We start from the raw sequence: 52,741 nt of genomic DNA, 5'->3' as shown, positions 1-52,741 counted from the left end.
TCCAAACCTCTAACTCACCCTCAATGCCATACCTCCGTATTTTTTGCAGTAGCCTCCCATGGGGAACCTTATCAAACGCCTTACTAAAATCCACGTACACCACATCTACCACTTTACCCTTGTCCACCTCCTTAGTCACCTTCTCAAAGAATTCAATAAGGTTTGTGAGGCACGACCTGCCCTTCACAAAACCATGCTGACTATCCTTGATCACATCATTCCTATCCAGATGTTCCTAAATCCTATCCCTTACAATTCTCTCTAAGACTTTGCCCACAACAGAGGTAAGACTCACTTACCTATAGTTACTAGGGTTATCCCTACTCCCCTTATTGAACAGGATAACCACATTTGCTATCCTCCAGTGTTCTGGCACTATTTCTGTAGACGAGGACATAAAAATCAAGGCCATTGGCTCTGCAAACTACTCCCTTGCTTCCCAGACAATCCTAGGATAAATGCCATCAGGCCCAGGGGACTTATCTATTTTCACCCTTTCCAGAATTTCCAACACCTCTTCCCTACATACCTCAAGGCCATCCATTCTAATTAATTGTGACTCAATATTCACATTGGCAACAATGTCCTGTTCCTGAGTGAATACTGACGAAAAGTATTCATTCAGTGTCTCCCCAATTTCTTCAGCCTCCACACGCAACTTCCCATTGCTATCCTTGACTGGACCTATTCCTACCCTAGTCATTCTTTTATTCCTGACATACCTATAGAAAGCCTTTGGGTTTTCCCTAATTCTACCAACCAAGGACTTTTCATGTCCCCTCCTTGCTGCTCTTAGCTCTCTCTTTAGATCCTTCCTGGCTACCTTATAACTCTCAATTGCCCCAATTAAACCTTCAAGCCTCATCTTTACATAGGCCACCCTCTTCCCTTTAACAAGGGATTCCAATTCCTTATTAAACCACGGCTCCCTCACACGACCCTTTCCTCCCTGCCTGACAGGTACATACTTATCAAGGACACTCAATAGTTGCTCCTTGAACAAGCTCCACATATCAATTGCATCCTTCCCTTGAAGCCTACCTTTCCAAGCCACGCATCTTAAGTCATGCCTCACTGTATCATAATTTCCCTGCCCCCAGATATAACTCTTGCCCTGCAGTGCACACTTATCCCTCTCCATCACTAGAGTAAAAGTCACCAAATTGTGGTCACTGTCCCCAAAGTGCTCACCTACCTCCAATTCTAACACCTGGCCTGATCCGTTACCCAGAACCAAATCCAATATGGCCTCACCTCTTGTTGGCCTGTCTACATATTGTGTCAGGAAACCCTCCTGCATACATTGGGCAAACACCGACCCATCTAATGCACTCGAGCTATAGCTTTCCCAGTCAATATCTGGAAAGTTAAAGTCCCCCATAACAACTACCCTATTACTTTCACTCTTCTCCTGAATCATCCTCGCAATCGTTTCTTCTATGTCTCTAGAGCTATTAGGAGGCCTGTAGAAAACTCCTAACAGGGTGACCTCACCTTTCCTATTTCTAACCTCAGCCCAAACTACCTCAGATGGCGAGTCTTCATCCATCGTCCTTTCCACTGCTGTAATACTATCTTTGAGAAGCAATGCTACACCTCCCCCTCTTTTACCCCCACCTCTGACCTTACTAAAACATTTAAACCCTGGAACCTGCAACAGCCAATCCTGTCCCTGTTCTACCCATGCCTCCGTAATAGCCATAACATCGAACTCCCAGGTACCAACCCACGCTGCAAGTTCACCTACCTTATTTTGTATACTTTTCGCATTGAAGAATACACACTTCAAGCCACCTTCCTGTTTACAGGCACCCGAGATTGATGCCATGTTCCTAACCTCCCTACACTCCGTGTTGCCTTATGTTGCCTTTGAGCATTCATTCAATCTCTATTGGAACCTATTTTGAAAAATGTGATGCTGGAAAAACACAGCAGGCCAGGCAGCATCCGAGGAACAGGAGAATCGATGTTTCGGACATAAACCCTTCTTCAGGAGTGAGGCTGGTGTGCCAGGAGGGCTGAGATAAAAAGTAGGGGGGAGGGAATTTGGGGAAGGGGCGCTGGGAATATGATAGGTGGAAGGAGGTGAGGGTGAGGGTGATAGGCCGGAGAGGGGGTGGGGGCGGAGAGATTGGGAAGAAGATTGCAGGTCAAGAGGGCGGTGCTGAATCCTGGGGTTGGGACTGAGATAAGGTGGGGAGAGGGTAAATGAGGAAACTGGAGAAATCTACATTCATCCCATGTGGTTGGAGGGTTCCTAGGTGGAAGATGAGGCACTCTTCCTCCAGGCGACATGTGGTCAGGGTCTGGCGATGGAGGAGACCAAGGACCTGCATGTCCTTGGTGGAGTTTGAGGGGGAGTTAAAGTGTTCAGCCATGGGGCGGTTGGGTTGGTTGGTTGGTGCGGGTGTCCCAGTGGTGTTCTCTGAAACGTTCCGCAAGTAGGCGGCCTGTCTCCCCAATGTAGAGGAGATCAAAGCAGGTGCAACGGATACAGTAAATGATGTGTGTAGAGGTGCAGGTGAATTTGATATAGAAGGATCCATTGGGGCCTTGGAGAGAGGTGATGGGGGAGGTGTGGGTGCAAGGTTTGCACTTCTTGCGGTTGCAGGGGAAGGTGCCGGGTGTGGAGGTTGGGTTGGTGGGGGGTGTGGACCTGACGAGGGAGTTGCAAAGGGAGTGGTCTCTCCAGAACTCTGATAGGGGTGGGGAGGGGAATATATCCCTGGTGGTGGGGTCTGTTTGGAGGTGGCAGAAATGATGGAGGATGATACGATGTATCCGGAGGTTGGTGGGGTGGAAGGTGAGGACCAGTGGGGTTCGGTCCTGGTGGCAATTGGAGGGGAGGGATTCAAGGGCAGAGGTGCGGGAAGTGGAGGAGAGGCGGTGGAGAGCATCATTGACCACGTCAGAGGGGAAATTGCGGTCTTTGAAGGAGGAGGTCATCTGGGCTGTGCGGTAGTGGAATTGGCCCTCCTGGGAGCAAATGTGGCGGAGGCAAAGAAATTGGGAATATAGGATGGCGTTTTTATGGGGGGCAGGATGGGAGAAGGTGTAATTCACGTAGCTGTGGGAGTCGATCGGTTTGTAGTAAATGTCTGTGTTGAGTCAGTCGCCCGAGATAGAAATGGAGAGGTCTAGGAAGGGGAGGGAGGAGTCTGAGATGGTCCGGGTAAATTTGAGGTCGGGGTGGAAGGTGTTTATAAAGTGGATGAACTGTTCAACCTCCTCGTGGGAGCACGAGGTAGCGCCGATACAGTCATCGATGTAGCGGAGGAAAAGGTGGGGGGTGGTGCCAGTGTAGCTGCGGAAGATGAACCGTTCCACATATCCGACGAAGAGGCAGGCATAGCTGGGGCCCATGGCTACTCCTTTGGTTTGGAGGAAGTGGGAGGATTGGAAGGAGAAGTTGTTAAGAGTGAGGACCAGTTCAGTCAGTCGGAGGAGGGTGTCAGTGGAAGGGCACTGGTTGGGTTGGCGGGAGAGGAAGAAGCGAAGGGCTTGGAGGTCTTCGTGATGGGGGTTGGAAGTGTATAGGGACTGGATGTCCATTGTGAAGATAAGGCGTTGTGGGCCAGGGAAGCGAATATCATGAGGTGGTGGGCATGGGTAGTGTCCCGAACGTAGGTGGGGAGTTCTTGGACTAAGGGGGACAGGACCGTGTCAAGGCATGCAGAGATGAGTTCGGTGGGGCATGAGCAGGCTGAGGCAATGGGTCGGCCAGGGCAGTCAGGTTTGTGGATTTCGGTAGGAGGTAGAAACGGGTGGTGCGGGGTTGTGGGACTATGAGGTTGGAGGTGGTGGATGGGAGATCTCCTGAGGTGATGAGGTTATGGATGGTCTGGGAGATGATGGTTTGGTGGTGAGAGGTTGGGTCACAGTCAAGGGGGCAGTAGGAGGAGGTGTCCGCGAGTTGGCATCTAGCTTCAGCGATGTAAAGATCGTTGCGCCAAACTACAACTGTGCCTCCCTTGTCTGCTGGTTTGATAGTGAGGTTGGGGTTGGAAAAGAGGGAGTGGAGGGCTGCACATTGCGAGCGTGAGAGGTTGGAGTGGGTGAGAGGGGTGGACAGGTTGAGGCGGTCAATGTCGTGGAGGCAGTTGGATATGAAGAGATCGAGGGTGGGTAAGAGGCCAGCATGGAGTGTCCAGGTGGATGGGGTGTCCAGGTGGATGGGGTGTGTTGGAGGCAGGAGAAGGGGTCATCAGAGGGTGAACCTGTGATAACTCTAGAGAGTTAAATCTATAAGGATTTTGCTTAATTGGAAAAGCATTTCCGATAGCTACATCATGCATAATTAGACTAGTACTCCCCAACTTATTCCTACATATCGCCCATCTGAAGTAATAACTCTTTCAGGTCATTTTCATTTTTCTCTGAAAGGTATCTCAGTAATGTATCCCAATGTTTTGAGTTTATCCTCATCGTCCAATTTAATTCAAGGCATGTCCAATTCAGAATCATCTGAAATTGGTTAACTCTGTGTTGTAACGAATAACACAGTCTCCTTTGATTTTCCTTCCCTGTCAAAATACCTTTTGAGCATATTGACATGGCATACCCTCTGAGATTTCTTTCCGTCTGGAGTCCTTATCAATTAGTTCACCTCATTCAATTTCCTTTTGACTTAATAAGGCCTATTAAAGTTTGCTTGTGAAAGTTCACCTACCACAGGAACTAGCATGAACACTATCTCCATTAGCAAAATTGCAATTTTTAAATTTCTTGCCTGCTTCCTGTTTCATCAGATTCTGTGCTTCTAAACGCTGTCAAGCCAACTCACCAGCTCTATTTAATATTTTCCTAAAATTTGACACAGTCTAAATATATGGTCTCTGAACTCTGACTCACCAATTTTTCCTTAATTAATTACAGTGGTCCTCTCACCTCCATGCCCAAAAACTAATTCAGATGTTCTGATTTGGTTGATTCCTTTGGTGCACTGTTTTGGGGCCCCATATCTCAGGAAGGATGCACTGGCCCTGGAGTGGGTTCAGAGGAGTTTCATGAGAATGGTCCCAGGAAAGAAAAGCTTAACATATGAGGAACGTTTGACGATTCTGGGACTTTACTCAATGGAATTCAGAGGAATGAGGGGGGAATCTAATTGAAAGTTACAGAATACTGAATGGCCTGGATGTTGGAAGAACATTTGCATTGGTAAGAGAGAGTAGGACCAATTATGCAGCCTTAAAGTAAAAAGAACTCCTTTAAGAATGCAGATAAGGAGAAATCTCTTGAGCCAGAGAGTGGTGAATCTATAGAGCTCACTACCACAGAAGGTTGTGAAGGCCAGATCATTGAATATATTTAAGACAGAGATAGATAGGTTCTTGATTGTCAAGGGGATCAAGGGTTTGGGGAGAAAGTGGGAGAACGGGATTGAGAAACATATCAGCCATGATGGTATGATGGAGCACACCCGGTAGGCTGAATGGCCTGATTTCTGCTCCAATGTCTTATGGTCTTATGCATCCCGACTTGCAAAAAGTAGAAATGGAATACTTTTATCCCAATTCTCTGGATAGCCTTGACGATAAGGCCTCAACATGGTCTTTAAAGTTTGATGTCATGGTTCTAATCCTCCCTGCGATTCTGGATGGTATGCAGTGGGTTTGAATTGTTTCATTCCTAAACTGTCCATAACTTCCTTGAAAAAATTTGATGTAAATTTTTACCCTCAGCTTGATTGCATCTCTGTGGGTGGCCTGTATCTAATGAAAAAAAACTTGAGTAATTCTTCTACAACCCTTTTAGCTGTGATTCTGCGTAATGGAATGGCCTCTGGAAATCTAGCAAACGCACCCATTATGGTCAGCAAATATGGATTCCCACTTTTTGTTTTAAGTAGGGGTTCTATGCAATCAATTAAGACCCTTGTAAAATGTTCCTGAAATGCGAGAATGGGTATGCACTGTGCTAGTTTTTAATGCTGCCTGAGTTTTTCCAATTGCCTGACACATATGACATGAATGCCAAAATTGGAGGTGTAGTAGACAGCGAAGAAGGTTACAGCTGAAAATGTGTTGCTGGTCAAAGCACAGCAGGCCAGGCAGCATCTCAGGAATAGAGAATTCGACGTTTCGAGCAGAAGCCCTTCATCAGGAATGAGAGAGAGTAGCCATGCAGGCTAAGATAAAAGGTAGGGAGGAGGGACTTGGGGGAGGGGCAATGGAGGTGGGATAGGTGGAAGGAGGTCAAGGTGAGGGTGATAGGCCGGAGTCGGGTGGGGGCGGAGAGGTCAGGAAGAAGATTGCAGGTTAGGAGGGCGGTGCTGAGTTGAGGGAACCGACTGAGACAAGGTGGGGGGAGGGGAAATGAGGAAACTGGAGAAATCTGAATTCATACCTTGTGGTTGGAGGGTTCCCAGGCGGAAGATGAGGTGCTCCTCCTCCAGCCGTCGTGTTGTTATGTTCTGCCGGTGGAGGAGTCCAAGGACCTGCATGTCCTCGGTGGAGTGGGAGGGAGAGTTAAAGTGTTGAGCCACGGGGTGGTTGGGTTGGTTGGTCCGGGCGTCCCTGAGGTGTTCTCTGAAGCGTTCCGCAAGTAAGCGGCCTGTCTCACCAATATAGAGGAGGCCACATCGGGTGCAGCGGATGCAATAGATGATGTGTGTGGAGGTACAGGTGAACTTGTGGCGGATATGGAAGGATCCCTTGGGGCCTTGGAGGGAAGTGAGTGTGGAGGTGTGGGCGCAAGTTTTACATTTCCTGTGGTTGCAGGGGAAGGTGACGGGGGTGGAGGTTGGGTTGGTGGGGGGGTGTGGATCTGACGAGGGAGTCACGAAGGGAGTGGTCCTTGCGGAACGCTGATAGGGGAGGGGAGGGAAATATATCCTTGGTGGTGGGGTCCGTTTGGAGGTGGCGGAAATGACAGCGGATGATACGTTGTATGCGGAGGTTGGTGGGGTGGTAGGTGAGAATCAGTGGGGTTCTGTCTTGGTGGCGGTTGGAGGAGCGGGGCTCAAGGGTGGAGGAGCGGGAAGTGGAGGAGATGCGGTGGAGGGCATCGTCGGTCACGTCTGGGGGGAATCTGCGGTCCTTGAAGAAGGAGGCCATCTGGGCTGTGCGGTGTTGGAACTGGTCCTCCTGGGAGCAGATGCGGCGGAGACGAAGGAATTGGGAATATGGGATGGCGTTTTTACAGGGGGCAGGGTGGGAGGAGGTGTAGTCCAGGTAGCTGTGGGAGTCAGTCGGTTTATAATAGATGTCTGTGTTGAGTCGGTCGCCCGAGATAGAGATGGAAAGGTCTAGGAAGGGGAGGGAGGAGTCTGAGACAGTCCAGGTGAATTTGAGGTCGGGATGGAAGGTGTTAGTAAAGTTGATGAACTGTTCAACCTCCTCGTGGGAGCACGAGGCAGCGCCGATACAGTCATCGATGTAGCGGAGGAAAAGGTGGGGGGTGGTGCCAGTGTAGTTGCGGAAGATGGACTGTTCCACATATCCTACGAAGAGGCAGGCATAGCTGGGGCCCATGCGGGTGCCCATGGCAACTCCTTTAGTTTGGAGAAAGTGGGAGGATTGAAAAGAGAAGTTATTCAGGGTGAGGACCAGTTCAGTCAGTCGAAGGAGGGTGTCAGTGGAAGGGTACTGGTTGGTGCGGCGGGAAAGGAAGAAGTGGAGGGCTTTGAGTCCTTCGTGATGGGGGATGGAGGTGTACAGGGACTGGATGTCCATTGTGAAAATAAGGCGTTGGGGACTGGGGAAGCGAAAATCCTGGAGGAGGTGGAGGGCGTGGGTGGTGTCCCAAACGTAGGTGGGGAGTTCTTGGACTAAAGGGGACAGGACCGTGTCGAGGTATTGGGAGATGAGTTCGGTGGGGCAGGAGCAGGCTGAGACAATGGGTCGGCCGGGGCAGGCAGGTTTGTGGATTTTGGGCAGGAGGTAGAAACGGGCGGTGCGGGGTTGTGGGACTATGAGGTTGGAGGCGGTGGATGGGAGATCCCCTGAGGTGATGAGGTCATGGATGGTCTGGGAGATGATGGTTTGGTGGTGGGAGGTGGGGTCGTGGTCAAGGGGGCGATACGGGGAGGCGTCCGCGAGCTGGCGATTGGCTTCAGCCGTATAAAGGTCAGTGCGCCAAACTACCACCGCGCCTCCCTTGTCTGTGGGTTTGATGGTGAGGTTGGGATTGGAGCGGAGGGAGTGGAGGGCTGCACGTTCTGAGGGTGAGAGGTTGGAGTGGGTGAGAGGGGTGGACAGGTTGAGTCGGTTAATGTCACGGCGGCAGTTGGCTATAAAGAGGTCGAGGGCGGGTAGGAGGCCAGCACGGGGTGTCCAGGTGGATGGGGTGTGTTGGAGGCGGGAGAAGGGGTCGTCAGAGGGTGGGCGGGAGTCTTGGTTGTGAAAGTAGGCACGGAGGCGAAGGCGGCGGAAGAATTGTTCAATATCTCGGCGCGTGTTGAACTCATTAATCCGAGGGCGTAGGGAAATGAAGGTGAGGCCCCTGGTGAGGACTGATCTTTCATCCTCAGAGAGGGGGAGATCTGGAGGGATGGTGAAAATCCGGCATGGTTGGGAGCTAGGACCTGGTGTGGGACTGGAGCTGGGGCTGGGGGCGGGGTTAGGGGCAGGGACAGAGATCGAAGTAGGGGCGGAGTTAGACGTGGTGACGTTGCTCGATGTGGGGGCGGAGTCAAGCGTGGGGGCGGGGTCATGCGTCGTGATGGAAATAAGCGTGGGGGCGGGGTTATGTGTGGTGACGAAGGTTTGCGCAGGGGCGGGGTTACGTGAAGTGACGAAAGACGGCGTGGGGGCGTGGGGGTGGGGTTACGCGTAGTGACGAAAGACGGCGTGGGGGTGGGGTTATGTGTGGTAACGAATGTTTGCGTGGGGGTGGGGTTACGCGTAGTGACGAAAGACGGCGTGGGGGCGGGGAAGCCTGAGGATTTGTGCTCCTGCAGGTTAGTGATGTCAGTGGGGGCGGAAGTGGCTGCGCCGACGGCAACCGGAGGGGCGGAAATGGTTGCGGCGACGGAGGAGTGGTGGTCATTCCCGGTGGCCGCGTGGGTCGCGGGTCCGTCGGCGAGCGTGGAAGCGGTTGTGTGTGCGGTGGTCACGGGGGCAGTTGTTGGGGCGGCGATCGCGGGGGCTCCGAGGTCGGTGGGGGCTCCTCCGCCCGCCACCAAGACAGAACCCCACTGGTTCTCACCTACCACCCCACCAACCTCCGCATACAACGTATCATCCGCCGTCATTTCCGCCACCTCCAAACGGACCCCACCACCAAGGATATATTTCCCTCCCCTCCCCTATCAGCTTTCCGCAAGGACCACTCCCTTCGTGACTCCCTCGTCAGATCCACACCCCCCACCAACCCAACCTCCACCCCCGTCACCTTCCCCTGCAACCGCAGGAAATGTAAAACTTGCGCCCACACCTCCACACTCACTTCCCTCCAAGGCCCCAAGGGATCCTTCCATATCCGCCACAAGTTCACCTGTACCTCCACACACATCATCTATTGCATCCGCTGCACCCGATGTGGCCTCCTCTATATTGGTGAGACAGGCCGCTTACTTGCGGAACGCTTCAGAGAACACCTCAGGGACGCCCGGACCAACCAATCCAACCACCCCGTGGCTCAACACTTTAACTCTCCCTCCCACTCCACCGAGGACATGCAGGTCCTTGGACTCCTCCACCGGCAGAACATAACAACACGACGGCTGGAGGAGGAGCACCTCATCTTCCGCCTGGGAACCCTCCAACCACAAGGTATGAATTCAGATTTCTCCAGTTTCCTCATTTCCCCTCCCCCCACCTTGTCTCAGTCGGTTCCCTCAACTCAGCACCACCCTCCTAACCTGCAATCTTCTTCCTGACCTCTCCGCCCCCACCCGACTCCGGCCTATCACCCTCACCTTGACCTCCTTCCACCTATCCCACCTCCATCGCCCCTCCCCCAAGTCCCTCCTCCCTACCTTTTATCTTAGCCTGCTTGGCTACTCTCTCTCATTCCTGATGAAGGGCTTATGCTCGAAACGTCGAATTCTCTATTCCTGAGATGCTGCCTAGCCTGCTGTGCTTTGACCAGCAACACATTTTCAGCTGTGATCTCCAGCATCTGCAGACCTCATTTTTTAAGCGAAGAAGGTTACCTCAGATTACAACAGGATCTGGACCAGATGGGTCAATGGGATGAGAAGTGGCAGATGGAGTTTAATTCAGATAAATGTGAGGTGCTGCATTTTGGGAAAGCAAATCTTAGCAGGACTTACACACTTAATGGTAAGGTCCTGGAAGTGTTGCTGAACAAAGAGACCTTGGAGTGCAGGTTCATAGCTCCTTGAAAGTGGAGTCGCAGGTAGATAGGATCATGAAGGCGGCATTTGGTATGCTTTCCTTTGCTGGTCAGAGTATTGAGTACAGGAGTTGGGAGGTCATGTTGCAGTTGCACAGAACATTGGCTAGGCCACTGTTGGAATATTTCATGCAATTCTGGTCTCCTTCCTATCGGAAAGATGTTGTGAAACTTGAAAGGGTTCAGAAAAGATTTAAAAGGATGTTGCCAGGGCTGGAGGAACTGAGCTATAGGGAGATGCTGAACATACTGGGGCTGTTTTCCCTAGAGTGTCGGAGGTTGGGGGGGTGACCTCATGGAGGTTTACAAAATTATGAGGGGCATGGATAGGATAAATATGCAAAGTCTTTTCCCTGGAGTCGGGGAGTCCAAAATTAGAGGGCATAGGTTTAGGGTGAGAGGGGAAAGATATAAAAGACACCTAAGGGGCAACTTTCTCACACAGAGGATGGTACATGTATGGAATGAGCTGCCAGAGGATGTGGTGGAGGCTGGTACAATTGCAACATTTAAGAGGCATTTGGATGGGTATATGAATAGAAAGGGTTTGGAGGGATATGGGCCGGGTGCTGGCAGGTGGGACTAGATTGGGTTGGGATATCTGGTCGGCATGTTTGGGTTGGACCAAAGGGTCTGTTTCCATGCTGTACATCTCTATGACCCACATGGTCACTGGCCATTTCATTTGTTTAGCCACTTTCTCAAAGGAAAGGGGCTTCTACATCCTTCTCGTTGAACTTAGGCAGAGCTTGGACATATTTAAACAAATCCCCACCAGGCCTTTCACGACATTTGTCATCATTGTCCTCCTCACTAACCGTGTCTCCTACCTTCACCTCCATCCTTTTAAGTCAACTTTCCTATCTAATTGTCAACTTATGAAATTCAGACTCTCTCACTTTCTGCGTTTCTTCTTTCTCTTTCTTCTGTTATGGTCTTCCTCTCCTTTGCTTTTAATCATAATTCAAACTGTTTCACTTCCTTTTCTCTTTCTTGTTTTGCCAGGCCTATTCTTTCCTTTTCTTTTGCCTCTAATTCAAAAGGTTTCATTTGCAATTGAATTTTAGCCATTCCAATGGCATTTCCAGCTATTGTAATTGTTGAGCTATTACTGTAGTTACCGCCCTTTTTCACACATTCAAAGGCAACCCCAACTCCAACTGGTCTGCCAATTCCAAAAGCTTTGCCATACTCTCTTCCTGTAAAACACTCTGACTTCTTCCATCCCCAGAAAACTCCTAGTAACCGAAAAAGCCATTATTACACAAGGTACACCATGTTAAACCAATCAAATTCAACACCTGAAACAAAAGATACTAATACCTAGCACTCACTGCCTTACCTTATCCTAAATCCAACCTGAAATTAGAGATTTTGATCTTGACAACAGCTCCTGATTTGTAATGGACCAGACCAAATCTCCTCCAAAATATTTTAAGAAAGTAGCTTAGATACTAACTTTTTTTTTTACTTTAAAGTAACATGCTGGGTTCCAGATGCAATTCAATGGTCAAACTACTTGATGTTAAGCAAAGCACAATTTAAATACTACAGTTAGAATACAAAAAAACTAACGTACCTTAACTCTATTAGAAAACAACAGAATAATAGATACAGTAACTATTAGTAATTAACTGTTCCAATTTAGTAAAAGAGTCCCATAAACACACCCCATGGCAAATTAAAAAAAAAGATTTGTTTCATAGGTAACCCAGCAGCAGAGAGTATATAACAGAGAAAAAAAAAGAGCCTCTACTTCTTCAAAACACCAGCAGCTTCTTTCTTGAGATTCTACAGCAACTGCTTAAAACTGAAGCTAAATAGTAAAAAAAACCTTGAAATCCTGGTTCAGAGAGTTGGCCACACCCATCCAGGCTACTTCTATAGTTCCAACTTTTAAAAGTCCCAAGACCTCATAAGTCGTTTACTGGCTCTCCAAGTAGACAGCTTGTTACCCCTGTCTTTAAACCTCTCATTTTTCTAAAGAAAGGACAAATTATACCTTTCAAAGCTGCAGGTTTGTCACTGCTGCCTAATTTGGAAAGTGGAATTCTTATCCACAAAAAGTGTATATTGGTCTTGTATTTAATAAAAATTATTTTTTGAATATCCATTTTCTGCAGTTTTACCTAATAACAGTTTTGACCAGTTTGCAGTGGTCAGTCTCTGCCTTATCCTGTTCATTAACCTTATCAAAAATCTAGATTCTTGCACTGCATCCTTCAAACCTAACTTTCAATTAATCAGGTTACGATCACGGTTAGATAAATATTTCTTTACTGCAAAGCGAGCAAAGTCAGGCTCATTAATAAACCTAGTACGGCCTGCTACTTGTAGGTTTTGGAACATATTATTTCAGAAAATCAGACTAGACTCAAATTTCACTACCTCTGACATGTGCTATGATGTTATTCCCACATTCATGTGAAAACTGCAGTTTCATTAAAACATTTCTTTTGCCAAAAGCCTCAATTCAGAATTAAAATATCCTGCCAGTTCATTGCTGCTAGGTTTGTAGACAACTCCCATTCCAGTTTTCAGTCCTCTTTTACCCCTCAATTCTAACTATGATGATTGATTTCTCTTACTTCCATCCTCTGTTAAGACATCATCATGGATTAAATGATGTTTTGTCATTCACTTTTGCATTATTCTTAATGACGTATTTTTCTCACCACTGTTCTGTCACAGCAGCTAAATAATGATGATTATTTCGGTGCAAGGTATTTTATTCAGTCGATACTCTCTTGCTTTATTATGTTAGCAAACAAACAGGGACTGCTATGGAGATAGATTTAATCCATTCAGTACCTGTCACAAAGAATCGCAAAGTGAAAATGAAATTAAATCAATCATTAAAACAAATAATCCTGTGACATTAATCCAACAGATTTAAAAGTAGTCAGCTCACTATAATTTAGAAGAACAATATGTTTATCATTACAAATCCATGCAAACAGTTTATTGGTAGCTTCCAATGTTAACTGTTTAGTCATAATATGATTTTAATACATTTTAAAAGACAACTTGGACTTCTACATTAGTCTTATGATTGATGGAGCCGAATGGAGAGAATTCAAACGAGGTTTCACCTTTTTATTTTAAAATCCATTTCCTCCCACTCCTTATTGAAAAGAAATGAGTCTGTTTTAGAGTGGATTTATTGGCCATTAGTTACTTATGTTTGAACTTTGACAACAACTAAAGCAAAGGGGTCACATTCACAGTTATGCAATTGTGATATAACCTATGTTTCTTTCAGCCGTGTACACAAGTGATTAGGAAGACAAAGCATTCTGAATTGTCCTCTACTTTAGATAAACTACATTGCGCTCACTGCTCCCCCACCATTTCTAATCCATTGAGATCAATTATCCAAGGACAGTTTAGGGATTTAAACCTGGATATTCTTAGCCTGTGTGGATCAGTTAGTTAGTTCTAAACAGAGATTAATTATTTTTAATTCTTCTATGGTGAACATACATGTTATGAAGTGCACTGCACCTGTTACTCATGCCAGCTATTTGATTTTCATTCACAGCCATAAGGAAACCTTGTTATATAATTCTAGTCTGAAAAGAATTTATTCAATTTAGCCACAACATTTGCCTATTCCAATTAAGCAGAAGGTACATTTAAGACATCTGGATTCAGAAGTCATAATACTTTTCAAAAATGTTACAAAACCTCAATGGAAAATAAAAATAAGAAATACAACACAATATTCAAAAACAATCCAGGAGTTCCAATGGTTGAGGTGCAATCTATCAATGCTCTTTGATAGCCTATGAAATTTGAATACTTAGGAATTTAACAAAAAAGATGACTCTTGTAATAAAGATCTGTAAAATAGTTTAAATTTAAAATTTACATCTTGGTAAAATTACAATTAGCACATCAGATGTACAAGTTTCAAGTAGCATTTAAATCATTATACAAATTCAAAGATATCCCAACGCAGTCTACATTTTTTATACAATATATTTACAAGCACTCACTGCAGTGAAATAACTCACTCCACTGTCTTATTATGAAAATATCAAATACTTATTTCTTAAATGTCCATTTTAAAAGAAATAGATACAAGATAAAATGCTGATAATGGAGTTTCCACACTATATCTGTATTCATTCCCTCATAATTAGCACATTAAATCTTGTTCTTCCGACAGAAATCTAGTCTGTGCTGTTGTTTTAGCTAGGTACTGAAAGTAATCCATTTTCATCAGCTGTGTCCAGAATTTTACAAATTATTGGTGATTCCACCTGAGAAAAACAAAATATCAGATTGAGCCTTGCCAATCATATCAATGAACAGAAGTCAATATAATTTACATATCAATATCACACATCAATGTCCCAGATACAAGAAATCAATTAATTTAGCACAGACCAGACAATGAGCCTGAAACCTTGCTGCTGCATGACCCAGTGGAGTCAATAGGTAAAACAAACTAGATCACAGACACTGCTGCAGGCCCATAACATTAAAAATCAGCTGTCCATACAATTAGAGTATATTGCTGTCATTTGAAAATGGTATTGGAAAACAGATTCCATCAAGTGAAATCATAATGCCAGAGTGTATCTTTAACTTGCTGATTTTCTAGGTAGAGATCTACAGCACAGAAAAGAAAAGCCCTTTGACCCAACAACTCTGTGCCAGTTGGAAAGAACCACCTAACTACTCTAATCCCATTTTCCAACACTTGGCCCCCATATTCTTGCATGCCTTGGTGTCACTAGTGTATTTCTAAAGTATGTCTAGAAGGTTACAATGGCTAATGTATAACTTTAGCAGTTTTTTTAAAAAAAACCTGCTGCACATATTCTCAACAGGGGAAATCAGTTTGTTCCAGCTTTATTTGGAGGCTGAGATGTACCAACACCCTCATCTTATTTTCCATTTGATTGCCATATTATTTAACTAAGTGCTGTATGAATGCCTTGACAATATGGAATTTGTAACCAAGAAAAAAGGTCGAGTTCAAGATTTTTGATGCTTTCAAAAGCAAACCGGATGAGCGTATGAGAGAAAAAGAGTGAAAGGATAAGATAAATAATTTGAGATATCTTGGGGTTACACGGATGAGAAATTTAACTGCTCTTGTAACATTACAATGGCAGTGACTATAAAAGTTGTTCAGAGTCTGGAAATTCTTACAATTTACCTCCCGCTTTCCCACCTCCTGTACAGTGGCAGGAGAGTCTACTACTATCTGCAAGATGCACTGAAGAAACCTAAAGGGCTCTTCTACAGCATCTTTCAAACCCGTGACCTCTCTCTGCCACCACAAAGAAAAACGTGGCAGGCTCATGGACACTCTAATGCCAGCAAGTTTCCCTCCAAGTCACAGACCATCATGATTTGGAGCAATATAGTCATTCCTTTGCTGTTGCTGGGTCAAAATCCTGAAATTCTCTTTCCAATACCACCAAAGGTATATGTACATCACATGAACTGTAGTGGTTCAAACTGGCAGCAAACCATCTCCTTCAAGGGCAATTAGGGAATGATGATAAATGGTAGCAACGCCCACACCCCAAGAACAAATGAAAGAAATGGGCGGTTTATTCCAAAGAAACTAAAAAGGATAAGTGTAAAATGCACACAGAAAATATAACTCATGTCGGAACAGGTATATGTTACTCACCCCCAAAATATATTGGCAGGTTTGCGGCTCAAGCATGTAGATTGTAACTGCATGAGGAGACTCTGATTCCTTACATCTATGACAGAGTATACATTTATTTAAATAAAGTTAAAAGCAAAAAGAAAATTTGACTGACAGTTACAGAACATAACAAATATGAACGCTGTCCTGAAATTCAAACTCTTTGTGCAGCTAACTTGCATTTGTGTGGCACCTTTCATGCAATAATACAAGATGCTTCATGTGACCATTATGAAAAAAAGACCCAAGTTACATCCCCAGGAGATATTAGGGCAGATGCCAAGCTTAGTTGAACCAGTAGGTTTCAAGGAGCGTCATAAAAGAAAGTAGTAGATACACAAAGCGATTAATGGATGTAAACCCAGAGTCCATGGCCAAGGTAATACCAGGTCACCCATGGGGCAGTGATTAAAAATGGGCCTGCTCAAGATATCAGAATTAAAAGGGTACAGAGATGTTGCAAGTTTGTGGGCCTGGTCAAGATTATAGAGATAGGAAAGGGTAATATTAAAGGATTTAAAGCAAGGATGAGAATTTTAAAATTATGGTGTAGCCATTTGGAAAATGAAAAGACTGAGTTAAATCTATACGCCTGAATAAAAATAGATCTGTGATGTGACAAAGATCTCAGACTTACTTCAATTTTACAACCACTTGTCGTGGCTTTCCTGTCAAATCACAAAGATCACCATTTCCATAAAAATGTGAAACAACCCTGAAAAGAAATGTAATTAACTGTAATTAGAACAGTATTTACAACATCAATTTTCAGCTAATTTTAGTAAAAGGTGCACTAATAGTTGGCACATTTAGTCATGACTGAGCTACATTACTAATGCTTTATGGAGTTCAAGTTAGAAGATTTAATACATCCACAAAGTATTAAACACATGCGGAGATCAGCCAAACGATTTGCATAACTCTACCATGGAAAATTTGATTCCAGATTTATTCAAGTAATTGTAGATTTTAAATGTAGCCGAACCTTGAAGCAGAAAATAATTATGTAGTTTTATACGGTGGCTTCAGAGAAAGATTGCTAACAAGAACTGATCATTTGCTATTGTGTTATAGGTCTACAATCTTAAACAATATTTATTACAAATGCCACTACGAATTATTGCAATCAAGAAACTTGTGTGCAATGCATATTTTAAGTACACAAAGATATAGTTAAATGCATGTGTATCTCAGTCTCATGTTAAAAAGCAACAGAGGCCTTCACACACTGCCATGAATTATCACAGCTTGGTATCAACATGATTCCACGTCTGCCTGCTGCCTTGCATTATAAAGTAATTACTGAGATAGACATCTCTACTTTTTGTCAAAAATATCATAGTTGACAGTGACTGAATAATATTTGTTGTGATTGAATCACACATTCTGTTAACCACTCTTACTTAATAAATGTTGTGTGAACTGAAAAATTCAGATTTATTTGATAGCTCATGATAACTCAAAAGATGTCATCCACAGAAATGATTGATGACAAAAGGAAGCCATTACGTCAGTGTTGGCTTTTTGAATAAATTACTGTCTTTAACCCCACATCCAGCTTTTGGTCCATAACTAGAAAATATCCTCATCCTCAATTAAGAGTCATAGTATCATAGAGATGTACAGCACAGAAACAGACCCTTTGGTCGAACTGTCCATGCTGACCAGATATCCCAACCCAATCTAGTCCCACTTGCCAGCACCCAGCACAAATCCCTCCAAACCCTTCCTATTCATATACCCATCCAGATGCCTTTAAATGTTGGAATTGTACGAGCCTCCACCACTTCCTCTGGCAGCCCATTCCATACACGTACAACCCTTTATGTGAAAGAGTTGCTCCTTAGGCCTCTTTTATATCTTTCCCCTCTCAAGCTAAACCTATGCCCTCTAGTTCTGGACTCCCTCAGCCCAGGGAAGAGACTTTGTCCAGTTATCCTGTCATACCCCTCATGATTTTATAAACCTCTATAAGGTCAGCTCTCAGCCTCCAACGCTCCAGAGAAAAGAGACCCAGCCAATTCAACTTCTCCCTATAGCTCAAATCCTCCAACCCTGGCCACATCCTTGAAAGGATTCAGAGAAGATTTACAAGTTTCACAACATCCTTCCACTGGAAGGAGACCAGAATTGCATGCGATATTCCAAAAGTGGTCTAACCAACGTCCTGCACAACTGCCACATGACCTCCCAACTCCTGTACTCAATACTCTGACCAAAGCATACCATAGGCCTTCTTCACTATCCTATCTACCTGTGACTCCACTTTCAAGGAGCTATGAACCTGCACTCCAAGGTCTCTTTGTTCAGCAACATTCCCCTAACCTTACCATTAAGTGTGTAAATCCTGCTAAGATTTGCTTTCCCAAAATGTGGCATCTCATATTAATCTAAATTAAACTTCATTTGTCACTTTGGCCCATCTCAATTGCTATCCAACTTTATGAAATCTACGATTAGCAGCTTTTCAGATTCCAATAACAAAAAATCTGTCTGTCTTCCTTTTAGGTCTTTTAACAAAAATTTTAATCTATGACCTCTGTTTGTTGACCTACCTGTTGGTGGGAATAGAGTAGATATTGAAAATCTATTGGCATGTATTATCTGGGGAACCTTTATTAGGTCATTCATAGCCTTCTCTGCTCGAAGGAGAACAGTCCTAACTTTTGGAATCTCTTTTCATAATTAAGACTCTTATTACTGACAATGTCCTGATAAACCTCCTCTACCTTTTATAGACTTTTGTATTTTTCCTGAAGTATGATGCTCAAAGTTGTTCAATGTTCCAGCTGAAGCTACTCAGTGAGTTATGCATTAAATCCTTACAAATTCACCTCACTTTCTGTGTTCCATCTTCTCTCCATTGGTAAGACCGTGCTGAATTTTTTGCAGCCCACGTGACATGTTCTTCTTTATTCCAGGTACCAACCACAATGATGCTTTTTCCAGCTCCTTTATCCTTTAGACAATATAAAAAGTAATTATCTTGTAATGTACTTGTCATAGCTTAAAACTAAAAAGAAAAAAAAATCAGTTTGGAGGCAGAAAGTATTAGAGGCTATCTTCTGGGGAAGACTAGTACACCAAGTAGCCATTAGCCTTCACCTTAAAGTCAGGCCATATATTAAAAACAGAAAATGCTGCAGAAACTCAGCAACTCTGGCAGCATTTTTTGGAAGAATAAATAGTTACCATTTTGAGTCCAATGATTCCTCCTATCTTATCCCCCACGTTTTGCATTCAGTGTCTGCACTTAGCACTTCCAGGCTTTGAGCACAGCATGAATTATATACATGGTAGCAATCTTTTATGGTTCTTTAATAAGTCATCAACACTATTTCAGACACGCACCAATGCTGTCACACCCACCAAGCATTACTGTTCCCTATACTAAAGCTAGTAACTCAGTGAGAGACAAGTTACTGCCAAATTTACATTGCAATCTATGACACGAAAATCTTCATATTTGCAAACCTGAGTAAGTGAATATGCAAATATGCTGTTGCTTTGCCATGTTTCTCCTCTTTTTTTCAAAGCTAGCGACTCCTTGGTGGAGTATCTTAATGGATTTAATGGCCACATATGAATATTTCACTGCATAGTGATCAGGAGTAGAAATTCTGGGTGATGCATCCTCCACATCATCGTTGTCTCATTTTGAATGTAGCAATTCTATGGATCATCTAGGTGGATATCATTTAACTCAACAAATACTGATCTTGTATGCTTCCTGGTGTTTGGCTTAGTTACTCATTATCTTAATGAGTTGAGCCATGGGAAAAATATGTATGAACACGCTCTAATTTTTATATAAAGAATACCATAAAATTAAGAAAACCAGATTGTTACAATTTTTAACTATTGTATCGAAATTTGAATGTCCCCATCTTCAACATTCACACCAACAATCGCTGATGTACTGGCTCACACTAGTATGTACAATCTACAAGATGCAGTGCAGTAATTTATTAAGACTCCTTACGTAGCAGCTTTCAAAAATCAAAATCTATCTTCTGGAAGAACCAGTGCAGAAAGTGCATGGGAACACAACCACCTGCAAATTCCCCTCCAAGCCACACACTGTCTTGACTTGCCACTGCACTACTGTTTCCTTAATGTGGCTGGGTCAAAATCTAGGAACACCCATCCTCACACCACTGTGCATGTACCCATACCAGATGGCGTACTGTGATTAAAGAAGGCAGCTCATCAGCAACTTCTCAAGTACAAACAATGATGAACAATAAATTTTGGCCTAATTACTGTCACCCACATCTACTGAAAAATAAAATTATTGATTAAAAAAAACACTAAACAGTCTAAGTATAGACAATGCCGATGTAAGCTTTTAATTTTGTTTCAACATTTTGTTACAGTATATACAGTACCGAAAGGGGCCATTTGGCCCCACTTATCCATGCTACCAGAAAAACACCCAGATGGCCTTTCTAATTTCAAACTCTAAATGTTAATTAAAAATCTTAAAAAATCATTTTACTGAAAACAAAATAAAACATTATGCAATCACACATACCTCATGGTATTGCTGCACATGCTTACCATAGCAGAATTCATATTTCCACCATCCCACACCCTGCCAATATAACAGTAAAGCAAATTATCCATATTTGAAATGCCATGACACAAATAATTCAACCAGAATAGATATTTCAGGAACGAGATCTAAACTAGGGAAACAGGAAATATTAGTAACTTCTAAAGATGTTCTGCTCAATCACTGCTGATTAAACTCCCTTTCATTACCATTTTTAAACAGGAATAAACTATACAAAAAGAGACAAATCAAAAGAGAGAAGGACAGTTAAACTTCTGGCAAAGGAACAAAGCATTCTCAAAGTTTTTTTAATTGCAATTATTTGTCTTTGATGGCTTAATTCCCCAAAGTGTGTTTACTATTTCACACTAACAATGATGTTCCTGTACTACCCACTATCCATAGCCAAGCATTCACCTACACAACCCCAATACGGCAGTTGCACTGTTTGAAGTGCAGGGAGCGGGAGATGTATATAAGATGTTCGGCTGAAATTTCCCTCACGTCTTCTACTTTTAAAATTACTTTTGAAAATTCAGTTTGATAATCATCAGTTCAATTCTATTTAGATTCTCTGTTTGATTCACTGGCTTAGGAATGTCCACCTTTAGAACCAAGGATCAGAAATGTATGGAAAAAAAAATCTCCTGGTAAGAATTTGCTGAAATACAAAACCTGATGCACAACAGATTCAAACACTCCTTGCACAAAAATAGGAAGCCATCATGCAACAAGCAACATGACACCCATACAAACTCAGGATTTCCATATAAATAAAAACAAATTCTCTAAAACACAAAACATTCAAGACATACAAGATACATTGCAGAAACTGTTGCTCCAATCTAACTGGTAGGAAATTTGTTCTTCATGTGAACTTCTTTCCATTCTCTTTCTCATCTTAGCCTTTCAGAGTGTCTTTCCATCTGTTGTTATCTAGTTTCCTTTTGAAAACAAGCTAAAGTTTTGGATTCTCCCACAAATGTAAAGAATCTCTCCACAAGTAGCTTGTTGAACCTCCTCAATTTTATCGATTTATATGAAGTCATCTTTCCGTCAGACAGTTTATTAACAAAAATTAAAATGCCGGTTTAAATTTTGCTCAATATCTGTAATGCCTCCAGTCTGAAATTTGACAAAAAATTCCTTTTTAATCTGATTGAACCTTCACATACTGGCAGACCTCGTAGAAGGTTTTGAACTTCTGAGGTACTGGGCTCTTGCCATTAGATAGAAGTAAAAAACTGCTGTTATCTTTGTTAGTCCTGCACTGAACTATTTACCAAGCATTTCAAAGATGTTATTTAGATGCACTGAACAAAATCTTAGCTGCTCCAGTACCACACAAAACTAAAAAATGATGGTCTCTCCTGTTAACACAAATTACATAAATAAAATCAAACTTCCGAAAATTAAATCCATATTGTTCTTTAAACTCATGTTTTCAACAAAATCATCATCACAAATTTTCATCCCACATCACATTCTTGAATGCCAGTACAGCAATAGAAAGCAATGTAAATCATGTCTTGCTGACAACAAATCTCATTTCCCTTGTCTCTTCCATAGACCTTTATCTTCCTTCAAAATGTTTATGCCCTTTTCCCTTAAAAGATGCAATGACATTTGATTCAGGAATCAAATTATTTCATGCTTCAAAACATTCCTGGCATAGTTTTTCCTAACAGCTCTTCTCATTGTCACACAGTGATCATTTAAAATTGACTTTCAACAATAAATCACTTGAAGGTCATTTTTCTTATTCTTCCTCAATCTCATATTTCAATCTTCCAACATTTCTCACATTCACAACTCTAATTTGTAATATTACTGAGACAACTGGAGCTAAGTTTGTTTCATTTTCATTAGAACTAGATTTTTGCCAGAGAGGGATGTATTTATTTCAGAAATCATGTATTTCATATTGGAATAGTTTCACTGCTGATTATTCCAGTGCTAACGTTATTTCCTGGAGCTGGAATCTTGTTTAGCCGATGAAACACAGGCTTTTATCCATTCCAGCATTTTTATGTAGACTGTCCATCATTCTTCTACAAGTTTACACTGAACTAATAGTTCAAAATAGACATAATTAGCTTCTGGCTTTATTTCTCAAAGACAAACTTTCAACCAATTGATTCAGTTTTATATTTACTGCTGTGACCCTAATTTAATTCTTATGACTACTGTTCAAAAAGATGAGCAAAGGAATGGACTCTTACCCCATGGAAGCAATAGGAGCCACTTAGAAATTCCTGAATAAGCTGTTCATCAGTCAGTTTTGAGATGTGAGTAGTTCCTACAACAACTGGCTGCTGTCCTCCAACACTAATCGATTTGTGGGATACAAACTTTTCATCACTTGTGGATGTTGTGTCAAGTTCCTATTGTTAACCCAACAAAGAAACCATTTCAAAATGACATTCATTGAAGTGCATGAACACTATCAAAAAAAAAGTCTGCTCAACTCTTAAGCCCAGTGTGGAAAATAACTCATATCGGCTGGTTACACAGCTGAAATACTTGGAAAAAAAAACATTCCAAGTAGAACTTTCTTTCCATCCATCTCATTAATATTGTCATGGATTAATGTTCCTGTCTTGTACATTTCACAGTTTCAAATGTGTTGCCAATCTTTATCAATTTGAAATAATTTTGTACAGCACTCAAATTACACTGAGATTTATTTACGTAACAATGCAAAATAAAGTGCAAGGTAAGAAGTTCGTAACTTCAGCAGCTTTGATGTTAAGTTGTAATATGTCCCATCATTACATAGAAATGGGATGATCTTTTAATTCTTTATGTTAGTTAAGGAGTATAAGTAAGAAGGTACTAAACTGAAGCCCTTTCAGAAATGGAGAACAAATAATAAAAGGTCACTGAGGAAGGACCATATGCTCACCTGGTGAGCTACATGGGACAAAGATAACAAAATTAGAAATATCTTAAATCCACACTTAATAATTTGCAACAGATATGCAAAAATTGGATATAGTTATTATTTAGACAATTATCTTTACACAACAAAATTGTTAATTACTTAAATGCCTAAATAATATAGAATCTGAATATATTACCATTGTTTCGAAGCATGGTCAACACAAACATAAATTTCACTAATTCGTTTTAGAACAGGCACTACAATACAAATATTCTATTTCACAACCAATTTGTTTGTGAATTATATGCGGAAGTTGATAAAATGTGGCACTGGAAAAAGCAAAGCAGGTGAGGCAGCATCTGAGGAGAAAGAGAGTCAATGTTTTGGGCATAACCCTTCATCAGGACAGGGGAGGGACAAGGGGGCTGAGAAATAAATGAGGGGGATGGGGCTGTGGAAAGGTAGGTGGGCGAAGGTAGGAGGTGATAGTGGTAGGTTGGTGGGAAGTGTGGAGCAGATGGGTGGGAAGAAAGGTGGACAGTAGGTCAGGTCAAGTCAACAAATCAGAGCTGAATCAAAGGGTTGGATCATAGAACCCCAACAGTGTGGAAACAGGCCCTTCGGCCCAACAAGTCCACATTGACCTTCTGAAGACTAACCCACTCTGACTCATCCCCTTACCCTATTATCCTACATTTATCCCTGACTAATGCACCTAACCTACACATCCTTGAATACAATGGATAATTTAGCATGGCCAATTCACCTAAACTGCACATCTTTGGATTATGGGAGGAAACCCATGCAGACATGGGGAGAATGTGCGAACTCCACACGGACAGTTGCCTGAGGCTGGAATCAAACCCAGGTCCATGGTACTTTGAGGCAGCAGTGCTAACCATCGAGCCACAGTGCCACCCCCGTGATAGGAGGTTTTGAAACTAGTGAATTCAATGTTGGTAGGCTCCAGTGGCAGAAGATCAGGTGCTCCTCCTCCAGTTTGTGGGTGGCCTTGTTTCGGTAGTGGAGGAGGCCCAGAATGAACATGTCACTGGGGAGTTGAAATAGATGGCGACAGGAAGATGAAGGTTAGTTGGTGCGAGCGGATCAGAAATGTTCCCTGAACTGTCCTGTGAATTTGTGTTCTGTCTCGCTGATGTAGAAGAGACCACATCTGGAGCAGTAAGTGAGGTTGTAGGGTGTACAAGTAAATCTCTGATTTTGAATGATCCTTGGGGCCTGGTGTGGAGGTTGGGTGCGGTGGGGGGGGATGTGAATGTGTGGGCACTGGTTTTGCACATCTTATGGTTGCAAGGGAAGGTGCCACATGTGGAGTCAGGATTGGTGGGGAATATGGACCTAACGAGGGAGTCACGGAGGGACCGGTCCCTATGGAATGCAGATAGGGATGGGAAGGGAAATATATTTTTGGTGTTGGGGTCTGTCTGTAGGTGGCGAAAATGGCAGAGCATGATGCACTGGATTTGGAGATTAGTGAGGTGGAATGTGAGGACCAAAGAGGATTGTTTGGGATGGTAGGGTTTGAAGGTGGAAGTGCAGGAAATGGAGGAGATGCAATTGAGGGCATTGTTGATAACAGGAGGGGAAATTACAGCCCTACAAGTAGGAGGACCAGTCTGGCATTGGAACTGCTCATCCTGGGAGCAGTTACAGCAAAGGCAGAGGAATTGGGAGTAAAGGACCGCGCATTTTACAGGAGGGGGTGTGGGAGGAGGTGCAGTCAAGATAGCTGTGGGAGTCAGTGAGTTTGAAGTAGATGTCAATGTAAAGTCGGTTGCCAGAGGGGGAGAGGGGCGTCAGTGATGGTCCAGGTGAATAGGAGGTCAGGGTGGAAGGTGTTGGTGTAGTGGATAAACTGTTCAAACTCCTCACGAGAGCACAAGTTAGCACTGATACAATCATCGATGTAGCAGAGGAGAAGATGGGGGTTGGTGCTGTGTAACTGTGGAAGATGGACTGTTCCAGATATCCTATGAAGAGGCAGGCATAGCTGGGACCCATACGAGTACCCATAGCCACCCCTCTGGTTTGTAATAAGTGGGAGGATTGAAAGGAGAAGTTGTTTAGGGTGAGGATCAGTTCAGCCAATCAAAAGAGAGTATCAGTGGAGGGGGACTGGGTGGGTATGCAGGAGAGGAAGAAGCGCTACGGTCAGACTCCAGCATTAAAAATATATTTCCCTCCTTACGCCTACCTGCATTCCGCAGGGAGCATTCCCACTAGAACTCTCTCGTTAATTCCACACTCTCCACCAACTTCATCTCCACACCTGGCATCTTCCCCTGGCACCCACACCTCCCCCCTCACCTCCTTCCAAGGCCCCAGACGATCATTCCAAATCCAGCAGAGATTTATTTGCATATCCTCAAACCTTATTTTCTACATCCATTGCTCACAATGTGGTCTCCTCTATGTCAGAGAGCAAGCGCAAACAGTTTCGGGAACCTTTCTGGTCCATTTGCACCAACCAACCTCATCTTCTAATGACCATCTATCCTACCCCCTCCCCCTGTGACATGTCCATTCTGGGCCTCCTTTACCACCTAAACAAGGCCATCCACAAACTGGCAGAGGAACATCTCACCTTCCACGTCAGTAGCTTATAATCACATGGCCTCAACACTGAATTCACCTGTTTCCAAATGTCCCTTCTCCCCACCCCATTCCAGATCCAACCCTCCGACTTGGCTCCATCCTCTTGACCTGACCTACCTGTCCATCTTCCTTCCCACCTAGTGGCTCCACACATTTCTCATCGACCTATCACTACCACATCCTACCTTTGCCCACTGATCACCATCTCATCTATCTTTCTGCCAATCCCACCCCCTATTTATTTCTCAGCCCCATTCTCCCTCCCCAATCCTGATGAAGGATTACACCCAAGACATTGATTTTCTTGCTCCTCAGATGCTGCTTGACCTGCTGTGCTTTTTTCAAGTGCCACACTCTATTGATACTGACTTCTTCAGCATCTGTGGTCCTCCTATCTCCCCAAGCTATACACAGAAGTCAGGAACACATTCCCTTAGCTTTTTGTGAGAATAGCAAACATATAATAATAGTTACCTCTTGGGCTCTCTGGGTAGTGAAAGGTGGTTTCAGCAGATCCTCTTGCTGTTTTTCTAACTGTTCAAGACTTTTAGGCCTTAATGGTGAGCCATGTACTGACTGACAAAATATGTCATTAACTGGGGAGGATTTAAATCTGAGCAAGATAAAACAAAGTTAACACTCACAAATGCCACCACGTTATTAAGAATGAATACAAAAATGCAGTTCAAACAGATTATGATAAACTAAGGTTAAAAATAGGTAATGTTTATGGTAATTTAGATTACATGGTGTTGTTGGCTACTTTACCTGTATTTAGGATGGCTGCACAATAGTGGTGTCAAGATTACTAGTTCATATTCACAGGTGGTGACTTCAGCAACTGAGAGGATCTCATGTTTGGCTTCAGGGTGGCAGACATACATCACAGTGGTGACTCTCGGCTTGTTCTGTTTTAAGGTGCAAGGTGTACCATTTCCCATTACCACTGGATAATAAGGAGTGATTTGTCCTTCTATGTTTTTGGTGTGAACCTTAAAATTAAATAATTGCCACTTTAGTATATTAAAGTATTAACAACCATTGACAGGACTTATCTTTAATCATTAGTGGAAACATTCACAACTCAGAATATAGCAATATATATCATAGCAACAGAAATGTTTCAGGTTTGTCTTCTTTGTAACCTTTTTTAGGAGAATCAGTTTTCATGTTTCACACAGTAGTTCTAAGAAAGATGCAAAAAAAAAACTGAGATGGAGAAAAAGTTTTTTTATCTTTAGCTGAATCTTCAAAAACAAGTTTAAAACTTAGATCTGGAGCAAAAGGCGACTATATCAGAAATTATGCATCTAAAGCTGTATACATAAAATGTAAAATGGGAATTTAGATGGGTTAAAAATTATAAAACAAAAATAAATTAATTTTAATTTAAAAAGGGGTGACTACCCAGAAGAAAGCCTAAACTACAATGATATCACTTAAAAAGCATATCAAAAGTTACATCTTTCACTGTCAAAATCAAATTACTATTTTAATTGATTCTACATCAGTAACTGTAGTTTACAATAATGAGGGATTTGATTATATTTTAATTTGTTAATACTGATCAATTACTTGACATTGCTGATTTTAAACTTTAAAAATAGATGTTGCTTTGAAGGACAGATAAGATCGATCATTTGGTTCAGTTTAAGCAAAACTGCAGCTGACAGGGAACTAATAATGTTTTTCTAAATGTTCTTAAATTCATATTTTGGTTGTACAGACTGCTCTTTTATGTAGAATGCAAAAGACCATAGGAATCGCAAGAAACTTACAAATAATAAATGGCTTCTGGTTTTATGTTTGTTTTGAAAATCTTGCTTTTATAGAAACAAGAATAATTTAGATTCTATCATCTAGTTACTCATCCCCATTGAAGAATGTTCTTTTAGACAGCTGAAATCAGCAAACATGATTAATTAGAATGTTTGTCAAGTGGCTTAGCAGCACCCTGGGTAGGGACATCTACGTCAAACCCTAAAACATTGAACTGTGGAGATTTGAAACAAACAAAAGCAGAAATTCCAGAGAAATTCAGCAGGTCTGGGAACATCTTTGGAGAGAAAGTCGTCTTAACATTTTGTGTCCAGTGATCCTTCTTCAGAACCAAAGAACCGTTGCGCAGGTTTTCAATGTAATTTTTGTTTTACTTTCCATTTATGATATTTCAGCTTCCACCTTAACTGTAAGTTCCAATCATTACTTTTCTCTCTGTAAAATGATTGAAATATCCAGACTTGTCAACACACCACTCAGCCTTCAGCTAGCTTGGATTTATGACAGACAAACTGTCTCAAAGTCTAGCTCAGCGCATGCATTGGAAAGGATGCCACCAACTCTAACCAGCTAACAAAATAGCATGGCAAAACAACAAACTGATCTGCAGGACTAATATACTTCCCTGAAAGGCTTGTATCCTCAGTTCAGTGCTAGAGGTATTGAAGCCTGGACATCCTAGATCTATCAAGAAAAAAGACTTCGGTGTCGATGTATATCCTTGGCATGATACAGAAAAGCATTACAGGTATGTAGAAAGACAAAGTCAACAACAATGTAGTCCTTTCCATGTTAAAGATATCAAGCATGTTTGCGCTAATCAAGCAAAGAAAGCTTTTCTGACTTCAGCATGTATCCTGAATGTAAGGTGGATGCATCCAAGGATAATGACATATGGGGAGGTTGTCTGTACCAAGAGACCAGCAAAGTACCCAAAGCATGGATTCAAGGCTACTGTCAACAAGAGACACAAAACCCCTCAATATTAATCACAGTAAGTGAAAAACTCTCACTGAGGTGATGCAAATAGCTATACAATTTATGGGCAGTTGTGTGACATCATCATGACACTTGATTTTAGAGATTCCAAGGTAGATGTCAGCCTGAAAACAGTGTTAGCATAAATCATTCAGTAAGGGACAACTTTATGTGTGGCACGTGGCAGGAAGTGCCTTTCTAGAATTAGCTTATTCAACCATCAAAAGCAAATGATCACATCTGAAGTCAGATTTGATGAGGTCTAGGCACCCTTGTGACCTGTTCCACTCACTCCCACTCTCTCTTTGTCAACAGACCAAAACCACCATTTTCCAGCCCCTTTCAGTTCTGGAAGAGTTATATCGGAATAAAAATTTTAACTATATCTTCTTTCCACAGATGCTGCCTTACCTGCTGAGTCTCTCCAGCATTGTTTTCATTTATGAATTTGAGACTGCACTCCTCCTTCATCTCTTGCAGATGGAAAAATGCCTGTCATCAAACTGCCTATCAAAATGATTAAAAGGGAAGGATGACTTGTGCATTTAACTCCTGAAGAAAGGCTCATGCCCGAAACGTTGATTCTCCTGCTCCTTGGATGCTGTCTGACCTGCTGCGCTTTTCCAGCAACACATTTTTTTTTTGTAGATATTTTTATTGAAATTTAACATTTTTGCAAATTTACAAAAAAAAAACTCTCAAATACAAACATTGATGTACAATTAAATCATATATACAATAGTCATAATTTAACAAAGAGAAAGAAAGGAAACAAAAAGAGAAAAAAAAAGAAACGAAAAAAGAAAGAAAAAAAACCTCAACTTTCTACTAATCTAACCTATAACTAACCAGAGTGTATACCTAAGTCTCTTACATGCTCGGAATGTATAAACATCAAATATAATAAAACCCGTATTCGCGCAGGATTCCTCTCCCAAGGGGCCCCGGAGCAGCCCGGTCTGAAATCTTCACTAAATAAAAGCCCTTGTTAGGATAGCCGAAATATCTGCATTTATATAATTCAAAAAGGGCTGCCATATTTTATAAAATAATTCAGTCTTTCGGTGCACCATATTTGTGAGGAAGTCAAGGGGGATATATTCCATAATTAATCTGTGCCAATTTGAAAGTTCAGGGGGGCCCTCAGCCACCCAGTTCACCAAAATATTTTTCCTTGCACAGAAAGAGAGAATAGAAAATAGTCTCTTCCCATGCATATCCAGAGATGAGAGGTTCGAAAAGCCCAAAAGGAGAGATACAGGGTCCACCCTAATTTCCGTTCCTAAAATTTCTGTCAGGGTATTTGCCACTTTAGTCCAGTATCTGCGGATTTTCTGACAAGTCCACAGACAATGTGCAAGAGTGCCCACCTCTATTTTGCATTTGGGACACATTGGAGATGCTCCTGCCTTAAATTTTGCCAGTCGAGCCGGAGCTATATGGGCCCTATGAAGTATCTTTAGTTGGATAGCCTGAGTTCTGTTACAGATAGCAATTCTTCTAGCATTTTCCCAAATGTCATTCCACATATCCTCAGAGATTTCTAGCCCCAAGTCCTGCTCCCATGTTTTAAGCAGGTCATCCATGTCTCCTGAGACTCCATCATGTAGCAAATGGTATATAGTACTAACGGAGGATGCCCCCGCTGGTAGTAAGACATTACGTTCTCTGTCTGATTTATAAAGACTATCTATTAATGTAGTCTTCCTCTGTATATAATCTCGAACTTGGAAGTATCGAAAGAGATCCCCATTAGGTATTCCGAATTTCAGACGCAGCTGCTCAAAGGACATCAGGATCCCATCTTTAAATAGGTCCCCTAAGCATGAGATCCCCTTGGATCTCCAGAGTTTAAAGGTGGCATCTGTAATCCCCGGTTGGAATCCCCATGTGCCTACTATTGGTGCATGGGGGGGGATGTTTTATGTGAGTTACCCTCATTTTGCCGCATTATATTCCAGGCCTTAATTGTGTTTAATATTATGGGATTTTTACAGTAGTCTGTAATGATTTTCCTCTTATCTGAAAATAAAAGGTTAATAAGTGGGTATTTTACTTGGGAGGCTTCGATATCCAGCCAAATTGATTGTGGATCAGATGAAACCCAATCAGCTATGTAACTTAGTAGGGAGCTTAACAGATATTTCCTAAAGTCTGGGAAGTCCAGTCCTCCCCTTGCCTGTGGAAGCTGTAGCTTCTTCAGCTTAATAAGGGGCCGTCTATGGTTCCAAATAAAGGAGCCCAACCAGCCATATAATTTACGTAGGGCTAGCCTTGGCAGCATCAGCGGGAGCATTCTCATAGGATATAAGAAACGGGGCAGAACATTCATTTTAATTAATGCTATTCTCCCTAGCCAGGAAGTCGGAAGGTCTCTCCATCGCTGGAGGTCCTGCCTTATCCTTTCCATTAATTGTACAAAATTAGCCCTATACAGCTGATCAAATACTGGCGTGATAAAAATACCTAAATATAAGAAGCCCTCCAGGGACCAACGGAAGGGAAAAGGGGATCCATCCATTAAGTGGGGTATCATAGCCAGACCACCCATTGGCATGGCTTCCGATTTTGAAAAATTAATTTTATAGCCTGAGAATGCACTAAATGTATTAATAACTTGAATTAGACGAGGCACTGACATTAAAGGATTACTGAGGAATAAGAGAACGTCATCTGCATAGAGGGTAATTTTGTGTTTACCTGTACCAATCCTCGGGGCCGTTATATTAGGATCAGTCCGGATGGCTTCTGCTAATGGTTCGATTATCAGTGTAAACAACAATGGTGAGAGAGGACATCCTTGACGGCAGCCCCTACCCACACTGAAGCCATCCGATCTTAACCCATTAGTTATAACAGCTGCTTTGTGGTCATTATACAATGTTGAAACCCATTTGGTAAACACCTGTCCAACGCCAAACCTTTCCAATGTGTAAAATAAATATGACCATTCAACCCTATCAAATGCCTTTTCCGCATCCAATGAAATTACTACTCCTGGTATCTTTCCCTGATGACAGGCTTGGATCATATTCAAGACCCTTCTGATATTATTGGATGATCTGCGGCCCTTAATAAATCCCGTCTGGTCCTCCTTTGTAATATATGGCAGTACCCTTTCTAGTCTTAGTGCTAACATTTTTGAGAGAATTTTAAAGTCTACATTTAGTAAGGATATTGGTCTGTAAGATGCACAATCTTCTGGGTCTTTTCTTTTTTTGAGGATAAGAGAAATATTTGCTTCTTTCAGCGTGGGTGGGAGACAGACCTGACTATGCGCAAAATTATACATATCCATAAGTGGGTCAACCAATATTCCTGTAAATTCTTTATAGAATTCAGCTTGAAAACCATCCGGGCCCGGTGCTTTTCCGCTCTGAAGTTGCCGAATTGCCTCAAGTATTTCTTGGACTGTTAAAGGGGTATTTAGGGCCGACACCTGTTCCGGAGTCAGGCCCGGGAAGGTCAAATTTTTAAAAAATGACTGCATCCTCCTAATCCTATCTTCACAATCCTGCGACCTATATAGTTCAGAATAAAATTCTTTAAAGGTCTCATTGATCTTTTTATGATCGTGAGTCAGGGTACCTGTACTTTCCTTGATGGTCGGAATAGTTTGAGGGGCTTTCTTTTTCTTTGCAAGAAATGCTAAGTATCTACCCGGTTTGTCGCCATATTCATATAATCTTTGTTTCGCAAATAATATTTCCCTTTAAGCCGTTTGAGTAAGCGCGGTGTTTAAAGCTGTCCTAAGAGCTGTAATCCTCTGCAATTTTGTGATAGAAGGTCTATCAGCGTATGCTGTTTCGGCTGCTTTTAGGCGAGCTTCGAGCAGACGCTGTTGCTCTCCCTTCATTTTCCTCTGGGTCGCTGAATAGGAGATGATCAAACCTCGTGCATAAGCTTTGATGGTCTCCCACATCATTGACGGATTGCTAGCTGTACCAGTATTAATTTCTAAAAAAGTTTTAAGTTCTTGGGAGAAGTACTTTAAAAATTTGCTATCTTTTATCAGGAAGGGGTCCATACGCCAATGCCGAGCGGATGTCCCATTGTTCTTTACCTTAGTTTCCATGTATACAGCAGCATGGTCAGAGATTGCTATAGTACCTATTTTACAGGTTGCTATAGAATTTAGAAAAATCGATGGGGCAAAAAACATATCAATTCTTGTGTGACATTTATGTGGATTAGAGTAGAAAGAAAAATCTCTACCCTGTGGATGGAGACATCTCCATACATCTACCAATCCTAATTCTTTATTCAGGTCTGCCAGTTGTCTAGATCTGGGAGATACTCCAGCGGCACTCTTGGGAATCCTGTCTATTTCCGGATCCATAATACAATTAAAGTCTCCCCCTATAATTGTATGACGGGCACCAAAGGCCATCAGTTTTGAAAAAGCTTCCGTTATGAATTTAAAGGGGTGTGCCGGGGGGGCAGTACACATTTAAGATCCCATATTCCTCTCCATTTATGAGGGCTTTAATCAAAATATATCATTCAGATTCGTCTTTTATCTGATTTAGAATTTTCAAAGGGAAGTTCTTCCGGACAAGGATAACGACTCCCCTGCTTTTTGAATTAAAAGAGGAAAAAAAGGCCTGATCAAATCCGCCGTCGTAATTTTAAGTGTTCTTTATCCGACAGGTGTGTCTCCTGTAGGAGAGCTATATCAACTCTCTCCTTCTTAAGATTTGATAATATTTTCTTCCTTTTAACTGGCGAATTACTCCCCCTGACATTCCAGGTGCACCACTTAACCGACTGTTCAGCCATAATCATCTGGACAGATCCGAGACCCCTCGGGAGGGGAAACCCTATCTAGAACATCCCGAGCATGGAGCATACAAGATTTACAAAAGTAAAGACTCTCTGATACACTCAAAACAATATAACAAAAAACTCTTTCTAAGTATAAAAGATATAAAACATTCCGAATTGGAGATTTTCTCCCTTGTTCCCAGGGAGCGTCACTTCCTCTCCCACAGTCCATCTTACCCTCTTCCAACCAGTGCCCCACCCTTGACCCAGGTGTTCCTCAATAAAATGAGGAGAATTCAAATATAATATAAAGCTAGAGTTAACAGTGAACACCCCACCCCCACCCACACCCACATCTAAATATATTTGGGAATATTAATACCATATATAACTATAAGATTACAATCTCAACATGTAATACTTAAATATAATACCACAAAATAACAGGGGAAAGAAAAACAACCCCGCTCCTAAAAACAGAAGTAAAATAGAATAAGGTAACCACCTCTCCCCATCAACATTAACCAAACGCCCCAACATATATATATACATACACACATAGGGGGAAAGATAGGAAAAGATGAAGGGATGTAAACCAAAATAATGGGAAAGGCAGACCAGCATCCACAATCTCTTACAGTTTATTTAAGAGAGTCCTAGAATTCCTTAGCCTTCTCCGGTGATCCGAAGTTATATATGGATCCTTCGTGGCTAAGGCGTAGCGTCGCTGGATATCGTAAGGAGTATTGAATATTTAAGTCCCTTAAACGCTTCTTCGCCTCATCGAGTGCCTTCCTCTTTCGGACCAAAGCTGGGGAGAAGTCCTGGAACAGCATGATCCTGGATCCTTTGTGGGTCATAGCTTGGGGATCTTTTCCCAGATTTCTTGAGGCTTCCAGGAGCATCTGCCTCTCCCTATAGCTCTGCAGCTGGAACAGGACTGGGCGTGGGCGCTGGGTTGAGCCGGGCCCACGTACTGCGACCCGGTAGGCCCATTCTACCCTTACCTGGCCTGATCCATTATGCAGATTTAAAAGTTGTGGCAGCCAATGCTCTAAGAATGCTGTCAGCTGACCTCCCTCTTCCTGCTCGGGCAGGCCCAACAACTGAATATTTTTTCTACGACATCGATTTGAGGTCATCAATGTGGTTTTCTATGTTCTGGACTCGATTCTCGAGAAAACGGATGTGGTCGGCTGCCGATTTTATCGCAGTCTCTGAGGCTGCGGCCTTCGACTCCACCTCTCTGACTCGGCACCCCAATTCCTGAATGTCTCTGCCCTGCTTCTGCAGCTCGGCTGATAGTGCTTCTCTGCTCTGCCGAGACTCATCGATAAAAGCATCAATCTTCGCCTCCCACCTGGTAAACATCTCCTCAAAGCTCATCTTCATTGGTAAATCTCCTGAAGTAGCTGAAGACACCTTTGTTGCAGCTGAAGAGGGAGAGGGTGGGGGAGGGGTCCCTGCTTTCTTAGAGCCGCCTGTTCCCTTCCCTTTACTCATTTTCCAGCTAGTATTAGACTATTTAAATGTACTAATAGGTAACTATTTAAGGTTAACAACTATTATAAATGGTTTAGTGAGTGTGGTGGGGGTGGATAGCCCACTTTGCCCAAGTTTTGGGTAGAGCACTGTGGACTCAGTCTTGCTGGGTCGCCGCCATCTTGGATTCCCCCCCCCAGCAACACATTTAACTTGTTGGCTTCCTGTGTTCAATGTGATAGACTGTTTAGTCTTCTTGATGACATTACAGCTGCTGGAGATTTTGAGCTGGGGCCAGAATCAAATTAACACAGGGGAAGGTAAAATTCATCTGCATGGCTAAATCTCTGTGGGCACCTTTCTTCAAAATAAATGCAGTCACTTTGCCATTGACAACAAAATCTGCCTGCGATCAAACACTGCTTCGCTTCACAAATTCAAATTAGCAGTGCCACCTGGAGGGGAGATGTCATATAACTCAAAAGTACACACAGCCAAACCTGAGAGTAATACTGTGTCAGCACTGACAAAAACTGCCAAGAAAACGGTTCAGAATGAAGCATCAGCAGGCAATCAGCCTAGGACTTGGCTTCAGGTAGAACACTAAAGAATGAGTGTTTGGTGGATTTGCTGTGGGCAATAGGCTGACATTTTACATATCGTGCAACTTGTTGATAAGGATCAAGATTTAAATCCTACAATTGTATCAAGTTATTTCCAATACCTAAGCTTAGAATCATGAAACATGTTACTATCAATTTGTGGCCAGTCAATCACAATTCTGGAAATAATAGTTTAGCTACAAATGTTTTTGGAGAAATCTGAAGAGGAGAAAAGTGCTGTATTAATGTAAGTGCCTCGTTAATCTGCTCAAAATTTTGTACTTGAAATCTGTATGTACAGTTCGGAATCATCCTGCAAAAAGCTATATTCCACTTACTTTCAATTTCTCACTTCCAGATTCTTCTGAGTGTTCGGGAATAGAATCTAGACAAAGACATAGAAATCCAGAATGTACTTGTATTTTAAACACATTTTCATGAATTGTTCAACATAATTTCACACAAGTGACAGGAACAAACATCTCCCCAGGACTGTGATCCAGTCCCCAGTTAGAAACCCAACTGCAGAATTTTAATAGGAGGAAACATCCATGGTAACGTTACAACTGTTTATCTAACCACAATGCTAATTCTTGGACTGGCACTGAATTTGTTGCTCCATCTTAGGAGTTAATAGTTTGTGTGTGTTAATATATGCCTAGAATGGGGCATCTTTTTGCGATTCAAATTTGTCTCAGTGAAAGACTGAACACTATTACAGAATGAAAGTGTGTATGTTTATTCAGGGGAGCTGTCACATCTTCCAAATCTATTCTAAGGGTTTCCATATGGTTCTGGACAAGCTCGAGGATCTACTGTCATCTAAAACTTGATTCTTTTGGCACGATACTTGAACATAACGAAAATATGTGTCACAAAGAGATAATGAATGAATTATGGTAAAAACTTCTGTATCAATTTTTAAAATTCTATTAGCCAGGGTTAAAATGAAATTATAACTTGTAGAATCAATGACACAAATTAAACATTTCTTTCTGATTCTAAATAATCACTCTCAGATTCCCTGATGGCACACAGTACCTCCTGCCCAACTTTCTAACCTTTTCCATGTCCTCAACACTGTAAGAATTCTGTGTTCTTCTATCTTTGTCCTTCAGCATTCCCCTATAACCTTCAGAGCAGCACTCGTGACATGCTTTCAGTCACCTAGCTCCTAAACAGTGAAATTCCTTCCTTTTTGGTCACCAGTTCAATGGCAATTTGGCTGGGATCACTTTTTGGCTGAGTGCAAGTGGCTTTACAGGAATGAAACGCTTTACTACTTTAAAAGCTATATTGCTAATACAGATTGCTGGAGCTACATAGTATGATCAGATACAACAGTAAGTGATGAAACAATACCTAAAATGGTCTGATCTAAAAAGACTATTTTTTAATTGTTGCTGCTTTAACGCAATTAATCTTTCATTGTGATCATCATCATACTGAAGATTTCTTGACAGGTTTGAGGTAACATGCTTGATATGTATGCCTGTGCTACATAAATGAAAATTCAGTGCTTACTGATGTAGATGGCTTCATACCTTTGGTTTCAGAATCAGCTGGTGTTCTCATGGTACCAAGATAATATTCTTGAATATTAACTTTCTGCTAAATCAAAGATATAAAGTTAACAGTGAAATAACCTAAAAATTGATATGAATAAAACATGATAAAATGACACACAGTACCTGACCAGTTTCCTTTTCCTCATGGTATTGGCGAATATGTTTTCCATGACACACTTCGTATGTCCAGTAAGATTCGATCTGCAAATTTTCAAAGAATTGTTAGAAATATTTAGCAAGTTATATTCAATTCCAAATCAACAACTCAAAGAATATTTACAAATTTAACATTAATTTAGTAAAAAATACAAAATCATGGAGATTAAAGAACACTTTAAATACCAAATACTTAGAACTTTTGAAGCAATGCGATACAAATTTAAAATGACTGAATACAATATTCTTCATAGGAAGCATATCCCCAAAAAAGCTCGTTACCAACGTACCCAGGGAATGAACAGTAGACCCTTGTTTGCACATTTAGTCCCTGTGGTTATATATGTGCTCAATATGATATTCATTGATTTGAAAGATAGAAGATTAAAATATTTACTAGTTTGTTGCTTTAGCTATAAAACATTTCTTAAATGGTAAATAGATAATTGACAAAGAGTATCAGCAAAGAATGGATTTTACAGTGCTCATCAGATGAAGCTGGTCACAAAAGAGGATGATCCAAAATGAACTGTCTGTGACAGCCAGGAGCAATTTCTGCTGGTCAACAGATACTGCAGCAACACCAGTACTTTGAGAGTAGAAAACAGAATGGAGTGTTTTGTCTGCCTTGGTATTTATAGATATAGGACCTTCTAATTATGAGTACCAAATGAACTCTCACCTGGAACTGGTGGAAAATAATGAGTAATTACAATTGCTGTACTAAGATTAAAGCTGCTTATTCTAGGTTGGCTAGAATCTTTTTGATGCTAGGAATGCTTTAGCTTGTGGCACTCTACCTCAGAATCAGAAAGCTGTGAGTTCAAGTCCTTCACTAGAGACTTGAGCACTACAACCTAGGCTGACATTTCAAAAAAAATGCAATGAGGGAATGCTGCACTGTCAGATGTGGTGTTAAATCAAGGTCCCATCTATTCTCCCAGCTGGATGTAAAAGATCCAGGAGAGCAGGAGAATTATTCCCAGTGACCAGGTCAGTAATTATGAGTCAACATCAATGAAGCAAAATATATTGTTAACATATTAGTGCTTGTGACAGCTTGCTGTGTACAAACTGTCTGCTGTATTTTCTACATTAACTATATCTTTTAAGTGACACAGAAAATCTAAATATAAAAGTTACACTCAAAGAGCACCAAACAAGTATGGATCCAAATAAAATCTAAAAGATCTTTAAATTTGAATTGAATGTCTGTGGCCTTCTTTAAAACACTGTGGTTCCTCCATTGAACAGATAACTAGCAATAGCACATGGTTAAGTATCAAAATAAAGAGACTCCTTATCATGATTGAATCTAGGTTTAATTCCCATAAGTTTCATGAAAGAAGAAATACTATGTGATACATTATAGAAAAAAAAGTGAGTAATTAGTCAATCAACTTTGAACACGAATGGATCAGTTGGAGAGACAGTTAGAGGCAATGAGGAATTTACAAGAGCAAGGGAATGTAATGGATGGCAGTTATAGGAAGGGAAAAATAGTTGCAGATATAGTCACATGGATGGGTTAACTCCAGGAAAGGTGAGAGAGGTAGGCAGATAGCCACAGAAGACTCCTGCACTATCCCCATTTCGAACAAATATGCTGTTTTGGAAAATGTAGGGGGTGATGGATTCTCAGGGGAATGTAGCACGAACAGCCAAGTTTCTGGTATCGAGACTGGCTCTAATGCAATGAGTGGAACGTTGGGTTCCAAGAGATTGATTGTGTTGGGGACTCTCTAGTCTGAGGTATAGACAGATGTTTTTGTGACCAGCAGCAAAAAAAATCAGAATGGTGTGCCAGGATCAAGGATGACACAGAGGGTACAGAATGTTCTCAAAGGGGGAGAGGGGCCAGCAAGAGGTCATTGTACACATTGGAACCAATGACATAGGAAAGTGTGTACAAGAAAATTTTCTGAGTCAGTATATGGATGTACCTACTAGAGAAGATGCAAAACTTGACTTACTCTTGGGAAATAAGGCAGGGTTAGGTGACTGAGGTGTCAGTGGGGGAGCATTTTGGGGCCAGTGATCATAATTCTATTAGTTTAAAATAGTGTTAGAAAAGGATAGACTCGATCTAAAAGCTAAAATTCCAAATTGGAGGAAGGCTAATTTTGACGGTATTAGGCAAGAACTTTCAAAAGCTGATTGAGTGCAGACTTTCGCAGGTAAAGTGACGGTTGGAAAATGGAAGCTTTCAGAAATGAGATAACGTGAGTCCAGAGACAGTATGTTTCTATCAGGGTGAAAGGAAAGACTGGTAGGTGTAGGGAATGCTGGATGACTAAAGAAATTGTGGGTTCAGTTCAGTAAAAGAAGGAAGCATATGTCTGGTATAGACAAGACAGATCAAATGAATCCTGAGAAGAGTATAAAGGAATTAGGAGTATACTTAAGAGGGAAATCAGAAGGACAGAAAGGGACATGAGATAGCTTTGGCAAATAGAATTAAGGAGAATCCAAAGGGTCTTTATGTATTTATAAAGGACAAAAGGGTAACTATGGAGAGAATAGGGCCCCTCAAAGATCAGCAAGGTGGCCTTTGTATGGAACCGCAGGAAATGGGGGAGATACTAAACAAGTATTTTGCATCAGTGTTTATTGTGGAAAAGGACATGGAAGGCATAGAATGTAGGGAAATGGATGGTGGTATCTTGAACAATGTCCATATTACTCAGAGGAGGAAGTGGTAAATGGCTTGACACGCATAAAAATGGATAAATCCCCAGGATCTGATCAACTGTACCATAGGACTCTAAATAAAGCAGATAAACACTTTATGGTTATATGTTGTTGTGGGAGAACCCTTAAACATTAGAAAAGAACAGACAATTTCGGTAAAGAAATGTATTTGAATGTAAAATGACAATGAGTTACCAATCACTTATCAAAAAGGAAAATAGTAGACTGTTCTTAAGATTAAATATTCGTTTCTCCATTATCATTATAGCTTTTGACAGTGATTCTGTGTCTGCTAAAAAGATCACAAACCCACCCCATCTGAAGTTGATCAGAAAACTACGCATGAAGCTATGAACTATGTTGTTGAGCTCAGGGAAGTGATTTATCTTTCCTCAAACAGATTCTGTTAATTAATTAACTGAAAACTACTTCACCCTGTAAGAGCAACTGCTCTGTTTGAAGAGTGGTTCCAATAGCTCACCAGGCCCATGTCCTTTGTAATCGTGCTCTTCATCCTACAAGGATAAAAAGAAAAAAATAAATTAAATAGAAAGCTTGCATTTCTAATCAGATTAGACATCTATTCTACTTTAGACAGCTGCCATTAAAAAAAAAGTCAGGGATTTGTAGGTTAGACAATGCTGCAGCTATAAAATAAACTGAATGTTTTACATCTGCTGTGAACACTATTCAACAAGTTTAAGACTTATTCTCCCCACCAGAACAAAATTGATTGAATGTGTTATTTATATTTAACCTTCATAGAAGTGTCAGAAAACATGTTGCAATAATGATAATTCATCAGAGTTAAACAATTCAAATAAGCTACTGGACTCATGTACATGTTATGCTAGAGTATTCATAGAAACATTGCTGCTGTGGAAAAATTGAACCAATTAGAACTGTGTAATAGAAAGTATAAGACCATAAGACATAGGAGCAGAATTAGGCCATTCGGCCTATTGAGTCTCCTCCCCCATTTGATCATGGCTGATCTATTTCTCAACCCCATTTGCCTGCCTGCCTTCTCAAAACTCATGATCCCCTAAATCATCAAGAACCCAATCAGTTTTAAAACACACTTGGCCTCTACAACCTTCTGAGGCAATGAATTCTACAGATTCATCCCCCTCTGGCTGAAGAAAGTTTTCCTCATCTCAGTTCTAAACAAAACTGGATTGTGCACAATCGAGTTTAATTTCTTACCTTAACAAAATTGATAAGATAGCAACAACAAAATTGTTGTTGAATGTATTTAGATTTGCTGTAAATATCAATCATATTTCCCTTATTGCTGAGTGGCACATTTTATTGTACACACAGTCAAAATGATGAGTTAAACCATTCTGTTACTCTTAACACAAATGGCATCGAGTTGTTACTAAGATTTGAGTGACTGATGACACAGAAGAAAAAAAACAAAACTCAGCAACTTTCAGGGTCTTTTACAGTATAACTTTTGTACTCAGAGGGACTTGGGAGTTGGTGTTGGGGTCAGGGTGGGGTAGAGGCAGAGAAAACATGGCAGCTGTGGGCAGCAACTGTGACAGAGAATGTGGTAAAACCTTGAAGCAAGATAAATTCAGTGCTTATGATTTTAAATTTGAGGCATTAGTGGACTAGGAGCTAATATATGTTTGCAAGGACAGGAGAGATGGGCGAGTGTGCCTTGATCCGGGATAGAGTAGTGGAGCCCAAGGTTTAGATCAGCTCAAGTTTATGGAAGGTAATTAGGAGAGTTTAGAAGTAACAAACATAAATAAAATTTCAGCAGCAAATGGGTTGATGAAGAGCAAGCCAGTGTCAGAGAGGTGAAATTAAATAGGCTTTTAAATGGTTTGGAAATTTAATAAAACACCAAATAGCAGCCTGGCTGGAGAAGAGAGAAGATTGGTTGCAAGATAAACAGTGTTTGTGGAAGGTACGTAGATATTGTTTTTTTCCCAATGTTTGACTAGAGGAACTTTTAGGAATTTGTAGCTCATCACACAGCTGAACAAGCAGTTTGATAGCAATAAGACAGTGAAGACGTTGAAAGGGGTGACAGATAGGTGGAGCAGGGATGACCATGGTGGAGGAGGCTGCATGTGTGGAATGTGTATGGATGATGCTCCCATAGAACACCCTGCAGGAAAAGAAGGTTCCCAAGGCTAGGTTCTTGAAATACCCCAGAGGCAAGGATATGGGGTTTGAAAGGGACACTTTGATACACCACTGACTTGGAACAAACTCATGAATTAACTGATATGCATGATTGAACTACTCACTACTCACCTACCAAATGGAATAAATATTGTGTCAATGCATTCCAAATCTTAACCCAGTCACTGTGTACATTCTCTCTCATTGATTTTGCTTCTTTTGCCAATAATTTAGATCCACACTCTCTCATTTTGATTCTTTCACGAGTTAAAACGGTTTCTTCCTATCTATTTGATTCAGACTCTTCATGATTTGAAAACCTCTATCCAAACTCCTCTCTGCCTTTTTTCTCCCAAAAGAAATATGTCCTACAGTCTCCAATCTTCATAACTGAAGTTCCTTATACCAGAGTTCATTCATTGCACTCTCGCCAATGCCAAAATGTGGCATCCAGAACTGGATGCAATACTTCAGCCGAGGTAGAATGTCTTCTCCAGGTTCAACAGAAACTCCTTGCTCTTTTACTCTATACTTCTATTAATAAAGCCTAGGGTACAGAATGCTTTATTAACCATGCTCTCAATCCACCCTGCCAAATTCAATAACAGTTGGGAGGAGGGGTTCTGGATTGGATGCTCAACTCAATGGGTTGAATGGCTTGCTTCCATACTGTAGGAGATTCTATGATTAATGCATATATTCACCAGGTCTCACAACTCGTTGATCCCCTTTAGAATTGTGCTGTTTATCTCTCTATCATCTCTCTAAGTTGTTCCTACATAAATGAATCATTACATTTCTCTGCTTTGAGCTTCAATCTGTCATGTTCCTACCAATTTGACCAAATCCTACTGAAGTGTTGCACCATCTTCCTCAATTTACAATGCCTCCAGGGTTTTGAACCATTCACAAATGTTGAAACTAAAAGTTTAAGCCATCAATATACGAGAAAAACTAAGGGTTCCAGCACTGACCGCTGGGGAACTCTTCTCTAAAGCTACATCCAACCCAAAGAGTCATCCATTAACCAGGGTGCCATTCAGCCAGTTCCTGTTCATGCTGCCACTGAAACCTTTATCCCATTAATTATACATTTATTTAAGTTTGTTGAGTGACACTGCTTCAGACACCTTTTGGAAATCCATGTATCAGTTGCATTGCCCTCAACTCTGTTACCTCTTCAAAAAGGTCTTGCAAGTTACAATTTTTGCTTTTAAAACCTAAGCTGGCTTTCTTTAATGAATCTACATTTATGACTATTAATTTTATCCTGAATTATCGTTTCTGCAAGCTTCCCCACCCGTCACTTAAGTCAAACCAACTGGCCTGTAATTGTTGAGCTAAGTTTATGCTTTCTTTTCCATCAAAAAAGTTACATTGTCAAATTTCCAGTCTTCTGCCACCATTCCTGAATGTGAAGACAGTTGGAAAAAAAAGCCAAAAGCACTTGCATACTTTCAAAAACAGGTTTATTACAGAAAATAGCTTGCTTTTAAGCAAGAATCATTACATCTTTGCACAGAAAAACATACAGAATACACAGACTTAAATTAACTTGGAGTTATTGACTGTAGTCTGAAATCAATGTTAAATTTTAAAAAAATACATACAATGTAAAGTAATTCATAACCCATTACATTATATAGTTATGAAGAAAGCATTTCTAACAAAATGTACCTTTAATACAAGGCTTACCTGGTCTTCACTCCCAACTGAAGGCAACATACATTTGTACCTTTCATTATGCACTGTAGTGATAATTATGTAGTCATCAGGTTTATACAGGCCTCCGGTGGTTGGCTAAAACCAAAATAGAGGATTAATGATAAGAGTTGTGCATTATTTACTTTCTACATTACTGCAAAGAGTATCGTAATGAGCAATAACTTAAACATTTGCTCCTACACCCAAACACCTGAAAGTAAACCATTCAACTTTATAACATACAGAATAGGAATAAAAGATACGAGTTGGCACCATCATCATTCTAACCGTATCTGTACTCAATTAAGATGACTCCTCTTCAAGAATGCATACAAAGTTACAGCGGCATGGTGGCTCAGTGGTTAGCACTGCCGCCTCATAGTGCCAGGAACCCAAGTTTGATTTTAGCCTTGGGTGACTGTGTGGAGTTTGCACTTTCTCCCTGTGTCTGCGTGGATTTCCCCTGGGTGCTCTGGCTTCCTCCCACAGTCCAAAGACGTGCAGGTTAGGTGGATTGGCCATGCTAAATTATCCCATTGAGTCCATGGTTGGGCTTTCTATGGTAATTGTGAGGTTATAGGGATAGGATAGGGAGGTGGAATATGGCCTCTTTCAGCACTGTAGGGATTCTATTATTCTGTGAAGCATGAACTATACAGATGTATGAAGTAGAAGACAATAACGATTGCACTGCAGTAATGTACATTTACTTTCGAAAACTCAAGTCTATTGAGATGCTACAAACTAGATGTAGTCAACACCAGTAGCAGACACATCAAAAAAAAAGAAAAACAAAGTCTGGTTCTGACAATTTATTTTTGTACAAAAACTATTGCGTTAGCCAATAATTTGTATGATGTAGCATTAATAGAAAGGCAAACTATGTAAATTTAGCAGCAAAAGTAAAGTTGGATAATTTGAATTAATGAAATTGTGAAATGAAAGTAGGCTGTGCACTTCCTTGTAAAAGTGCCTAGAGATGCTTTACTCTATGTCAACGCATGCCATTTTCTGTTTCAAACAGAAAAAAAAGCGAATTGTTAAAAGACAAGTACCAAAGGATGAACAAAACTGACACTGTAATTTTTGTATAAATATTGCTGACAATGCACAGGTTACTCAACCTTCAAAACTTCAAAAAGATTTATGGACAGAAGTATTTAATTATTAAAGCATAAGCCCCAAGATACTGCTGGTACCAAATATTTTCTTTTGCACAAAGAAGGGATAAGTGTGGCTGGCAGAACTAAACATTTTGCAAACACTTTCAGATAGCCAACCTTAAAGTTTCCATTTAATCACACAGCGAGGCTTTTCCTTTTCTCCTATATCTACCTCCCAACAAAACCTCAAACACCAAATATTATTTGTCAACCTCCATTTTCTTTTCTTTACACAATGCTGACTCATCACAATCACATTATGGTTTTCTAATTGCCTGTTACTACTTCCTTAAAATCCATTGCATCAGTTTTCCAATGCCAAGTGATCAGCTGACTGATCTGTTGTTCCATTTTCTTTTCCATTTCTTTCTTGAAAAGCAGAATTTCATTTTTTATGCTCCAATCCACTGGGACTGTTCTACAATCCAGGGAATTTAAAATCACAGTCAATGCATCCACTACACCTGCAACATTTCTTTTAAAAATTGTAAAATTGTAGCAAAATGTAAGCCAGCAGGGTACATTCACTTATTAGTTCAATTAACTTGTTCGATATTTCTTTTACTAAAAGTAATTATTTTAATTCCCCAACTCATTAGATTTTCAGTCCCTTGTCATTTCTGACAGAAAACCATAGAAAGTAAAAGTACACCATTTAGTTCATAGAATCTGCTCTATCATTTAATTATTACAACTCAACACTATACTCCTGGGCTCTCCCTATACTCCTTGCCACCTTTAGTCTCAGGAAATTTATTTATTTTTCAAATATGTTCAGTGGAGAATTCAACGGGTTCACAATCCTCAGTGAAGAAATATCTCATCTCAGTCCTAAATGGTTTACCCAATATCGTGAGACCTTTACTACATATTCTCGACCCACCCCGCCCAGTCTTGGGAAACAGCATGTCTTCAGTCTGCCCAGCCCTGCAAGAAATGTACACTTTTTGTCAAGGTTTCCTCTCATTCTTCTAAACTGCAGTGAATGCAGGCCTAGTTGTCCCAATCTTTACTCATAAGAAATTCTTGCCATCCTAGAAATCAGTTTAATTAACATTTGAAACGTGCTCTATATGGCAAGTATATTTTTCCTTTCGGTACAAATATCAAAACTGCACACATCTCCAGGTGTGGTCCCAAGGGATTATAGAGCTGAAATAAGACTTTGCTCCTGGATTGAATCTTCTTGCAGTGAAGGCTAACATACATTTATATTATCGGTAACCTTGTAAATAAGGTCACATACCCTTGCGCACTGTGCAAGCTTGAAGGATGAAATTAAATACAAAGTTGTCCTGTAAGATAATGGCCACCCTGATTAGATCATTTTTCACGGAATATTTTCAAAATCATGAACAGGCACAAAGCTATCATTTTGGTCCTGAGAAGTGCCCAGTCTACCTCAGGTTACCCAACACAGAAGTCCAATCTTTGGATGTTCCCAGCCTACAGTCATGTTTCTGTAATTACAATGATATTGTATCTGTTTATAACTATTTGCATTGTTAATCATCCAATTTATTGCAAACAGTCTGTGAATTGAGAAATACTTAGATTTTCTGCAGAATCAAGATTTGTCTTAACATTTTTGCTTTTTTAAAAACAAACTCTGCCCTACTTAATGCTAGTCCTGTTTTCTCTGTCAACTGTTTTTGCTTTCTACTCTACTACCTTTCATTCCTAACTGTGGTTCCCTCTCGTGTCTCCCTGCCTGAGATTCCTTGCTCTCTCCAGCTCTAGTTTAAACCTTGCCCCTCAAAATAAATGAATGCTACTGTGGGGATATAGGTCCTGATCCTGCTGGAAGTGCAATTTGCCCAGCAAGCAGAGACACAGCCCCAATGTCTCATGAATCTAAATCCCTTCCTCCTATACCATCTCTCCAACTCTGCATTTATCAGGTCTATTCTCCTATTCAGGTTTGTGTCTGCTATTGTGTAGAAGCATACAAAATATTTATATAACATCTGTCATTTGCTTATTCCCCTTATAATTTCTGCTGTTTCAGCTGTTGCGGCCCATGTTTACTCTCGTCACCCTCCCCCTTCATACATACTCGTAGAAATTTTAGAATGCATTTTTATAATTCTTGCTGTTTTAGGCTCTAATTCTATTTTGCTGGAAAAGCGCAGCAGGTCAGGCAGCATCCAAGGAGCAGGAGAATTGACGTTTCGGGCATGAGCCCTTCTTCAGAAAAGGGCTTCCTGAAGAAGGGCTCATGCCCGAAATGTCGATTCTCCTGCTCCTTGGATGCTGCCTGACCTGCTGCGCTTTTCCAGCAACACATTTTCAGCTCCGATCTCCAGCATCTGCAGTCCTCACTTTCTCCTATCTAATTCTATTTTGTCCGTCTATCATTATTTTTGGTTGAAAACATGTCCAATCCTCAGCCTTATTATTCTTCTTAGCAACGTATGTCTTTGTAAAAATCTAAATGCATCCTTGAACTGTTTAATTAGGCACAATTGGATTACTCTTCTTGTGGATTTTTTTCATTGTCAGTAGAACGCATATTCATAGAACATAGAAAAGTACAGCACAGAATAGGCCCTTTGGCCCATGATATTGTGCTGAAGTTTAATCCTAACACAAAATAACTTAACCCATGCACTCCTCAACTCACTGCTCTCCATGTGCCTGTCCAGCAGTTGTTTAAATGTCCCTAATGACTCTGCTTCCACCACCACCTCCATTCCAGGCAGCATCCTGGTAAACCCTCTTTGCACCCTCTCCAAAGCTTCTGTATCTTTCCTATAGTAGGATGACCAAGAACTGGATAAAATATTCCAAGTGTGGTCTCACCAGGAACTTGTAGAGCAGTAGCAAAACCTCGTGGCTCTTAAAACTCGATCCTCCTGTTAATGAAAGCCAAAACAACCCTATCCACTTGGGTGGCAACTTTGAGGGATCTATGTACTTGCACACCCAGATCCCTCTGTTTCTCCACATTACCAAGAATCCTGTCTTTAATCCTATATTCAGCATTCGAGTTTGACCTTCCTAAATGCATCACTTTGCATTTATCCAGGTTGAACTCAATCTACCACTCCTCAGCCCAGCTCTGCATTCTGTCTATGTCGCACTGCGGCCTGCAATAGCCTTCGATACTATCGACGACACCTCCAACCATTGTGTCATCTGCACATTTACTAATCCACCCTTCAACCTCCAAGTCATTTATAAAAACTACGAACAGCAGAGGCCCAAGAACAGAGCCCTGCGGGACCCCACTCAACACTGACTTCCAGGCAGAATAATTTCCATCTAATATTCAATAAGACTTCCAAAATATTTAGTTATAGTCATAGAGATATACAGCAAGGAAACAGACTCTACAGTCCAACTCACCATGCCAACCAGATAAATTGATATTTTGAGCAAAATCTCTTCATCAGGATGAAGGTCTTTTCCTGATGAAGGGTTTTTGCCCGAAAAGTCGATTTTCCTGCTCCTTGGATGCTGCCTGACCTGCTGTACTTTTCAGCACCACTCTAATCTCCAGCATCTGCAGTCCTCACTTTCGAATGTACCAACCAGATATCCTAAATTAATCTTGTCTCATTTGTCACATTTGGCCTATTTACTTATAAACCCTTCCTATTCATATCCCCATTTGGATGCCTTTCAAATGCTGTAATCTTACCAGCCTCCACCATTTCCACTGGAGCTTATTCCATACTCACCCTCTGCATGAAAAAGTTGTCCCTGTGGTCCCTTTTCTATCTTTCCCCTCCCACTTGAAACCTATGCCCTCTTGGTTTGGACTCTGCCATCCCAGGGAAAAGACCTTGTCTATTACTATCCATGTCCCTCAAGATTTTATAAACCTCCACATGGTCACCTTCCAGCCTCGGACGCTCCAGGGAAATAGCCCTAGCCTATTCAGCCTCTCCCTATAGCTCAAACTCTCCAATATCGTAAATCTTTTCTGAACACTTCCTGGTTTCACAACATCCTTCTTGTAGAAGGGAGACCAGAATTGCACACAATACTCCAAAAGTGACCGAGCCAATGTCGCAAAATAGCCTCCCAACTTCTATACTCAACGCATCGCCCAATAAAGTCAAGCAGACTAAATGCCTTCTTCACTATTATATTTACCTGCGACTCTTATTTAAATGTTTGCCATTGCTTTATCATCATATCCTTCCATCCAGTTTTCCAAAGTATCATACCCAATCATCACACATACCTATGCAACAGTTTCATTTAAGTTTAGAGTCATTCTGAAATGTGGTTCTGCAGGATTATGATATTACTGGACAAGAATTATGACATTATTAGTGAACTCTTTCTTATCACACAAGACAAGATTAAACTGTCCTGTTCTCTGGTTGTTCCACAATGGATTGTTCTAGCAGTTTCAAATGCAATTCAAGAATTTGTCCTGCAAACACTGTCAGTTTGACTTGTCTGGTTTATGCAAAGAATAAACTTCTCTTATTAATTAAATAGCCAATACAGTGCCATAACTATTCTTAGAACAGTGCATTTTACCTTGTTATTTCAGATCTTCTTCCTGACCTTCTGATTCAAAATCTTTCCTAGTTCCTACAGTATCACTTTTATTAATGGAACTAGTCTGCCATACCTGCTCTGTTGTGGCTGTCTTTTAAAACATCAAGTACCCTGGGATATTTATTGCACGTTCTAACATCAAATTGGAACAGAAAGTGAGCACCCACTGTTGTTCACTGATATCACTCTTGTTGATTATTGTTGTGCACTTGTCGAATGCTTACTTCTTGCTTCCTCACACTCACCATGCTGTTGCCACTCTCTCATTATCTCCTCCTCCTCTTCACTTCCCTGATCCTGAGCCCTTGCTGCATCTCACTTACTTCTCATAAATGATCCCATTTTTGTGCACCCCACGAATGCTCAGCACTCATTTGCTACCTGTTCCTGCACTCTTACTGCATCCCACTCACAGCTATACGCTGAAACCTTGTTGGCCTCTCCATCCAAAGCTTTGATATTTCCTACTCACCACTTTGCTCGCTCGCTCTCATATTTTCAAGTTTGCATTGAGAGCTCAAGAGAGCAAAGGTGAGTGGACATTGATGGTCGACAAGAGGGGGAGATGGCAGCCAACGCAGACTTTAGGACTCCTGACCTTGGTTGCAGAGAACAGCCTCTAACTACATAGAGAACAGTCTCTGACTATATAACTTTCTACCAAATTAATTTTAACTTCCCTACTTATCTGAATGGCCTCCTATACCACACTGACATGTTCACATTACAACTCCTCCCTGCAGTCTTTGCCCTGAACCATTCAAGTGCAAGTACTTTGTACCTGTTGGACAAGGTCAGCGACTGAGGCTCCTCCATCAAAGCAGCCAGGCTGTTGTTAAAACCCAGATTTTTCTGTCCTTGACCAAATCAAGATGATCTACTTTAAGGACTATGACTGTCTCCTGGAACAGAACGTCCAGCCAATTCCCTCATGTCGCTGACATTGTAGACACAGTTGTTTGATTTCTAACTGGCCCCCATCAAGTTTCATCTGGTGCAGGTAAGACACACTACCCATGCTACCATCCCAATTTAACCAAGTTTTGTATTTAAAGAAAGGGTTTTATTCATTTGCTTAGTTTAAATTTTTGCTGAATTGTATAATAGCAAGTTTTAAAGAGTGACTAGTTTACATTGCAAATAATCTCAAAATATATAGGCACAATAATGATATAGACACACAATAAAAATCACAATAAATAATGCTGCTTAAAAAAAACTCTCCACTTTTGTTGCAAATGTAATTGAGATACCCAAACAGGGAATCAAATTGACTGCATCTTTAACTTCTACTGAAACTTTCAAGCATAATTGTAAGTTCAAATTTTCTCCCTTATCTTAAACTGTGCAGTTTCAATTGAGGACCTTGCAATTAATGCAACTCCTTTCACTCCCTTCTCCACCAATAACATGACACTTGATACACAACCACTTTTAGATGAAGAAAAACTATTTTAGCAGTACATCAGTACAAAACTGGTGACATAACTCAAGGTTATTTAGTGCACTTCCTGAGGAGCAAGAACGAAATTCATACTACTTTGAATACTTGTAGACGCTGTGCAGTCTTTTAGAAATTCTGACATCTTGCAAAAGGAAAATGGACAAACTATCTTATGATGTAATGAAACACAGATCAAATTAGACTTCAGATTAATTTCTCTACAGTGTGGAAACAGGCGCTTCGGCCCAACTAGTTCCCACACCGACCCCCCGAAAGGTAACCCACCCAGACCCATTTCCCTCTGACTAACGCACCTAACACAATGGGCAATTTAGCATGGCCAATTCACCTGACCTGCATATCTTTGGACTGTGGGAGGAGGCCACAGCACCCGGAGGAAACCCACGCAGACACGGGAAGAATGTGCAAACTCCACACATTGAACCTGGGACCCTGGTGCTGTGAGGCAGCAGTGCAAACCACTGAGCCACCATGCCACCCAGGTTGGGAGAGAAGCCACAGAAAGAAGTGGAAGATGGGTAAACAATTAATGTAATAATTAAAGAAAATATTTAAAAAATGTCAACTTGTAGCTAATTACAAAATGCCAACCATTCACTTCTGCTAGTCCATCACAATTAGCCTGGCAACAAACAGGAAAGCATTAGTTAACGTCACTACTAGCAGATACAATACTTTGTTGTAGATACAACCTTTAACTGTAACACTTCCTCCAATGTCTATGTACTGTACTGCACATTTACACACTGTACCCATTTTATCACTAAATCCCTATCACCAGTGCTACCTCTCATGATTAGGGCGGAACAACGACAGTTGTCAAATCTGGCTGGATGGACAGCAAGAAATTTCAGCATAGCACTTCCCAAACCCTACGACCACATCAATGGTCAGTAGACACACCTATCTTGAAACACCCTGTCTTCCCACACAAAACAGATATTTTGCTATCCAATTGGGTAACTCCCGACTGTCAAAGACAGTATATTCACTCTCCGCGCAATATTTTGGGGGGGAAAAAAACATTATTAAGTGTTCTACTATTCAAAATAAAAGAATGCCCGTGGGGTTTCCTCCCAGTTTGTTGGTGGAGAGTTATCATTAATCCCCAGAAATCCCAGGATGATTGATGCTGGCCGGAGTGGTCTGCCTGATGTACTGACCAGCGTGAACTCGGCCCCGGGCCATGTTATCCTGAACGGGACATCATCACTTAACACAGGAGCTGTCCTACTCCAGCTGATCTTCACCACAGCAGATACCAGCAGCAAGGCGGGCCCGGCCGGCAGCCCTTTACACAACATCCTGACGGTAAAAACCGGCCGTCTCTCCGGCATTCACACGGAGGCAGTAGCCGACAGGGACTGAAGCCCGGCCTCCCGGAGCCGGCTACACCGAACCAGGTTCACATTGGCTAACCGCTCCATCTGCCACGTCTACTTCCGGTAGGTTGCTGCAGGACGACTTCCTGGGTCAGGACATTGTCCTCTGGAGCAGCACCGGAACAGAGTCTTGAACCACTGATGTTAAGGTTAATTTCCTTACAGTGCTGCCTCTACCAATATGTCCTATCTCATTTAAATCTATCAATGATAGACCATTCAGTTAGTGAAGGTAAAAACAAGGGCTGCAGATGCTGCAAACCACATTCTAGATTAGTGTGGTGCTGGAAAAGCACAGCAGGTCAGGCAGCATCCG

General features: G+C 41.5%; 1 protein-coding gene across 2 annotated transcripts; it reads right to left on the bottom strand.

Annotated features, from left to right (window-relative positions):
- Positions 1-13,252: 13,252 nt before the first annotated feature.
- erlec1 (endoplasmic reticulum lectin 1) lies at positions 13,253-52,474 on the bottom strand. Of its 2 annotated transcripts, none has more exons than XM_060830930.1 (14): positions 52,207-52,474; positions 43,889-43,993; positions 40,486-40,566; positions 37,328-37,405; positions 37,181-37,247; positions 35,975-36,021; positions 26,800-27,023; positions 26,506-26,644; positions 22,754-22,915; positions 20,511-20,570; positions 18,811-18,935; positions 16,614-16,691; positions 15,956-16,031; positions 13,253-14,567 (listed from the first exon to the last, which is right to left on the bottom strand). In XM_060830930.1, the coding sequence occupies exons 1-14, from the start codon at positions 52,378-52,380 to the stop codon at positions 14,496-14,498; spliced, it is 1,488 nt and encodes a 495-aa protein (XP_060686913.1). In that variant the 5' UTR covers positions 52,381-52,474; the 3' UTR covers positions 13,253-14,495. The 2 variants fall into 2 exon arrangements, with proteins under 2 accessions (XP_060686913.1, XP_060686914.1); XM_060830931.1 differs by having other exon boundaries at positions 13,255-14,567; positions 37,181-37,244.
- Between the last annotated feature and the right edge of the window lie 267 nt (positions 52,475-52,741).

The sequence above is a fragment of the Hemiscyllium ocellatum genome, chromosome 10 (genome assembly GCF_020745735.1).
Source record: "Hemiscyllium ocellatum isolate sHemOce1 chromosome 10, sHemOce1.pat.X.cur, whole genome shotgun sequence".
In the NCBI taxonomy this organism is placed as follows: Eukaryota; Metazoa; Chordata; class Chondrichthyes; order Orectolobiformes; family Hemiscylliidae; genus Hemiscyllium; species Hemiscyllium ocellatum.
The sequence above is the reverse complement of the archived record's forward strand: the minus strand, read 5'-3'. Positions and strand labels throughout refer to the sequence as shown.

Excerpts from the sequence above, each read along its gene's own strand:
- erlec1 (XM_060830930.1), bottom strand. The coding sequence starts at position 52,380 with ATGCCGGAGAGACGGCCGGTTTTTACCGTCAGGATGTTGTGTAAAGGG. Across the intron at positions 36,022-37,180 it reads AGCTGATTCTGAAACCAAAG|ATTCTATTCCCGAACACTCA; the intron begins GTATGAAGCCAT and ends GTCTTTGTCTAG. Across the intron at positions 18,936-20,510 it reads ATGTGCAGCAATACCATGAG|GATAAAGGAGCTGGAAAAAG; the intron begins GTATGTGTGATT and ends TATTGTCTAAAG.